The sequence below is a fragment of the Emys orbicularis genome, chromosome 20 (genome assembly GCF_028017835.1).
Source record: "Emys orbicularis isolate rEmyOrb1 chromosome 20, rEmyOrb1.hap1, whole genome shotgun sequence".
NCBI lineage: Eukaryota > Metazoa > Chordata > Testudines > Emydidae > Emys > Emys orbicularis.
Genome location: NC_088702.1, coordinates 16,761,694 through 16,822,641, shown reverse-complemented (window position 1 = coordinate 16,822,641; position 60,948 = coordinate 16,761,694). Strand labels below are relative to the sequence as shown.

General features: G+C 50.1%; 3 protein-coding genes across 3 annotated transcripts; all 3 read right to left on the bottom strand.

Moving 5' to 3' along the window:
• Positions 1–1,866: 1,866 nt before the first annotated feature.
• LOC135892198 (IgGFc-binding protein-like) lies at positions 1,867–19,263 on the bottom strand. The gene is made up of 12 exons (XM_065419910.1): positions 18,817–19,263; positions 16,303–16,867; positions 15,654–15,853; positions 11,690–12,082; positions 10,920–11,206; positions 8,766–9,031; positions 7,953–8,551; positions 6,942–7,143; positions 4,980–5,578; positions 4,098–4,662; positions 2,980–3,179; positions 1,867–2,268 (listed from the first exon to the last, which is right to left on the bottom strand). Exons 1-12 carry the CDS (start codon positions 19,261–19,263, stop codon positions 1,867–1,869), a joined length of 4,725 nt encoding a protein of 1,574 aa, XP_065275982.1.
• Positions 19,264–19,312: 49 nt separating this feature from the next.
• LOC135892197 (IgGFc-binding protein-like) lies at positions 19,313–22,230 on the bottom strand. The gene is made up of 4 exons (XM_065419909.1): positions 22,221–22,230; positions 21,167–21,765; positions 20,274–20,833; positions 19,313–19,343 (listed from the first exon to the last, which is right to left on the bottom strand). The coding sequence occupies exons 1-4, from the start codon at positions 22,228–22,230 to the stop codon at positions 19,313–19,315; spliced, it is 1,200 nt and encodes a 399-aa protein (XP_065275981.1).
• Positions 22,231–30,587: 8,357 nt separating this feature from the next.
• On the bottom strand, positions 30,588–42,233 carry LOC135892196 (alpha-tectorin-like). Its single transcript, XM_065419908.1, has 6 exons — positions 42,111–42,233; positions 40,864–41,145; positions 39,399–39,536; positions 38,465–38,624; positions 37,517–37,938; positions 30,588–31,160 (listed from the first exon to the last, which is right to left on the bottom strand). Exons 1-6 carry the CDS (start codon positions 42,231–42,233, stop codon positions 30,588–30,590), a joined length of 1,698 nt encoding a protein of 565 aa, XP_065275980.1.
• Between the last annotated feature and the right edge of the window lie 18,715 nt (positions 42,234–60,948).

Genomic DNA, 60,948 nt, shown 5'->3' with positions numbered 1-60,948 from the left:
AGCTCAGTGGTTTGAGCATTGGTCTGCTAAACCCAGGGTTGTGAGTTCAATCCTTGAGGGGGCCACTTAGGGATCTGGGGCAAAATCAGTACTTGGTCCTGCTAGTGAAGGCAGGGGGCTGGACTCAATGACCTTTCAGGGTCCCTTCCAGCTCTACGAGATAGGTATATCTCCATATATATATATATATCTGTTCTACAAAAATGTTTGCACATGGGGAACGCCCACCAGACAAAATGCAATCTGGCTAGCTGGAAACAAGTCAATAGACCACTAGGGAGAACAATAGGTCTTTGAAGATGCTAATCTCTCACTTTCCTGAGATGTTACAAACAGCCTTTGACTCATGGCTGCTTTGACACTGCAGGGTCATGTCATCAGGTACTGGACTCCATGATAGAATACCAGGATATTTCCACTGAGGGGGTGGGAATCACACTGAAAGACAAAGGATTCCCACCATATGTACATCCCATTTAAGGCAGGGGAGTGAGATCATCAGCGTTCGTTCTTCACTGAATCCCTGCCCAGGGTGACTGCTGTGAACATCTAAGAAACAAAGACGGGGGGGGGGGGGGGGAAGGATTGAGCTGTGGCTGGGAAGGTGTCTGGCCTGTGAAAGAAATACCCGGAGTTTTAAGCTGCAAGCAAGAGCAGCTTGCTTGCAAGAACCTCTGCAATCTGTCTAAAACAACAACATCTAGGGTGAGAAACTACAACTTGTAACCAGTTTTTTTAGTATCTTAAGCTTATATTGTGTTTGTTTTATTTGCTTGGTGATCTGCTTTGATCTGTTTGCTATCCCTTAGAATCACTTAAAATCTATATTTTGTAGTTAATAAACTTGTTTTTGTTTTCTCTAAAACCAGTTTGTGGAATTCATGACTGGGGTGTGTGTGTGTGGGGGGGGAAGCTGTGCAGATCTTCCTCCACATTGCGGGAGGGAACAAATGTCATGAGCTTACGCCGCACAGTTCTCTCTGCAGCGCAAGGCGATATAACTTTGGGTTCACACTCCAGAGGAGGTGTGCACTTGAGTGCTGGGCCGCTTCTGAGCTGAGACTTCCCAGGCAGAGCTGGTTTCAGTGTCTGTGCCTTTCTGCAGCTGGGCGTGTCCCTACCTGTGTGTGGGCTGGAGGAGGCTTGAGTGGGGAGGGATAGCTCAGTGGTTTGAGCATTGGCCTGCTAAACCCAGGGTTGTGAGTTCAATCCTTGAGGGGGCCACTTGGGGATCTGGGGCAAAATCAGTACTTGGTCCTGCTAGTGAAGGCAGGGGGCTGGACTCGATGACCTTTCAAGGTCCCTTCCAGTTCTAGGAGATGGGATATCTCCATTAATTATTTATTATTTATTTTTTGAGGGCCTGGTTCGGCAGGACAGTGTAAGGAAGCCCAGGCTGGCAAAACAGGCGAGCTCAGTGGTACCCCAGTATATCAGGTGGCACCCCGGAGTGGAGGGGGGGGCGGTAACCCGTCACAAGGATGATCAAGATTTTGAAGTCACCAATCATTTAGACTTCCTCCATTTTGGGATACTGAATGTGACACCTCACAAGGCCTGACCTTAAGAAAATGCTGAGCACCTCCCCTTGGATAATGAGGCTCCTTCTGATGCCTCGGGTGAAATACCCAAACATTGATCCACCGCCAATCACTACACTCTTGAAAATATTGATGGGACCAGAAGTAAAATCCCACACAACAAGAAACAGTTATTGCCTGACTCCTGAAACAACTGGAAACAGAAATCTAGGAGAAAAGTCTCTCTCTGTATTTGAGACACAGAAGAATCCTTCTGCCTCTAAACACCCATGGTGAAACCACTAGACACAATATTTATTATTATTAATTATTATTATTATACAGGTCAACTCACATGGACAGCTTTGCCTCTCTCTAGGACAATATGAGCATTAAAATTGCCAGTGCTGAGCCAAATTTCCACTCGGTAAACGAAAGACACCCGGGGATTCCGGAAATGCCTGTTTGCTGTCACCACGCGGAAAGACAAGTCCAAGGAGGAGTTGCAGGTGTGGGAGATCTCATAGTCACATATGCCTTGGAAATGTGCCACAGCCCCATCAAATGTAAAGTAGTGAGGATCCCCTGTTACAACACACGTCGTCAAGAGACTCTGACATCCCAGCTTGCTGTTCTTCACAGCACACTGCTGGCCTGGGTAGCATTTCGCTCGGAAGCAACGGAAATGGTCTCGGGAGTCACAGCTACATCTCTGGGTACAACCAGAGAACCAGACGTGGTCTCCAATCTGGGATGGAGAGAGAGAGAAGAAATAAATTATCCTCATCATCAGCATCATCACCAACACAACCTCTTAACCAAATCCCAGAGGAAATCTCAGAACCAAGATAGACCAAAATGTACCAAAGCTCTTTGTTAGGTATCTCTCTGCTTTGCTAGAAAGCAAGAGGAGCTGACCAAACACAGAGAGAAAAGAAAGTGTTCAAAGTGACATGGACTAAGATTAGAACTGGATGGAAGTTTCCATTTGAAACATTTTTTTTTTAACGTAAAAGGACTTTTTCATAACAACAAAAATTTCTGGGGGAATGTCCAATTTTGACAAAAAAATTCAGGTTTTGATGAGAAAAAAACAGTGAACATAATCTGGTTTCCGGCAACTGAAAAACAAATGATTTGGGCCAACAATTGAACCTATTTGGTTTTACATCAAAACTTTTCAATATTTAGCCAGAATTTGACTTTAAGCTGAAAACATCAAAACTGTTGAAGAAAAATGTTGATGCTGAAAACGTTAATGTTTCACTGAAACTTTTCATTGGAAAACAGAACATTTCCCGATGAGCTGTATCTCAGATACTCCCCATGGGATGTGTGGGCTAGTGGAAAAGCAGGTTCTCTACTCTCGGAAAAAAAAGAAAATAGATTTTCTGCCATATGTTCAAATGCTCCCAAATTCCCCCATGTGGTCTAGTCAGAGTGTGAACTATCAACTCACCCCGTAGTAGCGTCCGTCGTGCTCACAGCCGCAGTGCTCTGGCAAGACACACTCATCCCCGCTCCACAGGTACCCGTCATTACAGAAACACCCTTCAGAGCATGTGTGCCCGCAGTACTTCTGAAGCCAGGACCCAGCACACATGTCCTTGTAGTGAGTCTCACAGAGCTCATAGTGACTGTGCGGGGGGCACGAAAGGGCTATAAAAGAGGGAATTGGAAGTTCCTGGGTCACTATCGGCTCATCGCTGGAATTATCCAAACAAAACTCAGGATTGAAAACGCAAACAGAGATTTCACAGTAGCAAACCCATTGCTTTTCACTTAGCTACAGGCTCCTTACTTTGAAAACAGGGATTTTCAAGTGGGCTTCAAAGAGTTCAATTTCAGTGGCATTTGAACCCCAACTCCCTTAGTTCCTTCGAAATTCCCACTTTAAAAGAGGGTTTCAGAAGTTAGAAGGCTTCTCTGTGCAGTCTAAAGGGGAGAGCAGCCCCCACCCAATCGACAAAGAAACCCAGAACTGCAAGATGGGAAGAACCGAAATTGCCCAGGAAGGTGAGTCCGTGCTCTGTAGTCACAGGAAATTGATCCTGTCGTTCCGTGTACATGACTCTACTAGAAGCTCCTGGCGCAAGTCCAGAGGAAGAAGAAATATAAGAGACGATCCCTCCCTACTACTGTGTCTGAGGGGGGATGATTGGCAAACAAGCCTGAATACAACGAAACGTACATAAAGTATTTATTGTATAAGGGTGGGATCGAGAACTTCCTCTTCAGAGAAGAAGTGGGTTGTAGCCCACGAAAGCTTATGCTCTAATAAATTTGTTAGTCTCTAAGGTGCCACAAGTACTCCTGTTATTTTTGCGGATACAGACTAACACGGCTGCTACTCTGAAATCTGCAGCATTATGCACAAGAGGCTGAATGCCGGTTGCATGGGCAACCTTAGTACTGGCATTTCCCAACCCTGCACCGCTTGGCTTTGCAACCTGAATGTTGTTTGAATGTCGTTCTTTGTGTGTGGTTTATATTAGGATGTTGTGTTTGAGTTTGATTTGTCTGTCTGAACTTGCAAAAATACATGTGTTTAGTTACATGGAAACTGTGGTCACTTACCACAGAAGGACTCGCTCCTCCAAGGTGAGATGGAGACATTTGCTCTCTGGCAGGCGGCTGCGTATGTCTGAATGGACTCGCACAGGGCACTGCTCTCCCCTCCTGACACACACAGGTCAAAGATGCAATCAGACAGATAGTGGCTTGGGTCAATCTGGGAGTGGCAAGAAGCGAACGGCCCATCAGGGTCCTGGATCACCCAGCACCGGGACTTGGACTGCACCAGACTTTCCTCCTCTTCACACCCAGGGCAGGAATCAGAGCAGCCGTCGTCACAGCCAGGGACATCCTCCGACTTCCAGTCTGCAGCGAAGTGGAAGGCATCCTTCCCTAGGGAGCCGTTACGCGTCACAAAATCATCCTCAGCAGCCCCATTGAAGTTCCCGCACAGCCCACAGGTGTGGCCTCGGTACTCAGGGGGGAGGCCGACAAAGAGGCTGTGGGCCAGGTCGTAGCTCACACTCAGCCCAAACTCTGTTTTCACTACCGTGTACAGTCCAGCCTGGTAAATGATGATTTCTCCTGCATTGACACTCACTGGGAGGGTCGCAGTGACCCCATCAATCTGATTGAGAGAAATAGCAGCAAAGAGATTATTCCTGGGAATGAATCCTGCAGACAGTTCAATGCCACAATCAGAAGAGGAAGGCCTACAGGTGGTTGAGGAAATGAGGGAAAACAATACAGTGTTCTGTCTGTTTGAATGGCTTGATACTAATCCTCTATATTTATTGTTCCAGAACAAGGCAGTGGAGGGTAGATGACAATAAATACTTCTGCACTGACTGGGATGGGGGGGGGGAAGTAATTGAATAGATGAGCTAGCAATGTCTATCGCTAATTTATCTGCTTTCCCAGAGAGCAATAGGCCCATGGAATTACCTTGACTGTCCCGTGCTGCCCTCTCTGCAGATGGATCTCAGTCCTGTTCACAAGGACAAACACCTCCGAGGTCACAGCCATAGGAACATGGGGCAGGTTTTCATTCTTCACTTCCACTCTGAAGAAGGGTAAGGACTGTGATGCCCCACACAGTTCAGCAAAGACATATCTGCAGGTGCCCTGGAAATCGTATCGCTTCCCATCAAAGGTAGTGTAATGGGGCAGCCCAGAAGCCCAGCAGATGCCGTTGGTTCGCTTGTGGCATCCATAAACCCCCTTTCGAGTGCCACAGAATTCCCCCGGGGCACAGGCAGAGCGGGAGCACTGGACAGCGTGGGAGGAGCCGTCACATCTGCACAGTCTCTGGCAATTTTCTCCCTCCCAGAAGCTTTCCCCTGCCAGGTGGTATCTGCCATTGTGGGTGCAGCCGCACTGCTCCCGAGGCACACAGTCGGTGCCACTCAGCACAAAGCCAGGGTCACACTGGCACCCTTCTTCACACGCAGTCCGGCAGCGGGAGGGCACAGCTGGGTGGCCACAAGAGGCTGGGCAGGAAGGTCCACAGAGCTCATAGTGGCTGTTGGCGGGGCAGGTTAGCTCTGAAAGGGACATGAAGAACTGCGGTTAGAAATACAGAAGGAACGCTCCAGGGGATCCTCCCAGGCAGGAAATATAATAAAAGAAATAAAAATGAAGTAGGAAAGAGCCATAAATGAATATTCCTTTGTAATGTGTATTTCTTGATAGATATTCAGGTTTTGTATTCTGTTACAAAATCGTGTTTTTTATAATTAATATACTTACTAAGTGATACAAGTGTGTTATTACACCTCTGTGGCTAGCACTGTTGGCTGGACCATAACTTTCACAGAAAGGCCAACACCATCACATTGGCAGAAAATCCCTGAGAAATTATAGAGAATGCTATTCTATTTAAGTTGTTGAAAATAAAACCCCTTCTGCCTAAATCTGGTAGCTGTCCAGGAGACACTTAAAAATCCCTTGGCATTTCTCAAAAAGAGTAGGGGATTAAAGCAGTGTCCTGGCTAAAACTGTCTCATTCAATAAAAATTATTTCTAATGTCTGAGGCTGTGTACATACCATTCCTGGGAGAACAATATCTGCTGCATTTCTCTATATAGTCAAAGCACAGTGAATATCTATCTCATTGCTTTCTGGGTGCTTGGGACACCATAATTAGAACTGAGGAAACCAAACTCTGCTCTACATCTGGAACGTCAATATACTCTATTGCAGCTAACCAGAAAAGAAGATTTTAATGGTCCACTATAGTCTAAGCGCTATCATTATTCACAGAAGGTAAAAAAAAAAAAGAAGACAGAGAAGTTCTTATTCTCTGGTGCTGTTCACCTTGTATGGTCATTTAAACCCATATGATTTGAGAGTTAAATGGCTTTAAAATGTTATCCCATCACAAAAGGAGTGTTGACTACCCAACGTGCACAAAGGCTGCAGAAGGTGCAAATCAATGGAGAATCTACTCAATGTTCCCATGCCCAGTGGTTGAGTGATTTAAAAAAATGTGAGGAATTTGTGGGTTACCATTCATGAAAGCTCTCCTGAAATCAGTGGCTTACCACACCCAGCCAGTTGTCTCCATGGTTGTATGGTGATGCCGTGACTTTGGCAATGCACAGCATAACTCCGAAGCGTTTCGCAGAGTGTTTTGTGGCTGCCTTTGGTGGCACAGAGATCATGCACACAGCTCTCCATCAACATCTGAGCATTAGTAAGGTTGCTACAACGTTTGAAAGGTCCTTCCATGTCTGTTATGATCCCACAGTAGCTCTGAATTCTGTACTTGTTTTTAGCTCCTTTGTTGCATTCAGTTTGTGGACCAACAGCTGTGCAATGGAAAGGGGAATCGACATCCTTCCAGCTATTCACAAAAGAGACAAGGTCCGGAGCTACAGATCCATCGGGCATCCTGAAATCATCACTTTGGTTCCCATTGAAGTCTCCTCCGAGCCCGCAGACCAGCCCAGAGTAAATCTCAGGTATAGTAATTGTCACATAGTGGGACCAGTCATAAGATACAGAGAGGCCAAATTCTGTCTGGATGATGACAGATGAGCCGCTGTAATAGGCATAGAGTTTACCTGATGCTAGGACAAGGGGCAGATTGACCAGGGATCCATTCACCTAAGGGGAAGAATTCAGCATGATGAGGAAAGGTCCTGAAGAATCGGCATCATGTTTGCAAATAATAATCTCCTTCCTTAGCCCATTAAAGCTGATGCTAGATCATCCTTTGCTTCAAAATGTGTTGGTGTATGCCAGTGTGATGTACGTACAACTCTCTGCCTATTCATACGGTGTTCTACCAGCCCCTCACTTCTTTGCTTCTGCAGTCTCCTCCCATCCCCTCTCACCTTTTAAAAACAGGGTCTCTGCCCACCCTGAATACCAGTCCCTGCACATTGGTACCACATGCCAGGGTGCACCATTCATTGCAGTGGTTTGATTTTAGGCTTCTGGAGAGACATGAGCAACCCCTTTGCAATTCACTTTCTTTGTACAGGGGAGAACGTTCAGGACTTCTCTGTTCTGTGGCTTGATTTTCAGGGATTCCAGCTCCCATGAAAGCTGACAGCAGCTGCAAGTGCTCCGTCCCTCTGAAAATCCACCCGTTGGTTCCTAATGTCAGCTGATTGCTTCAGTGCTGGTAGAGGGGCAGGGGAAAGTACTGGGGGGATACACTGACTTGGGGAAGAGTGTCCAGCTGATGAGGTGAAATTTAGGCAGAGGACCTGCCTTCAAATCCCTGTCCCCATCCTGGCCTCCTTACTCCCTGACTAGCTTGCCCGCCCTGTCAATCAGGCTGACCTGGAGCATTGGCCTCTCCCTATTCTTTTAGTCCTGGGAGCTAGCCAACCAAAACACCCCCACTGAATGTTAATAAGGGGACAACAGCAAGAGAAGTTGGAAAAAAATTAAATTCAAGCTCTCACCTGCACTTGGCCGTGCTGTCCCACTGCAACAGCAATATGCTCCCTGTAGACATCCAGCTCCACCAGGCATGTCCAGGACGCCGTGATGGAGCCCCTGTGCTCATTTTCCACTTGGACAGTGAAGTCAGGGAGATTCCCAGGGGGGCCACAGTACTTGCTCAGGGTGTATTTGCAGGTACCTTTAGAGTCAAAAGCAAGTCCATCGAAAATGTGATAGTGGGGGTGGCCAAACACCCATAAGGCACCAAATTTTACAGGGTAGCAGCCTCGGACGCCATCCACAACTTTACATATCTCCAGAGCCCCACAGGCATGATCCTGGCACTGCATGGGATGGGCAGGCTGCCGGCAGCTGCATTTCCTGCTGCAGGTGTCTGTCAGGATCACCTCCTCTCCCAGCTTGTGATACTGACCATTCAACATGCAGCCGCACTGGCTCACAGGCACACAGCGTCCAGCATCCAGAACATAGCCTTCCCTACAGAAGCATCCCGCCACGCAGGGCTTGGTGCATTGGATGGATGAATTAAGGCTGATGCAAGAGGCAGGGCAGGGAGGGCCACAGAAGTCAAAATAGGTGTTGGCTGGGCAGGTGACACCTAGGGAAGAAAAGGGATGAAGAGTCACCTGTACATACAGGTGCTGAGAGTGTTTTACAAACAAGTTACAAATTTCCCACAACCACTAAGATTCTTTTCACTATTGAGTATCCAAGAGGAGCTTCTTTGATGATTTCTTCAATGGCGTAACTTCTCAATCCACCTTGAGGGCTCTATGAATTGAGAGGAAAACAAAAGACCCCCTGTTGCTTACCACAGCGCAGCCCTTGCCTCCACTTTGCTACTTTCACACCGTGAAAGGCACATATCTCATCATAGGATTCGACAGCTGCACACAGCATGTGATTGCCCAGGCCATACTGGCAGAGATCGTAGACACAGGATTCATAGTAAGGGACTGGGCTCTCGTGCCAGTGACACTCAGAAAAAGGCCCGGAGCGGTTCGTTAGGATCCCACACAGCTGCTGGAACTCAGCCAATTTTGTACATGCCTCTGTGTTGCCAGTGTCATTTTTACACCTGAAAGTGTAATGCAAATACCAGTTACAGGGTTATTTCTTTTACCAGAAGCATCTTTTTATAGAGTCAGAACATCTGTCTATGTACAGACCAATTTCTGACATGGCTCAAGGCTTATTACAGAAATTCTTCCTTCCCCACTCTCATAGAATCATAGGAGATTAGAGTTGGAAGAGATCTCAGGAGGCCATCTAGTCCAACCCCCTGCTCAAAGCAGGACCAACACCAACTAAATCATCCCAGCCAGGGCTTTGTCAAGCTGGGCCTTAAAAATCTCTAAGGATGGAGATTCCACCACCTCCCTAGGTAACCCATTCCAGTGCTTCACCACCCTCCTGGTGAAATAGTTTTTCCTAATATCCAACCTAGACCTCCCCCACTGCAACTTGAGACCATTGCTCCGTGTTCTGTCATCCGGTACCACTGAGAACAGCCGAGCTCCATCCTCTTTGGAGCCCCCTTTCAGGTAGTTGAAGGCTGCTATCAAATCCGTGCTTTACTGGGAAAGCTCTCTCCCAGCGCCGGAGCTGCGACTACAGAGCTACGGCTAGTGAAGACATCCCCTTAGAGTCACTGCTTCCCAGGGCAGAGTCCCTCCCCCTGTAAGTATGGCTGACATTCATTGTTCCTAGGTGCATAATTTTACATTTGGCCACATTAAACTGCATCCTCTTGGCTTGCATCCAACTTACCAAGTGATCCAGATCATTCTGTACAGTGCTTAATTTGTAATGAAAGAGATGCTGAGGCTCGAGCAGTTAGGTGCCTAACTGATGCAGGAAGCCCAGAGGTGCTGCTGGGGCTATGAACTGCCGAGCCTAGAGGTGCTGCGGCTCAGCCCTGGAACAAATTAAGCCCTGATTCCATATCATTGACCTGCTCTCTTCATTATTTACCACTCCCCCCACTGGAAACACAGACAATTCCACGTTTACAGTTACATTTTGAGACCTCTCACTTAGCCCCTTTTTAACCCATTAATGTGAGCCAGAGTCATTTTGTATCATTCTCGGTTTTTATTCTAAATCTTGTGTAGTACTAAGTCAAATGCCTTACAGAAGCCTAAGTAAATTAAATCAACGCTATTATCTTTATCAATCAAAGTTGTACTCTCATCAAAATAATATATCACGTTGGTTTAAATTAAAACATAAAAAATAAATTAATGGAGATATCCTATCTCCTAGAACTGGAAGGGACCTTGAAAGGTCATTGAGTCCAGCCCCCTGCCTTCACTAGCAGGACCAAGTGCTGATTTTGCCCCAGATTCCTAAGTGGCCCCCTCAAGGATTGAATTTACAATCCTGGATTTAGCAGGCCAATGCTCAAACCACTGAGCTATCCCTCCCCCCCAATCTGGTTTGACAGATCTATTTTCCATAAAACAGTGTTGATTCCCATTACTTATATTACCCTCCTTTAAACATTTATTTTAGTCATGTTCTAGCCATTCCCTTATTATGTCCAGAATCAATGTCAAGGTGACAGGCCTACAATTACCTGGGCTATTCTGTTTATTCTTTTTAAATATAGGCACAACACTAGCTTTCTTCCAGAGAAAGAGAAGATATTTTAGGGGATGTCTAACATGGCAAAAAAACAAACAAACAAACAAAAAACCCCACAGTCAGAACCCAGGTCAACTAGCTCAAGCCCATGGGGCTTGCACTGTGGAGCTAAGAATAGCAGTGTAGACATTTTTCCTGCTTGGGCTAGAGTCTGGGCTCTGAAACCCTCCCCTCTGGATTCTGAGGCTCACTGCCATGGGGTTTCTTTTGCGGTGTAGACAAACTCCTAGAGCAACAAAGTGTAGGGAGAAGGACAGATGTGGTCATGGAAACAGGCATTCACAGACAAAGAAGGGAAGATCAATAGATAACAAACACACCTTGAGGGGCTGATGTCAGAGGTCCAGGTATTCCCAAACTCTGCGTCATCCTGGGCTTTCTCCCCACTGGGCATGACTTTATCATCCCTGCGATCCCCATTGAAGTTCCCACACATCCCGCACAGCTGCTCCCGATACTCCGGGCCCACACGGACAAACAAAGCATGGCGGCCATTAAACTGGATCTCCACGTTGGCCTTTGCTTTTAGAGTCACCATGTCCTTCACCCTTGTGATGTTGGCCACAGGTCCCAGCTGAGCTGGTAAAGGAGTCTTCACACTATCAACCTGTAACAAACAGTTGCCTGCGACTAAGGAGTACTATCCTGACTGGGTAATACCTCTGTTCACAAGGGATTACAAAGGGAATCTCCTTCCACAGCAGCATGGCACCAAGATACCAGCCATGTAAGCGCATCCTGTGATTCACAGAGATGTTATACAGGGAGCGGCTCTGCCGCTCAGTTACACAATACCTCACTACACTCAGAGCAGGAGCTGAGTGCAGCTATCATGCCCAGCTGAGCAGGACTCACAGGAGAGGAGTCTCAGCAAGTTTACAAGGAGCAGGGATCACAAAAGCACAACTCCAGCTCAGAGCTCAGAAGCAGTAGGAGCTCACAGGAAAGTCACTATTGAGGTTAATAGCAATCCCCTCTCTGGTTAGCTATGGAATTCACCTAGTCACCTTGCCCGTATTAGATTCTCCTTCCAGTTGTGTCTGTTTCTTCGTTGCCCTTTTTTGATAATGGGTCAAAGAGCTCAACTCACCAGAACGTCTTTGCCTCGCTCCAGAACGACGTGGGAATTAAAACGGCCAGTTCTGAGCCAAAGTTCCACTCGGTAAATGAAGGAGACCCGGGGATTCCGGAAATTCCTGTTTGCGGCCACCACCCGGAAGGAGAAGTCGAGGGAGGAGTTGCAGGTATGTGAGATCTCGTAGGCGCACGTGCCCTGGAAATGGGCCACAGCCCCATCGAAGGTGAAGTAGTGAGGGTCCCCTGTCACCGTGCAGGTGGTCAGCTGGCTCTGGCAGCCCAACTTCCCGTCCTTCACAGCACACTGCTGGCCGGGGTGACAGCTGGCGGGGACACACCAGAAAGTACCAGAGGAGTCACAGCTGCACCTTTGGGTGCAATCAGCGAGCCAGAGAAAGTCCCCAACCTGGGATAAAGAGAGAGATTGAAAGAGAAGGGGGAGAAAAAAATCAAAACATCATCAAAATATTGTAACAAACACATTAAGGAAATCTGAGAAATGAGACACAAACAGGAAACAAGCCCCAATTCTCATCAAGAGTCATTTTATACGTGATTCTGACCAACAGGAAGGAATTGGTAGCGAATCTGAAGGTGGGGCAATTTTGGCAAAAGTGATGATTCTGAGGAAAGGAAGATGAGTACAGCAGAATAAGGACAATGAACTTAAAAAAGAGAGAGAGAGAGAGAGGAGAGAGAGAGCTGGCAGGTTGTCAAGGGGACAATATTAAACACATAATTGCAAATTATCCTGATTCGAAGGAAAGATAGGAAGAATACTAAGAGGCCAATATGGCTTCATTGGGAGCTCTTTGGTAAAATGGACTAATTGCTAAGGAGGAGTACAAATGAATAGCACAAGCATAGGGACAAAATCAGAAAGGCTAAGCCCTGGACTACACTACAGAGTTAGGTCAACACAAGGCAGCTTACATCAACCTAACTCTACGTGTCTACGCTAAAATTTCACTCCTGCCGATGTAACTTGTCTGCTGCTCCGACTTCATAACTCCACTTCCATGAGAGGCATAGAGCCAATGTCGATGTAGTTGGTTGACACAGTGTCAGTGTAGACACTGCACTGCTTACATTGGCTGTTGCTGGCTTTCATAGAATCACAGAATCACAGAATATCAGGGTTGGAAGGGACCTCAGGAGGTCATCTAGTCCAACCCTCTGCTCAAAGCAGGAACAACCTCAACTAAATCATCCCAACCATCAGACGCCATCCCACAATGCCCCACACTGGCAGTTCAATCGGTGCAAGTGCTCCTGGTGCGGGCACGCACTGCTGACAGAAGGAGCATAGTGTAGACATTAGGTTAACATAATTTTGTAGTATAGACATTCCCTATGGCACAAAATGAGTTACACCTAGCAAGGGACATAAAAGGCAATAAAAAGAGGTTCCTGAAATACATTAGAAGCAAGAGAAAGATGAAGGAAAGCTTAGGTCCTCTACTTAGTGGGGAAGGAGAGCTAAAAACTCATGACATCAAGAAGGCTGAGGTGTTTAATGCCTATTTTGCTTCAGTCGTCACTAAAAAGTTAATAGTGACTCAACACAACTAATATTAACAAGAGAGAAGGAACACAAGCCAAAATAGGGAAAGAAAAGTTTAAAGCATATTTAACTAAGTTAGATGTATTCAAATTGGTAAGGCCTGATTAAATTCATCCTAGGGTACTTAAGGAACCAGTGGAAGCAATCTTGGAACCTTTAGCAATTATCTTCAAGAACTCATAGAGGACGAGTGAGATCCCAGAGGACTGGAGAAGGGCAAACATAGAACCTATCTTTAAAAAAGGGAACAAAAAGAACCTAGGGAAGTATAGACCAGTCAGCCTAATTTCAATATCTGGAAAGATTCTGGAAAAAATATTAAACAACCAATTTTTAAGTACTTAGAGTATAATGGGGTTATAAGGAATAGCTAGCATGGATTTGCAAAGAACAAATCATGCCAAACCAACCTAATTTCCTTCTTTGACAGGGTTACTGGCCTAGTAAACCTGATGGGGGGGAAGCAGTAGATGGAATAGATCTTGATTTCAGTCAGGCTTTTGACACAGTCCCACATGACATTCTCATAAGCAAACTAGGGAAATGTGGTCTAGATGAAATTACTATTAGGTGGGTGCACAACTCGTTGATACACCGTACTCAAAGAGCAGTTATCAATGGTTCACTGTCGAACTGGGAGGGGGTAACTAGTGGGGTCCCGGGGGGGAAGCAAAGCATGCTTATAAAATGTGCAGATGACACCCAGCTGGGAGGGGTTGCAAACACTTTGGACAACAGGATTAGAATAGAAAATGACCATGACAAATTGGAGAATTGGTCTGAATTCAACAGGATGAAATTCTATAAAGACAAGTGCAAAGTTCTTTGCTTAGGAAGGAAAAATCAGATTCACAGTTACAAAATGGGGAATAACTGGTTAGGAGGTAGTACTGCTGAAAAGGATTTTAGGGTTATCGTGGATTACAAATTGAATATGAGTCAACAATGTGATGCAGTTACGAAAAAGCTAATATAATTGTGGGGTTTATTAACAGGAGGGTCGTATGAAAGTCGCAGGAGGTAACTGTCCCACTCTATTCTGCACCGGGTAGAGTACTATGTGCAGTTATGGGCACCACACTTTAGGAAAGATGTGGACAAATTGGAGAGAGTTGAAAGGAAAGCAACAAAAATTACAAAAGGTTTAGAAAACCTGACCTATGAGGAAAGGTGAAAAAACTGGCTATGCTTAATCTTGAGAAGAGAAATCTGAGTGGGGACCTGATAAGTCTTCAAATATGTTAAAGGCTGTTATAGAGAGGACAGTGATAATTGTTCTCCATATCCACTGAAGGTAGGTAATGGGCTCAAAATGGCAGCAAGGGAGATGAAGATATTACAAAACACTTTCTATCTATAAAGGTAATTAAGCACAGGAACAGGCTTCCAAGGGAGGCTGTGGAAGCCCCGTCATTGGAGGTGTTTAAGAATAAGTTGGACAAACACCTGTCAGAGCTGGTCTAGGCTTACTTGGTCCTGCCTCAGCCAAGGGCTGGACTTGATGATCTCTCGAGTTCCCTTGCAGCTGTATATTTCTATGATCTGTCACAACCTCTAGCAGGTGCCAGCTCCAATCTGGTCTTCTCCCTGCTCACAGCTCCCTCACTCACCCTGAATTCCCCAGCGACCAGTCCTGAATACAGGAGCCAAATTAACTTATTCTCCAGCCATTAAACTCCTCCATCCCCAATCTCCTCTAGAAACACCTGCAACCCTGCCTCCTCCCTGCACACACTCCTTGACCTACAATCCATCCAGGATTGCTTTTAAGGGTGGGAGGCTGCCCCACCATACCTGGCCTCCTGGGGCCCTGGCTGCAACAAATGGCACAGTTCACACCTCTTGGAGTGACAGTTTTGGGGCTGCCCATTGTAAAGGTAGGGGGATAATTTGGGGGGGGGGGGGAAAACCACCCCATTGTCAGCATGGTTTTATTGCAGGGATTCATCAAGTAGCATAATTTCTCCTGCAAGTTAAGAACATCAGATCATAAGAACTGCCACACAGTCTCAGACCAACGGTCCATCTAGCCCAGTATCCTGTCTCTGACAGTGCCCAATACCAGAGATTCAGGTGGAGAGTAAAGAACATGGTAGTTGAGCTCTGCAACAGGCTTCCAATGGAGGTTCTGGAATCCCCATCACTGGAGGTTTTTAAGAACAGGTTGGACAAACACCTGTCAGGGATTGTCCAAGGTCTACTTGGTCCTTCCTCAGTGCAGGGGGCTGGCCCTGATGACGTCTAATGGACCATTCCAGCACTACATATCTATGATAAATATTCTGATCTCCTTGAAAGGAAGAGAAGATTAGATTAGATTAGATAGTCCTTGACTAAAGCAAATTAGATTCTCTCTCATACTGTCTTTTCACTGTCCTGAGTTGTCAGGTCTGAGAGAGAAGTGGAAACTCACCCCATAGTAGCGTCCGTCGTGCTCACAGCCACAATGCCCTGGCAGGACGCACTGATCCCCACTCCGCAGGTACCCGTCATTACAGAAACACCCTTCAGAGCACAGGGAGCTGCAGTGATTTTCAAGAAAGGAGCCTGCACACAGGTCCCGACAGGGATGCTCACAAAGCTTGTAGTGACTGTTTGCTGGGCAGCGAGGGTCTGTGAAGAGCATTGGAAGAGGAAAATTGTTCAGAGATTTGGATGGGTATGAAACTTTGGCATGACTGTATCTTACACTCCCACTGTTACTAGTGAGGGCTTTGGGCTCAATGACTCTCAAATTCCTCTTCAAAATAATAACGAAGGACAAGAAAACCTAACATAGAAGACTGTGGGTCCTTTACTTTGATGGCTCTGAATTCACCCTGGAAAGAGAGTGACACCCTAGAACTGGCTGATCTTCTCCTCCTGTAGAATATAACTCAGACCTTGTCTTTGACATGTCTACAATCCCTTTGGCAGATGTTAACTGGGGACTGGATAACGATGGAATTTGAGTTCCTGCTGCAAATATTCATGTAATTTGCTATAGAGTATCACGTAAGGAAAGCCAGACCACCACCGCGGTGCACACAGTCCAATAGCACAGTTACACAGTGCTGCCTTACCACAGAAAGACTCATTCCTCCAAGGTGAGATGGAGACATTCGCTCTCTGGCAGGCGGCTGCGTATGTCTGAATGGACTCGCACAGGGCACGGCTCTCCCCTCCTGACACACACAGGTCAAAGATGCAATCAGACAGATAGTGGCCTGGGTCAATCTGGGAGTGGCAAGTGGAGAACGGCCCATCAGGGTCCTGGATCACCCAGCACCGGGACTTGGACTGCACCAGACTTTCCTCCTCTTCACACAAAGGGCAGGAATCAGGGCAGCCATCGTCACAACCAGGGACATCCTCCGACTTCCCAGCCAAAGCCAAGTGGAAGGCGTCCTTCCCATGGGAGACGTTCTGCATCACAAAATCATCCTCAGCCGCTCCATTGAGGTTCACGCACAGCCCACAGGTGTGGCCTCGGTACTCAGGGGGGAGGCTGACAAAGAGGCTGTGGGCCAGGTCGTAGCTGACACTCAGCCCAGAGTCGGCTTGCACAACGGTATGAAACCCATCCTGATAAACGACGATTCCTCTTCTCTGGAGACGCACCGGGAGAGTCAGAGTCACCCCATCAATCTGAGTGAGGGAAAATAGCACCAAAGAGATCAATGCAGGAATTTATGCAGTCAGAGATAGGGACCATTCTGGTCATTTACTCTGAGGCCCTTGCATGACCCCGGCCAGAAAACTTCACTCAGTAATTCCTGCAGTGGAGGGAATAATTCTTCTCTACTACATGAATGAGACCAGCGAGCCCAATATCTTGTGGTTGAATTACAGCATGTCCTTTAGAAAGATACGACTCTCCATAGGAACACTCCAAGTGAGAATAAATCAACCACTTCTCTTGGGAAGCTGTTCCCATAGATAATTACTCTCACTGTGACAATGCTTCCTTTCCAAAATGTTTCCTCTCATCTGCAATTTGAATTATACTAACTTCAACTTTCAGCCCCTGAATCCTGTCATTCTTCTGTCTGCTGGAACATGATAACAGTTTTAAAGTACATAGAAGGTTGTTACAAGGAGAAAAATTGTTCTCCTTAACCTCTGAGGATAGGACAAGAAGCAATAGGTTTAAATTGCAGCAACGGGGGTGGGGTTCCTAACTATCAGGGTGGTTAAGCACTGGAATAAGTTACCTAGTGAGGTTGTGGAATCACCATCCTTGGAGATTTTTAAGAGCAGGTTAGACAAACATCTGCCAGAGATGATCTAAATCAGGGGTGGGCAAACTACGGCCCGCAGGCTGAATCCGGTCCGCCAGCCGTTTTAATCTGGCCCTCGAGCTCCTGCTGGCAAGCAGGGTCTTGGGCTTGCCCCACTCCAGTGCTCCAGCCGGGGAGCAGGGTCAGGGGCTACTCCACGCAGCTGCCAGAAGCAGCGGCATTGCCCACCCCCCGCCCCCAAGCTCCTACGCGTAGGGGCAGCCAGGGGTCTCTGCTCTGCACACTGCCCCTGCCCCAAGCACTACCCCTGCAGGTCCCATTGGCCAGGAACCGCACCCAATGGGAGCTGCAGGGGCGGTGCCTGTGGATGAGGCAGTGCACAGAGCCACCTGGCCACGCCTCCGCGTAGGAGCCGGAGGGGGGACATGCCGCTGCTTCCGGGAGCTGCTTGAGTTAAGTACCACCCGGAACCTGCACCCCTGAACCTCTCCCTGTGCCCCAACCCCCTGCCCTAGCCCTGATCCCCCTCCTGCCCTCTGAAGCTCTCGATCCCAGCCCAGAGCACCCTCCTGTACCCCAAACCCCTCATCCCCACCCCAGAGCTCGCTCCCCCAGCTGGAGCTTGCACCCCTTCCTGCATCCCAACCCCCTGCCTCAGCCCTGATTCCCCCTCCCACCCTCCGAACCCCTCAGTCCCAGCCCGGAGCACCCTCTTACACCCCAAACTCCTTATCCCCAGGCCCACCCCAGATCCCACACCCCCAGCTGGAGCCCTCACCCCCCCACACACCCCCCACTCCCCTGCCCCAGCCTAGAGCCCCCTCCTGCACCCTGAACTCCTCATTTCTGGCTCCACCCCAGAGTCTGCACCCCCAACCAGAACCCTCACCCCCTCCCACACCTCAACCCCAAATTTGTGAGCATTCATGGCCCGCCATACAATTTCTATTTCCAGATGTGGCCCTCGGGTCAAAAAGTTTGCCCACCCCAGGTCTAAATAATACTTAATCTTGCCATGAGTACAGGGGACTGGACTAGATGACCTCTCAAGATCCCTTCCAGTCCTATGATTCTATGAGTGGTGTGCACATAAAGTCTGTGGTGTGCAAATGTGAACATGGGTGAGGAATTTAGGGAGAAACCTGACTATTATCTGGTTTGCAGCTAGACATTAAACCCATACTGTCCTCCTAATTGGGGATTTTAGTTATAAACTGCCTTTAAACTGGGCTAGCGTAGAGCAAAAATTGCAGTGCTGCAGTGACTGGTTTATTGGGGAAGGTTGAAAAAAATCGGGGAAATGATTTTTTTTTTCCAATTTAAGTTCTTTGAGTTAATACTTTCCCAGTGAATTACCTTGACTGTCCCGTGCTGCCCTCTCTGCAGATGGATCTCAGTCCTGTTCACAAGGACAAACACCTCCGAGGTCACAGCCATAGGAACATGGGGCAGGTTTTCATTCTTCACTTCCACTCTGAAGAAGGGTAAGGACTGTGATGCCCCACACAGTTCAGCAAAGACATATCTGCAGGTGCCCTGGGAATTGTATCGCTTCCCATCAAATGTCGTGTAATGGGGCAGCCCAGAAGCCCAGCAGATGCCGTTGGTTCGTTCGTGGCATCCATAAACCCCCTTTCGAGTGCCACAGAATTCCCCCGGGGCACAGGCAGAGCGGGAGCACTGGACAGCGTGGGAGGAGCCGTCACATCTGCACAATCTCTGGCAATTTTCTCCCTCCCAGAAGCTTTCCCCTGCCAGGTGGTATCTGCCATTGTGGGTGCAGCCGCACTGCTCCCGAGGCATACAGTCAGTGCCACTCAGCACAAAGCCAGGGTCACACTGGCACCCTTCTTCACACGCAGTCCAGCAGCGGGAGGGCACAGCTGGGTGGGCACAAGAGGCCGGGCAGGAAGGTCCACAGAGCTCATAGTGGCTGTTGGGGGGGCAGATTAGCTCTGAAAGGGATATGAAGAGAAGTGTTAAATCCAGAAGGAACGCTCCAGGGAATCCTTCCAGGCAGTAAACCCAAGGGAAGGAATGAAAATGGGGATAATAAGACAGAGCATGAAAAGGAGAGACTAGGATAAATAGTTGTGTGAAAAAAATAATTTCATCTTGGTTGGAATTTTGAAATGCACCTGAGCAACTTAGAGCAGGAATCCCAAGTGGGATTTCTGCTCCGAAATCATATAGGCACTTGTCAAAATTCTCCCCATTAGAAATAGCCGTTTTGCATCTAAGATAAACACTGTTCTCCTGCTTATTATTATTTTATTCATTTCAAACTGGATCTGATGTAAGAGCTCTGTTGAGAAAATAATGACTTCTGCGTTTTCTTTATCAGCATTGTAGGGCTGGCTCATACCTTGGTAAGGCACTTTGGGAGACCTGACATTTGAAAGCAGGAAGAGTACAAGTCCACACTGTATCAGAAAAGCTAATTTGTTCTGAACACAGAAAACTGGGAGAGAAGAAATAAATTATCTGTTTGTCTTCATCATCTAAAGATGTTTATATTGATCTTTAAAAGGGAAAACATCAGAATGTAGGAACAGGAAGAGCCTGCCCCGACCAATGTCCTTGGAGGTTTTTAAGGCCCGGTTTGACAAAGCCCTGGCTGGGATGATTTAGTTGGGGATTGGTCCTGCTTTGAGCAGGGGGTTGGACTAGATGACCTCCTGAGGTCCCTTCCAACCCTGATATTCTATGATTCTATGATTCTACGAATGTGGCTCAGGCTAATGTCTGAGCTGTTCAATAAGAGAGGACATATTACTAAAGAACATGTGTTTGGAATCATGGGCTTACCGCACCCAGCCCGTTGTCTCCATGGCTCAATGGCAATGCTGCGACTTTGACACTGCTGGGCATAACTGCGAAGCACTTCACACAGGGTCTTGTGGCTGCCCCGAGTCGCGCACACATCCCTCACGCAGCTCTCTAAGTGAACCTGCGCTGCAACCGGCTGGTTACACTCTTTAAAAGGCCCAGTAGTATCCGTGATAACCCCGCAGTAGCGCTCAGATTTGTACTGGGCTAGTTCCACTTTGTTACATTGGGTTGGGAGCCCAACGGCCGTGCAGTGAAAAGGGGAGTCGGCATCCTTCCAGCTATTGCCAAAGGTGACGGCATCATGGACCACAGAACCGTTTGGGGTTCGAAAATCATCACTCCGGTTCCCATTGAAGTCCCCACCGAGTCCACAGAGGAACCCAGAATAGGCCTCAGAAACAGAAACCAGCACATAGTAGGACCAGTCGTAGGACACAGAAAGGCCAAAATCCGTCTGAACCACAGCCGCTGAGCCGCTGAAATAGGCGTAGAGTTTACCTGACGCAAGGACCAGGGGAAGATTGACCAGGGATCCATTCACCTAGGGGGAAAGCGAGACATGAAGAAATCTTTAAGAACAGGATGCTTGTCTGGCATGGGAAAATCAGGATTCCCCCTGTGATGAGGATTCCATAGCAGGCATGTAGAAGTCTTTACGCTATCTTCCCCCACCTCAGGGGCAGGGAGGGCCATGACCATGGTTGGAGAAGGGGGAGAAGCCAGAGAATACCACATTCCAGCTTGTACTTGACTGGTGTAGCATCCCTTCAAGACAGCTGCGTCCACTCTGATTTAGAGCGGCCGTGTGGCTCTTGCCCAGCTACTTATTGGGAAGAAAAGCAAAATGTACGAGAAGTCATGGAACTTGTCTCACCTGCACCTGGCCATACTGTCCTTCTGCTATGGCAATATGCTCACCGTAGACATCCACCTCTACCAGGTGCGTCCAGGACACTACAATGGAGCCCCTGTGCACATTCTCTACTTTGATGGTGAAGTCGGGGAGTTTCCCAGGGGGGCCACAGTACTTGCTCAGGGTGTACTTGCAGGCTCCTTGATAATCAAACATGACTCCATCAAACGTGGTGTAGTGAGGATGACCAAACACCCAGCAGGTGCCATATTTCACAGGGTAACAGCCTCGGATGCCATCCGCAACGCTGCATGTCTCCAGAGCCCTGCAGGCATGATCCTGGCACTGCATGGGCTGGGCAGGCTGCCGGCAGCTGCATTTCCTGCTGCAGGTGTCTGTCAGGATCACCTCCTCTCCCAGCTGGTGATACTGACCATTCAACGTGCAGCCGCACTGTCTCAGGGACACACACACTGCTCCGCTGAGAATGTAGCCTTTGTTGCAAACACAACCCTCTCTGCAAGGCTGGGTGCAGTACAGGGGGGCAGTGGAATCCATGCAGCTGGCAGGACAGGCAGTGGCACAGGGTTCATAATGGCTGTTCTCTGGACAAGTGATCCCTACAATCAAAGGAAGGTAGGAAGGAGGAAATTGTTAGCGCATGCTGAATCATATAAATGAACCAATGTTTGAGCACTTGCAACTCCCACTGAAGTCAGTTGAAGGGTTGGGCCTATTAGCTGTAACACAGACAGCAGTCTAGTCTGTGGGTGTCTAGACCGGGGCAGAACAGAGGGAGACCCTATTTATTGGTAGGAAGTGCCACAGTTTGCATTAGTTAGTCTGGGAGTTAGGCAGGTAGGGAGAACTACTGGGTTTCAGTTTATTCAACTGCTTACATAAAGTTGCCTGTGCCAATGCCAAAGATTATAGTATCTCTTCTGTACCTTGCAGGAGCAATACATCATCTGGATTTCACACATCACTGCCCTCCTCAGCCATATTCCCTGGATTCCCATTTCTGAATCCAGGACATAACATCCCTCTTTGTCCTCAAGTTACCTCAGGAATTTACCCTTCACCATCATGTCCTGTTCTCCAAACCATTCAACACCTTTCTTTGTATCAGACCTTTTTCTATCTCCTCCTCACCCTAGGGAAGGCTAGTGCTATCTCCCATGCTGTCCTTGTCCCCCACCTGAAACATCACAGTTCCATACCGTTCGATTCAATGAGGCATTATTGGCATGACCAGCTATACAAGCATTGCCCAAGTGTAGGAAAAAGACAGACCCCTCAGGTATCTGTGAGAGGCAGGTATTGTCCACCCAGCATAGGGTTACACACATTTGGGGTTTGACCCCATGTCCTTTGGTCACTTCTGTCCATGCCTGATCCAGTGACAGATGGCTACATAGCACAATGCCATCTCTGCTGTACCAGGGTTACGTGCCTCCTCTGCAGATCCCTGACTCTCTTCCATTCCTATCTTCACCCCCTGCTTCAGCCTCCCTTTCTGACAAAATAAATCACGTCCTGCTCTCCAAGACTGCAGCATTCCCCTCTGGGGTCAGCCATTCTCCCCACAACGTATTCTGCTGTCTCATCCCTTGTTCTAAAGCATCTCCAACCCTTCTCTGGACAAAAAGAACAGGAGTACTTGTGACACCTTAGAGACTCACAAATTTATTTGAGCATAAGCTTTCATGGGCTACATCCCACTTCTTCGGATGCATAGAATGGAACATATATTGAGGCGATATATATACACACATACAGAGAGCATGAACAGGTGGGAGCTGTCTTACCAACTCTGAGAGGCCAATTAAGTAAGAGAAAAAAACTTTTGAAGTGATAATCAAGATAGCCCAGTACAGAGAGTTTGATAAGAAGTGTGAGAATACTTACAAGGGGAGATAGATTCAAGCCTAAATTGATTGTATCTAGTTTGCATCTCAATTCAAGCTCATTCACCTGCACATCTACCAATGTGATATATGCCATCATGTGCCAGCAATGCCCCTCTGCCATGTACATTGGCCAAACCAGACAGTCTCTACGCAAAAGAATTAATGGACACAAATCTTACATCAGGAATCATAACATTCAAAAACCAGTAGAAGAACACTTTAACCTGTCTGGTCACTCAATGACAGACCTGCGGGTGGCAATTTTGCAACAGAAAAGCTTCAAAAACAGACTCCAACGAGAAACTGCTGAGCTTGAATTGATATGCAAACTAGATACAATCAACTTAGGCTTGAATAGAGACTGGGAATGGCTGAGCCATTACAAACATTGACTCTATCTCCCCATGTAAGTATTCTCACACTTCTTATCAAACTCTCTGTACTGGGCTATCTTGATTATCACTTCAAAAGTTTTTTTTCTCTTACTTAATTGGCCTCTCAGAGTTGGTAAACCAACTCCCACCTGTTCATGCTCTCTGTATGTGTGTCTTGTGACAGACCCAGACCAGTGGGGTACAGGAGTCTGGTAGAGGGCAAATATACTGGTCACTGGATGAGTAGTTTTCTGTTCCCTGAGTGACCAGAGCAGGGGCTGCACTAGAGTAATCAGGAACCTGCTAGAACCAGTTAAGACAGGCAGACTAATTAGGACACCTGGAGCCAATTAAGAAGAAGCTGCTAGAATCAATTAAGGCAGGCTAATCAGGGCACCTGGGTTTTAAAAAGGAGCTCACTTCAGTTTGTGGTGCGAGTGTGAGGAGCTGGGAGCAAGAGGCGCAAGGAGCTGAGAGTGAGAGGGTGTGCTGCTGGAGGACTGAGGAGCACAAGCGTTATCAGACACCAGGAGGAAGGTCCTGTGGTGAGAATAAGGAAGGTGTTTGGAGGAGGCCATGGGGAAGTAGCCCAGGGAGTTGTAGCTGTCATGCAGCTGTTACAGGAGGCACTATAGACAGCTGCAATCCACAGGGCCCTGGGCTGGAACCCGGAGTAGAGGGCGGGCCCGGGTTCCCCCCAAACCTCCCAATTGACCTGGACTGTGGGTTCTCCCAGAGGGGAAGGTCTCTGGGCTGTTCCCCAACCCACATGGTGAATCTCTGAGGCAAGAAAATCCGCCAATAAGCGCAGGACCCACCAAGATAGAGGAGGAACTTTGTCACACTGGTGTCAGGGGTGGGATCTTGGGGTGCACAGCGCGGCGGAAGAAGGAGGGTGATTTAAACAAAAAACAAAAAAATAAAAAACAAAAAAAGGAGAGGGTTTATTTTTTTCACCACAATGGATGACGTAGTGCGGGCACTGATACAAGCTACGGCGGCCCAGCAGGAGGCTACCCGTGTCCAGGCAGCCGCCCAACAGGAGGCAGTGCGGCTGCAGCAAGAGACTAATCGCCTGCTGATGGACCAGGCTGCTCAAGACCGAGCTATGTTGCAGGAATTGGTAAACCAGGTAAAGTCCCTTACAGAGCTGAATCGCGGCCATGATGGGACGCGGCTCATACGGGCCAGCCATTGGCTGCAGAAAATGACACGGGAGGATGATGTAGAGGCATACCTTCTGGCCTTTGAGAGGACAGCCCTACGGGAGGCCTGGCCTCGAGATCAGTGGTCTGGCATCCTTGCCCCATTCCTGTGTGGGGAGGCCCAGAAGGCCTACCATGATCTGCCTGAAGAGGCTGCGGCAGACTACCTCCAGCTGAAAGCAGAGATCCTGGCCAGATCTGGGGTAACGACAGCAGTGCGGGCCCAGCAGTATCATGGTTGGAGGTACCAGGAAGACAAAACCCCGCGGTCCCAATTGTATGACCTCATCCATCTCGCACGAAAGTGGTTGCAAACAGAGTCCCAGAGTCTGGAAGAGATACTAGCGGTTCTGGTCATCAACCGATACATGAGGGGACTACCACCAGACCTTCGTGCCTGGGTAAGCCAGAACGAACCCTCCACCTATGATGAGGTTGTCGCCCTGGTAGAGAGGCGAAGGACAGCGAGGGAGCTGACCCGACCAGTTAAGGAAGAGGCACCCCGGGTTAAACTAGCAGCACCAAGCCCTAAAGTTCGGGTGACTGGGCCACCAGGAGGGCCCAGGTGGAAAAAGAGAGAGGCTGAAGGCCCATTAGAGGCCACAAAGAGTCGGAACACTGAGGGAGAAGAGGATCGTGATGTTAGACTGCCCAAACCAAGAGACCGGGGAACTCCTAGGGCTCCATACAGATGTTATGCCTGCGGGGAGTGGGGACACATAGCTGCACAGTGTCCCAATGCTGAGGAGCCTATGCAGTGTAACCTGGGGAACTGGCCAGATCCATGCTCCCTAATCCACCTTGTGGGGGTCTCACTAACCCCACATATGTATACTAGACCAGTGAAACTAAATGGGGTAGGGACCACGGCACTGGTTGATTCGAGGAGTGCTATCACGCTTATCTCAGGGAAGCTCGTGAAGCGTAGTCAGCTGCTGCAGGCTAAACGTACGAGGATAACATGCGTCCATGGGACAGTTAGTTACTACCCCACCATCCCAGTAAAAATCGAGATCCAAGGGAACACTACTGAGGTAGCAGCAGGTGTAATCCCTAAACTTCCATACCCGGTGCTCATAGGGAGGGACTTCCCAAGATTTGGAAACTTACTCCCAGTAAGGGGATTGGAGAAAGATGGGGACCCTAAAATTGATGAGGCATCCACAGCAGACTGTCAACCCCCAATATTCTCTGAAATATCCCCAGATTTGTTCTCCACTCCCAGACAGGGTAGAAAAACAAAAAGGGAAAGAAGGGCAGCTAAGGCCTTGGGAACCCGAATACTGACCCAAAGCCAGAGGGTCGCTCTTGTAGGTAGGCGGACCCGCACAGCTGAAAAGGAGGCCACGCAGGAGGGAGAAGCACCTGAGTCTGACCCCCACCCTAATGCTTCTGAACCAGTAGAGGCAACAGAGACCGGGCCCCTAGATCTTGGGCAGATTAGCCCCGGGAGAGGAAATTTTGGACGGGACCAGGCAGAAGACCCAAGGTATGACAACATTAGGAAGGAGGTGACTGAAATAGATGGGGTCTCCATGGAAGGAAAAACCCAGGGACCAGGACCCTACTTCATAATGAAGAAGGATCTCTTATACCGGGTTGCACCAGTACAGGGGCAGACGGTACAGCAGATCCTAGTACCTCAAAAACACCAGAACACTGTATTAAGTCTTGCTCATAGTCATCTTTTTAGGGGGCATTTGGGGGTAGAGAAGACCCTGGCATGGGTCCAAAAAGACCTAACCCAGGAAAACAAGCCTTCCAAACAGGTGAGAGTGTCTCCCGATTTAACACCAGACCAGAAGAATGAGGTGTCTGAGATGATCTTCCGGAACCAAGATGTGTTCTCGACAAAACCGGGTCGAACAACCGAGACATATCACCACATCGTCACGAACCCTGGGGCCAGAGTAACAATGAGGCCCTATCGGGTGCCAGCGGCAAAAAGGGAGGAAATAAAAGCAGAAGTAAAAAAAAATGCTGGAGTTGGGGATCATCGAAGAATCCCACAGTCAGTGGTCCAGCCCAATCGTGCTGGTACCCAAACCTGATGGCACCACAAGATTTTGCAACGACTTCTGGCGACTAAACGAAGTATCCCAGTTCGACGCGTACCCAATACCTCGCATAGATGAGCAAGTGGACCGTCTGGGTAATGCCCGGTACTTGACTACCCTAGACTTGACAAAGGGGTACTGGCAGATTCCCCTTGCAGAAGACGCAAAGGAAAAGACGGCGTTCTCTACACCAGAGGGTCTCTTTCAATATACTGTCCTCCCTTTTGGACTACATGGGGCCCCAGCTACCTTCCAGCGCCTCATGGACAAGCTATTATGCCCGCATAACAGTTATGCTGCTGCCTACTCGGACGATGTGGTCATTCATACCCCAGACTGGAAAACCCACCTGGAGAAGGTGGAGGCAGTCCTCGATACCTTCAGGCGAGCTGGCCTTACAGCAAACCCTGCCAAGTGCGCTGTAGGGTTTACAGAGGCCAAATATCTTGGCTACGTTGTGGGAAAAGGTCTGGTAAAACCCCAAGTGAACAAGTTAGAGGCCATCCAAAATTGGCCCCGACCAAGTCGCAAGAAACAAGTCTGGGCGTTCCTAGGTGTGGTGGGGTATTACCAACGATTTATCCCCCACTTTGCCACAAGGGCAAGCCCCCTGACAGACCTAGTGAAAGCCCGTGGACCTGATCTGGTGAGATGGTCTGACGCAGCAGAGGAAGCATTCACAGACCTACGGACTGCCCTCTGCAATAACCCCGTACTGATAGCCCCTGATTTCACCAAGGAGTTTATTCTGCAGACGGATGCATCGGAAGTAGGGTTGGGGGCCGTTCTATCACAGATGGTCGGGGAGGAGGAACACCCAATTCTATACCTCAGTCGGAAACTCCTTCCAAGGGAACAAAAATATGCAGTGGTGGAAAGAGAATGCCTCGCTGTAAAATGGGCCATGGAAACATTGCGCTACTACCTGCTCGGGCACAGATTTGTCCTCGTGACCAACCATGCCCCTCTTCAATAGATGCAGCGGAACAAGGAGAAGAACACAAGGGTGACCAGATGGTTCTTATCCCTCCAACCTTTCCAGTTCCTTGTGCAACACAGAGCAGGGAGCCGTCATGGCAACGCCGATGGCTTGTCACGTGTGCACTGTCTGGCGTCCCAAGCTGCCCAACCCCTTGACGTTGAGCAGGGGGGAGGGATATGTGACAGACCCAGACCAGTGGGGTACAGGAGTCTGGTAGAGGGCAAATATACTGGTCACTGGATGAGTAGTTTTCTGTTCCCTGAGTGACCAGAGCAGGAGCTGCACTAGAGTAATCAGGAACCTGCTAGAACCAGTTAAGGCAGGCAGGCTAATTAGGACACCTGGAGCCAATTAAGAAGAAGCTGCTAGAATCAATTAAGGCAGGCTAATCAGGGCACCTGGGTTTTAAAAAGGAGCTCACTTCAGTTTGTGGTGCGAGTGTGAGGAGCTGGGAGCAAGAGGCGCAAGGAGCTGAGAGTGAGAGGCTATGCTGCTGGAGGACTGAGGAGCACAAGCGTTATCAGACACCAAGAGGAAGGTCCTGTGGTGCGAATAAGGAAGGTGTTTGGAGGAGGCCATGGGGAAGTAGCCCAGGGAGTTGTAGCTGTCATGCAACTGTTACAGGAGGCACTATAGACAGCTGCAATCCACAGGGCCCTGGGCTGGAACCCGGAGTAGAGGGCGGGCCTGGGTTCCCCCCAAACCTCCAATTGACCTGGACTGTGGGTTCTCCCAGAGGGGAAGGTCTCTGGGCTGTTCCCCAACCCACATGGTGAATCTCTGAGGCAAGAAAATCCGCCAATAAGCGCAGGACCCACCAAGATAGAGGAGGAACTTTGTCACAGTGTATATATATATCCTCAATATATGTTCCATTCTATGCATCCGAAGAATTGGGATGTAGCCCACGAAAGCTTATGCTCAAATAAATTCGTTAGTCTCTAAGGTGCCACAAATACTTCTGTTCTTTTTGCAGATACAGACTAACACGGCTGCTACTCTGAAACTTCTCTGGACAAGGTATTATAACCTCCAGCATGTCCAGGTAATTCTCAGCATGGGGTGGAACTGGACAAGAAACCTCCAAGGTAAGTTTTGTATGAAATCTAGGGAGCTGGACCAATGCCAATGTACACTAGCTGAAGATCTGGTTGTGGAAATAAGCTATATTATAGCATCATATTCTTAACTGGCGTAATCTTGCAGATCATAATTAAAGTACATAGCCACATATGTACTTTTCTGTTTAGAATCAGATAATAATTGGTCACACTTTATATTAAGGTTCCATTTATAAATAGTTAATAAATGATTAATACATGTTTTAATAAATGATCAAATGACTGTCAAAGAGTTCCATTGGTTAACAGACTACATATAACCCTCTATCTGTTTCATAGCTTTAAGACCAGAAGGAACCATTAGATCATTTCGTCTGACCTCCTGAATAAAACAACTCAGACGCTCATGTCTGTAACATGCTTATAATACCCAATCATGTATTAACTTTTTATAAGCCATTTATAAATGTAACTTTATCCTAAAGTTTGATTGAAACCTATATACATTTAATATGAGATTTAAATGATTATAGGTGATAACAGGTGAAGTACAAATAATGAAAATTAATTATATAGTTTCAGGAAATAACCCAGATCATTAGACAGCAAAAATTATACTTTAAGTACTGGGCGGGCACATTGTACTCTACTGGGAATAACATATATTCTGAGAAAATCCTGCTATTATTATTTACTCTTTGTATTAAAGTAGCATCTAGACACCTGAACCGAGATCAGGGCCTTGTTATGCTAGACACTGTACAGATACTAAGAATAGTAAGAAACAGTCCCTGCATCAGAGTTTACAACCTAACTAGACAAGAGATGGAGAAAAGGATTACTACCACCAGTTTACAGATGGAGAACTGAGGCACACAGACTTGCCAAAGGTCACGCAGGAAGTCTGTGGCAGAGCAGGAATTGAACTCAGACCCCAGTTCAATACCTTGCCCAAGGGGTCCATCCTTCCTCTCCAATGCAGATGAAATTGTTAGTAATAATGACACCAATAATTTTATTTCTTACCGGCTCTCCCACCCCAAGTCAGTGGAATCTGAGAAGTAAACAAAGGGTCTGATTCTAATCTCACAGCTGCATACGTCAGAAGTAACTCCACTGGAGCCAGTGTGGAAATGAGATCAGAATTAGGCCCAAGGGGTATTTCCTGTATGACCTTGGGTGGACTTTGGCCTATAGGGGTGAGAATTGCAGCGCACCCTAGTGTGCTGTACTCTAACTACCCATGTGGATGCTGCTGGCATGAACTAAAGGGTAACTAGTTCACGCTAGCACTGCCTGTATGAAAGACGACTATATTAACGTGAACTAGATAACTTTTAGTCCACCCCAGCAGTGTCCACATGGGGCAACTAGAGCGCAACAATTTGGTGTATTCTACAATTCACACCCCCGGAGTCCATACTGCCGTGCCGTGTAGACCAGGGGTTCTCAAACTGGGAGTCGGGACCCCTTAGGGGGTCGCGAGGTTATTATATGGGGGGTCATGAGCTGTCAGTCTCCACCCCAAAGCCCGCTTTGCCTCCAGCATTTATAATGGTGTTAAATATAGAAAAAGGTGTTTTTAATTTATAAGGGGAGGTCGCACTCAGAGGCTTGCTGTGTGAAAGGGGTCACCAGTACAAAAATTTGAGAACCACTGGTGTAGACATAGCCTGAGGCTCTGCGTGGCTCAGGTCCCTATCTATGGAATAGCAGTGCCCTGCCTCCCAGAAGTACTGTGAGAAAAAAATGTATTGAAGATTGTGAGGCAATCAGTAATGGAGTAATTGCAGTAATGGAGGCCATATAAGTGCTTTACACACAAAATGGTTAGCTAAAGATTTGTAAAGGTTTTACTCACCACAAAACTGGTCTGTTCTCCACTGCCCAACAGTGACGTTGGCTGCCTGGCAGCTCTCTGTGTAAGCGCCTAGAACCCCACACAGCACAGTCCGATTCCCCCTGGACATGCAGAGGTCATACATACAGTTTTCCACCAAGCCTGCCTGGGATAGGGTCTGAGCGCAGGCTGTGAAGGGGCCTGGAGACATTTTCATAATGCCACAGTAGTCGTGACCAGAATAACGAGCCTGTTCAGCAGTGGGACAAGAAGGCAGCTCCTGGTCCTCCACACACTGGCGCCTGTCACCCTTCACCTGCCAGCTTGTGGCAAAGAGAGCAGCTGACGTGACTAAGGTGCCATTTGGAGTCTGGAAGTCATCGGAGGGGTCACCAGTCAGTGTCCCGCACAGGCCGCAGGTGAAGTTACGGTAAGTCGAGGGCACGGTGACCTCCACACGTTGAATCCCATCATAGGAAACCTCCACCCCAAAATCAGTGGCAACTTTCACAGAGAAGCCATTCTGGTGCGCTCGGATCTTCCCATTGAGAAGAGTGACCGGAAGGAGAGACTTTATCCCATTCACCTAGCAGGGGATTGATGAGAATAAAACACTGAGCTCTTCTCTAGTGATCTTCATTATAAAGTACTCTAGAGGCATTGGGCCAGATCCTCAGCTGGTGTGAATCAGCACAGTTCTATTACCTTCAGCTGAGCTACACTGATTTACAACAGCTGAGGATCATGCTCACTAGCTTATTTCTCCTCATGGCCCCGCCTTATAATCTATAAAATTCTACATGGGGAGCAGATTTCTGAGAGAAGAGGGCTCTTTAATCCAGCAGACAAAAAGGCAGAATAAAAATCAATGGCTGGAAGCTGAAGAGAAAGAAATTCAGAGCGGAAATGAGATGCATTTTTTTTTTTTAACAGTGAGGGGAATTAACTATTGAGACAACTGACCTAGCAATTCTCCATCGCTAAGAATCTTTACATTAAAACTGCATGTCTCTTTTAAACATGTATGCTCACCTTAACCAGAAGTTATAGGATTGATGAAGCAATCAGTGGGTGAAATTCTGAGGCCATGCTTAATGATCATAAGGGACCACCCTTCTAGCCAGAAAAATCTATAAATATATAGCATCTAAAGACCTGAAAGGGTTGATTTTAGGACTGGATTATTTTTTTTTAATTTACATTAGAAATCCAGGTTGTGCCTACCTGTTTTTTTCCTGAAAGACCCTATGGTCAACCAGAAAACTAAGAGGATTATGACATTAGAGACCCCATGCTAGTAAACCAGACTGATTGAGAGGGGAAGAAAATTTCATTGAGACTGCTTAAAACTCTGTTTTGTTTGCTTGTTTTGTTAACTCCTGTTTACCTCAGAATCAAAGAATATCAGGGTTGGAAGGGACCTCAGGAGGTCATCTAGTCCAACCCCCTGCTCAAAGCAGGACCAATCCCCAACTAAATCAGCCCAGCCAGGGCTTTGTCAAGCCTGACCTTAAAAACCTCTAAGGAAGGAGATTCCATCACCTCCCTAGGTAACCCATTCCAGTGATTCACCACCCTCCTAGTTGAAAAGTTTTTCCTAATATCCAACCTAAACCTTCCCCACTGCAACTTGAGACCATTGCTCCGTGTTCTGTCATCTGGTACCACTGAGAACAGTCTAGATCCATTCTCTTTGGAACCCCCTTTCAGATAGCTGAAAGCAGCTATCAAATCCCCCCTCATTCTTCTCTTCTGCAAACTAAACAATCCCAATTCCCTCCAGCCCCCTAATCATTTTGGCTGCCCTCTGTTGAACTCTTTCCAATTTTTCCACATCCTTCTTGTAGTGGGGGGCCCAAAACTGGACATAGTACTCCAGATCAGGCCTCACCAATGCCGAATAGAGGGGGATTATCACATCCCTCAATCTGCTGACAATTCTCCTACTTATACAGCTCAAAATGCCATTAGCCTTCTTGGCAACAAGGGCACACTGTTGACTCATATCCAGCTTCTCGTCCACTGTAACCCCTAGGTCCTTTTCTGCAGAACTGCTGCCTACCCACTCGGTCCCTAGTCTGTAGCAGTGCATGGGATTCTTCCGTCCTAAGTGCAGGACTCTGCACTTGTCCTTGTTGAATCTCATCAGAATTCTTTTGGCCCAATCCTCTAATTTGTCTAGGTCCCTCTGTATCCTATCCCTACCCTCCAGCGTATCTACCACTCCTCCCAGTTTAGTGTCATCTGCAAACTTGCTGAGGGTGCAATCCACTCCATCCTCCAGATCATTAATGATGATATTGAACAAAACCGGCCCCAGGACCGACCTTTGGGGCACTCCGCTTGATACCGGCTGCCAACTAGACATGGAACCATTGATCACTACTCTTTCAGCCCGGTGATCTTGCCAGCTTTCTATCCACCTTATAGTCCATTCATTCAGCCCATACTTCTTTAACTTGCTGGCAAGAATACTGTGGGAGACCGTATCAAAAGCTTTGCTAAAGTCAAGGAATAACACAGGAGAAAAAAACACTTGGGAGAAAATAATCTCTTTGCCAAACAGACTGCACTTTTACCTACTGGGACAAAGTGGTAATTTTATGTAATATTTTTCTCAGTGATATGCCTGGCAATGACTTCCTTGACCAGGGATAAGACGCTGCTATTGGGGCAGAGCAGGAGATGTGAGGTGTTTGTGTCACTAAACTGTCTGTGGTGGTATGAATGAGCTGTTAACTGACTGAAACCGACCCATATTAATAGAGGCTCCAAAAAGACAATGGGGAACCCAAGGACTGAACAATGGACACCTAACAAAGGGAAACTCGGGTAGATGAGACATGTGAACTTAGCAGGAGTCCTGCAGGAGGAGATCAATGGACCAAAGGGTGTCCGTTGCTGTCTTAAGAGCTGGTCTTTGGAGAGACACAGAAGCTCTCACCTGAGGCTGGGACTGACAATGGGTACGTCTTCACTACCCGCCCTATCGGCGGGTAGCAATCGACATATCTCGTTAAGACGCGATATATCGATCCCCGAACGCGCTCACCGTCGACTCCGGAACTCCACCAGAACGAGCGGCGGTAGCGCAGTCAACGGGGGAGCCGCGCGGCCATCGATCCCGCGCCGTCTGGACCCCAGGTAATTCGATCCAAGATACTTCGACTTCAGCGACGCTATTCGCGTCGCTGAAGTTGCGTATCTTGGATCGATCCCCCCCCCTAGTGTAGACCAGCCCAAAGAGAGAGCCCAAGCCAAAATGGATTCTGCAGCAGCCCTGATGTTGGCCAGTCTGAACTCTGCCTCCACTTTTGCTTCTCTGCACTAAGCTGAGGACTTCAGTGCTGGGCTCCAGTTGATTAATAAACCCAGCTCTGATGTGAAAGGGCTGCCTGGCGTCACTGCAAACACTCATTGAGGTGCATTGGTCCCTGAAAAGGGTAAAAGTTTCTGACCAGGAGTCTGCCTCAGTTGGACTCACTGGCCAGAGCTCCCGGCATGAAGCATGAGGGCTTTAGCCCTGAGGCTCGGTCATGGCCTGCCCTTAAAGAAGTGTGGGAACCCGTGTGGGGCGGGCACAGTGATGGGGCTCATTCAAGGGACTGTTTAAAAGCTGGGACATAGCAGAGATCCTTTGGATTTGTGACCCCGGGCAGGAATTCTGGCCCAGCTTTCCCAGTCTGGAGCTTCAGCCAAACTGGAGCAGCCTGAGATGAACTGGCACGAACACACCTGCCACCGCACCCTCATTTTCAGGAGCACAGCACTGATGACAACACGCCCTAGGGGAGCCCTTTCCTTGGAGTAACTTGTTAAATACTAACCAGTACGGGCAGGTTGGGATGGGGAAGCGTCTGCCTACACCCCGGCCAGAGAGCAAATGTTACTGCCACTCTGCCCGTGGGGCAGGTGGAGGGAAGGGGCTGAGGGCAGGTGGGGGGAGGAGGGCTGAGGGGCAGGTGAGGAATGGGGCTGAGGGGAAGGGCCTGAGGACAGGTGGGGGGGAGGAGGGCTGAGGGCAGGTGGGGGGAAGGGGCATAGGGCAGGTGGGGGGAGGAGGGCTGAGGGGCATAGGGCAGGTGGGGGGCTGAGGGGCAGGTGAGGAACGGGGCTGAGGGGAAGGGGCTGCAGGCAGATAAGGGAGGAGCTAAGAAGCGAGGGGGGCTGTAGGTGACGGGGGAAGGGGGTGAGAGGGGAGAAGAGAGGGGGCTGAGGAGCGTGATAACAATGCTTAGTTCTTTCCCGCCTTTCTTCCGTCGTCTCCTCTGCGCGTGCGCAGCTGGGAGAGCCCGACAGCCGCAGCGCGAGGCTGGAGCAGAGGGGGTGGGACGGCGCTGAGCAGAGCACGCGCAGGGATCTCCCGCCCCTCCCATCCGCTGGCAACGGCAACTGGAAGGAGAGAGGGAGGAGCTAAATCCTGATTGGGGACAGGGCGGGGCTGGAGCAGGAGGGCCCTGGGGGGCGGTACGGGAGGGGCTGGAGCAGGAGGGCACTGGAGGGCAGTACGGGAGGGGCTGGGGCAGGAGGGCACTGGGGGCAGTACGGGAGGGGCTGGGGCAGGAGGGCACTGGGGGCAGTACGGGAGGGGCTAGGCAGGAGGGTACTGGGGAGCAGTACGGGAGGGGCTAGGGCAGGAGGGTACTGGGGGGCGGTACGGGAGGGGCTGGGGCAGGAGGGCACTGGGGGGCGGTACGGGAGGGGCTGGGGCAGGTGGGCACTGGGGGGCAGTACAGGAGGGGCTGGGGCTGGAGGGAACGGGGGCAGTATGGGAGGGGCTGGAGCGGGTGGGCACTGGGGGGCGGTACGGGAGGGGCTGGGGCGGGTGGGCACTGGGGGCAGTACGGGAGGGGCTGGGGCAGGTGGGCACTGGGGGGCAGTACAGGAGGGGCTGGGGCTGGAGGGAACGGGGGCAGTATGGGAGGGGCTGGAGCGGGTGGGCACTGGGGGGCGGTACGGGAGGGGCTGGGGCGGGTGGGCACTGGGGGCAGTACGGGAGGGGCTGGGGCAGGTGGGCACTGGGGGGCAGTACAGGAGGGGCTGGGGCAGGAGGGAACTGGGGGCAGTATGGGAGGGGCTGGGGCGGGTGGGCACTGGGGGGCGGTACGGGAGGGGCTGGGGCGGGTGGGCACTGGGGAGCAGTATGGGAGGGGCTGGGGCAGGTGGGCACTGGGGAGCAGTACGGGAGGGGCTGGGGCGGATGGGCACTGGGGGGCAGTCCAGGAGGGGCTGGGGCAGGAGGGCACTGGGGGCAGTACGGGAGGGGCTGGGGCGGGTGGGCACTGGGGGGCGGTACGGGAGGGGCTGGGGCGGGTGGGCACTGGGGGGCGGTACGGGAGGGGCTGGGGCGGGTGGGCACTGGGGAGCAGTATGGGAGGGGCTGGGGCAGGTGGGCACTGGGGAGCAGTACGGGAGGGGCTGGGGCGGATGGGCACTGGGGGGCAGTACAGGAGGGGCTGGGGCAGGAGGGCACTGGGGGCAGTATGGGAGGGCGCTGGAGGCAGTATGGGAGGGGCTGGGGCAGGAGGTCATTGGGGGGCAGTACGGGAAGGGCTGGAGCAGGAGGGCACTGGGGGGCAATACGGGACGGGCTGGGGCAGGAGGGCACTGGGGGCAGTATGGGAGGGGCTATGGCAGGAGGGACACTTGGGGGCAGTACGGGAGGGGCTGGGATGGGTGGGCACTGGGGGGCGGTACGGGAGGGGCTGGGGCAGGTGGGCACTGGGGGGCAGTATGGGAGGGGCTGGAGCAGGAGGTCATTGGGGGCAGTACAGGAGGGGCTGGGGCAGGTGGGCACTGGAGGGCAGTATGGGAGGGGCTGGGGCAGGTGGGCACTGGGGGCAGTATGGTAGGGGCTGGAGCCGGAGGGCACTGGGGGGCAGTATGGGAGGGTCTGGGGCAGCAGGGCACTGGGGAGCAGTATGGGAGGGGCTGGGGCAGGAGGGCACTGGGGGCAGTACGAGAGGGGCTGGGGCAGGAGGGCGCTGGGGGCAGTACGGGAGGGGCTGGGGCAGGAGATCATTGGGGGGCAGTACAGGAGGGGCTGGGGCAGGAGGGCGCTGGGGGCAGTACGGGAGGGGCTGGGGCAGGAGGTCATTGGGGGGCAGTACGGGAGGGGCTGGGGCAGGAGGGCACTGGGGGCAGTATGGGAGGGGCTGGGGCACGAGGGACACTGGGGGGCAGTACTGGAGGGGCTGGGGCAGGTGGGCACTGGAGGGCAGTACGAGAGGGGCTGGAGCCGGAGGGCACTGGGGGGCAGTACGGGAGGGGCTGGGGCAGCAGGGCACTGGGGAGCAGTACGGGAGGGGTTGGGGCAGGTGGGCACTGGGGGGCAGTACAGGAGGGGCTGGGGCAGGAGGGCACTGGGGGCAGTATGGGAGGGGCTGGGGCAGGAGGGCACTGGGGGCAGTACAGGAGGGGCTGGGGCAGGAGGGCACTGGGGGCAGTATGGGAGGGGCTGGGGCAGGAGGGCACTGGGGGCAGTACGGGAGGGGCTGGGGCAGGAGGTCATTGGGGGGCAGAACAGGAGGGCACTGGGGGCAGTACGGGAGGGGCTGGGGCACGAGGGACACTGGGGGGCAGTACTGGAGGGGCTGGGGCAGGTGGTCACTGCGGGGCAGTACAGGAGGGGCTGGGCAGGAGGGCGCTGGGGGGCAGTATGGGAGGGGCTGGAGCAGGAGGTCATTGGGGGACAGTACAGGAGGGGCTAGGGCAGGAGGGTACTGGGGGGCAGTATGGGAGGGGCTGGAGCAGGAGGTCATTGGGGGGCAGTACTGGAGGGGCTGGGGCAGGAGGGCACTGGGGGGCAATACGGGACGGGCTGGGGCAGGAGGGCACTGGGGGACAGTACAGGAGGGGCTTGTGTTGCTAGGGGGCTGTGGGAGTCTGAAGACAGAGCAGTTACACTGGGGCTGGGCTTATGTCATGGAGCCCCCAACTCACCGTGATGTGTCCAGTGGCCCCCCTGGCCATGGCGATATCCTGCCCGTAGACTGTCACCCGGACAAGGCGGGTGCCGGGTGCCCCCTGTGCTGCTCCTGGCTCCTCACTCTCTGCCTCCACCCGGAATGGTGCCAGGCCAGAGGGATGCGGGGGGGCACACAGCTGTGACAGCATGTGGGTGCAGGCCCCCTGGAAGTGGTAGAGTTGCCCGTCGAAGGTGCTGTAGTGCCGCCCTCCCCATGCCTGGCAGGCTGCTCGGCTGATGGGCTGACACACGTGGTACCAGGAGGCTGGGTGGCAGGCCTCATCTGGGGAGCAACCCCTTGCATGGCATGTCACCCCGTCCTCCCCATACATGCACTGGCACCGGCGCTCGCACTTCTGGTCGCTCCAGAAGAAAGTGCCGGGGGGCAGGAAGTTGGCTGCAGAGAGAGAGCAGGAGATGTGAGTCTGTGCCCATCTGGGCAGGACGGGCAGATCAGGAAGGCAGCAGCTGCCTGGGCCTAGGTGGAGGGAGACACACATCTGGGAGCAGGGGAGATATGGTTAAAGGGAAGGATGGGGCATGGCGGGGTTGTTGGCTAGAGAGGGCCTGGAAGGCCTGGTTCTAGCCTGGGGCTAGAAAGAGGGATGGGCTAGAAGGGAACAGAGAGATGGGGCGAGCGATGGGAGGGGAGGAAGGCACCGGGAGAGGGATGGGATGGACGAGGGAACGGGTCGGAAGGTGTTAGGGTGCCTGGGAGAGACAGAGACAAAGGCCCAGAGCAGCCAGGCTTACACGCTTCATGGAAATCCTTGATGGGGTCAAAGTGGGGTGTGTGGATCAGAAATGAGAAGAGACAGGGGGCTTAGCCAAAGCAAGTGCAAGGTGCAGGCTGTAATATACTGGTGTGAGAGAGGTGTTGCCGCCCCCAACTGGACGGCAGTGCTGCGGCCTCTGCCACGCACCGTTGTAGACACAGCCGTTGGGCACAGCGAAATTGTCCACCTGGAAGGCCCAGCGCCCAGGGCTCTTGATGTTGCTCATTGAACTGATCTTCAGGATGCTTGGGGTCCGTGAGCCAGGGATGTTGAAGTAATTTTTGGACCCACCACTGTTAAATCCAGCCTGAGAGGGGAATGAACAGGAACAGGATCAAAGGAAGGTGGCAGCGGTTTGTGCCGGAGAGAGACATGACTCCAGTGCTGCGGATCCAGCTCCATGGGCAGCCAGAACCCAGGATACACATGGGTCCTGGCAATGCCAGGCAGTCCATGATGGGGCATCTGCAGGCACCAGGCTCATCGGGAGAATCAGTTTTTGTACCACTGCCCCCTACTGGGCAGGAACAGGAGCACTGCAATGGGTCACACCAACTGGAAAAGTACCCAGGGGTACTGACTCATCACTTCTGTGACCACTAAACTACACTTCACTCCAAGAGCTAGAAATGCAAACGAAGGGACTCCCAGTCCTCCCACTTCAACCACTGACCCCCACTCTTCTACTAGAGCTGGGATTGAATCCATGAGTCCTGACTCCCAGACCCCTGCTCTGACCCACTAGACCCCACTCCCTCCCATGCTGTGAATAGACTCCAAGAACTCAGGAGTCCTGACTCACATGCTTTGTTGAAACTAGAACTCAGGGCCTGGATCTTGGTCTCCTTTCCTAATCACTAGTACTAAGGTGAAAGGGGCTTGTGAGTCCAGTAGGTAGCTACACACCTGGTACTGTATGGGGATGGATGGATGGATGGATAGAGAGACAAACGCTGCCTCCCATAATACAGAGAGATGGCCCTTCTAGGCAACATGTCCATTGAAAGTGTTACCCATGTGTGCTGAACATACCTTCTCAGCCTCCCAATTTTCCAGCCTGGAGTAATAAGGCGAGACCTACCTGAGCTGGGGTGCCCCCCAATCCAGTATGGGGGTCCCCACCACTCGCCGCCCCTGTTGTCCACTGGATATCACTATAGTGCAGCATGATGAAGGACAGGTCGCCGTCGGTGGTTAGAACCACCTGGAAGGTGTTCACCTGCAACAGTGCAGCCACCATGAGGAAGACAATCAGTGAAAATTCACAAACCAGCACATAAGACCAAGTTCTTCTCTCCACATGCCAGGTGTAGTCCCATGTTCACCCCTGACCCCCGCCTGTGTGGGAAGGAAGTTCAGGTGCCACAGCCTAATCAATGCTTGGTCTCTTTGCTGAGGTGGACGATGAATGGGTTAAATTAGTGTTAGTGGCAGGGAAGGGCTGGTTGTCATGTCGATGCCTGTCCCCTAGGAGATGTGCTGAGAACCACCACACTCACTCCAGACAAGCCACCAAACTGGCCACCAGATGGGAATAATGGGTTATTCAATGAAACAACTGTTGAATATTTTGGAGGTTAGGAACCAGATTCTGATCTCAGCTCATATAAATCAAGAGTATCTCAATTATATTCAGTGGGGTTACTCCTGATCTACCCCAGGGTGAGTGATAGTAGCATTGAGCCCTGTGCTCCTGCACCCCTTTAGTCCTCTGGCCTGAGGAGCTCTGCAACCTGGTTTCATTGTCTTTGAAAGCTAATGTTCCTAACGACGTATTTAATGAAGATTTATCAAGACAGTTATTGTGTGTTTAATTATAAACAGGCATTTATTTAATGCACATTAATGTAGGAGGTCATAGAGAGCTAGACGCTCAACTGATGTAAATCACCATGAATTTCCAAGCAGCAATGCCAGTTCACCCCAGTTGAGGATCTGGCCCCAACCCCCCCCCTCACCCCCCCTTTCAGTTGCTGTGAGAATTCCAGCTCTGACCCAGCAGCTGGCTTTAGCGAGATCCCTGTTTCCAGCCAGTTTTCCTGGAGAGATCAGATACCCTGGCTGAGGTAGTACAGGGGAGGGTGTAAGGAGCCACCCATTCAGTGGAGCCATTGAGCCATGCAGACCCTGCCAAAGGCTCACACCATTCACAGCTAGACATTGCACAATAGGGATTCAAGATAAACACAAGCCCACTCCTGCAGCTCCCACTGAGCTCAGCCACTGGACCACACACTCCCAGAGGTGGGGAGAGAAATAGAATCTAGGAGTTTTGACTCCCAGCCCCTCTGCTCTAACCATTGTACCCCACTCCCTACCCAAAGCTGGCACTAGAACCCAAGAGTCCGGAGTCCGTGTCTCTGCTGTTTTAGCCACTAGACTCATTTTCCCCAGATTGGGGGAAAGAACCCAGGAGTCCTGACTCCCAGTCCCCTCCAGCTCTAACTACTATACCCCACTGCCCTCCCAGAGGTGGGGTAGAACCTAGGAAGCCTGGCTCCAGGCATTCCCCCCTCCACTATAACCAAGACCCTCTGGTACTTTACCTTGGAGGATTTGGAGCCATAGAAGGTCACGCGGTCCCAAGTGGCCACAAAGAGCCAGGTCGCAGTGAACTCTTCGTGGGGGAAGTAGGTGTTGATGTCAGCCGTGACTCTCTGCAAGAGCTGCGGGTCTCGGCTCTGCCGGAAACACACCTCGCCCGTGATGCGGTTATCCACATCCGCCCAGAATGGCGCCACAAAGGCCCGGCCATCGGTCAGCGGGAAAGAGTCAGGTGTGAATTGGTTAACAGGGACGCCAAATGACACCACGCCATTATTGTTCACCTGGGGGTGGGAAAGGAGCTGAGGGTCTATCTTTTATCACCACACATATCCATTCCCCATACTCACTGAGCGATTGATCAATCTGTCTGTCTGTCTATCTATTTTGTATGCAGTGTCGTAGCTGTGTCGGTCCCAGAATATTAGAGAGACAAGGTGGGGGAGGTAATATCTTTTATATATATATTAGTAATATATTATGACTTGAAGAGCTCTGTGTAAGCTTGAAAGCTTGTCTCTCTCACCAACAGGAATTGGTCCAATAGAAGATATTACCTCCCCCACCTTGTCTGTCTAGGTATCCATTCCCCAACATACTGGTTTATCTGTCCCCTACGTGCTTCTGTGTAGCAGCTTCGCTTTTTATAGTCTTACGTGGTCCTTGTCACTGCACTCAGTGGATGTTGGAGCCTGTTTGTGCAGACTTTTTTTACTGGCTACAGAAAGGCATTTGGTGGCTACCTTGACAATAGACCTCATTGCTGCCCTCTCTAAGGACCCCACCCCTGGAGGGTAGGTAGTTCAGCCTCCCTGGCTCATTTCACCCATGTGATCTCTGCATTGGTTAAGCCAGGAGGCCATTCTATGTTGACTGGGGGATACCGATGCCTGCCCACTAAGTAGGGTGACCAGATGAGATGAAGAAAATATCGGGACACATGTGGGGGGAGGGTCCGCCGGCAGATCAAAAGGGAAAAAAAACAAAAACCCAGTGGTGCCAGCGGAGCAAAATATCGGGACAAATTGCATCCCGACCAAAGTTCGGTCGGGATGCGGGACAACCACCCAAATACCGGGACGGTCCCGATTTTATCGGGACGTCTGGTCACCCTACCACTAAGCACTGGACTGAGACCCCATCCATTCATTTCTCAGAGGCCACCAAAGAGCCTGCCAGTGCAGAAGATCATCCTAGGGTTTGGGCTGCTGAGGAGAACACTCCCACGCAGAGGGAATGAGCAACTTACGTAAAGAGAGCGGTAACTCCTGTTGTAGAAGGAGAAGCGCACTGAGATGGGGATTTCAGGAGACGCCCCATCGTCTGCCTTGGGGGTTCTTCTGTCTCCAAACTTGGGTCCATATGGGTACATGAGTGTATCTGAGGAGACACGGGGGGATACTGAACAGTGTCATATGGAGAACCAGCTGTCTGTCTGTCTACAGTGTTGTAGCCATGTCAGTCCCAGGATATGAGAGAGACAAGGTAGGTGAGGAGATATCTTTTATTGGACCAACTTCTGCTGGTGAGAGACAAGCTTTTGAGATACACAAGAGCCCTTCTTCAGGTCTGGAATAGGTAATCAGAATGTCACAGCTAAATGCAAGTTGGGACAGATTGTTTAGCAAAGGGAGTAAGCACACATTAGTGGCCAATTAATACCTGCAGTTATAGGACAAAGTGGGTTGGTGGGATACAGATTGTTGTAATGAATCATAAAACCAGTATCGGTTGAGTCAATGACTTTAGTGTCTAGTAAAGTTAAACTTGCAGGCAGTCTTTGGAGGCGCTGTGCAGGTTTCCTTTGAGGATGAGGACTGACAGGTCAGATACGGAGTGATGGCTTTGTGAAGAGTGTTCGCCCACCAGTGATTTTTTTGTGTGTCCCACCTTGCATTTAGCTGTGACACTCTGATTCCTTTTTCCAGACCCGAAGAAGGACTCTGTGTAGCTCGAAAGTGTGCCCCTTTCTCCACCCGAAGTTGGTCCAATAAAAGACTTCACCTCACCCACTTTGTCTCTCTAGTATCCTGGTACCAACATGGCTACAACAACACTGCATCATCTCTCTATCTCTCTTGCCTATAGTGGCTATCTGTGTATTTATCCTGTCTGCCTCCCTACATAAGCAATGTGTGCATCTATCCTGTCTGTGTCTACACATCACCACAGCTCCAATGCTGCACCCATCTGCCTGTGGTACTAGAAGCCCAGCATTGTGCCTCTGGGGCAGGGACTGACTCAGTGCTCATGCAGTGCCCAGCACAATGCACCCCCAGTTCTCACTGAGGCCTCTGTCTGTTGCTTTGATAGCAACCATGGAGGAAGAGAGAGAAGGACGCGGCTGAGGACAGTGGGAGCTGCACAGGAAGAGGTGCTCATGCCCACAGTGCAGTGGGAAGGGAGCAGAGCAGAGACTAGGGCTAGATGAGTCTTGGGAGCTGGGAAGGGAGTAGGTAGAGAGGCAGTTTCTGTGAGATGGGGGTGGAACTTGTGCCTGAAGTGAGCAGGGAGCTGGGAGGGGGCTGCTGAGGGTTGGGGTGATGTGGTCACCCCTCTTTATACATGGCAGTAGGTGGCAGCAGCATCCTGCCCTCACTGGAGCTTGGGGGGGGCATAGAGGAAGGAGCCACTTGGATAGGATGTGATGGAGCTTAGAGATCCAGGGGGGTGCAAGAGGAGGTGTCCTGCCCAGGGTTGAGTCCAAGGAGCTGCTGGGGGCACAGAGATCACTCCCTTGGGGTGCATTCAGTTCCACTTGGAGATTGACCCCACACTGGCCAGTTTCACTTGCTGCCTCTCATCCATTGTGCTCCCTGGTGGGGATCCCCAGCATGGCTGGGAAGTGTTTGCCCCAAACCATGCACCTGCCTGGACTTAGGGGTAATGACTGGCCCCCAGCACCCTCCCCCCTGCTAACAAGGACAAACACACCTCACAGCTAATGCCCCCCTGCTGCATGTGTGGAAATGAGGAGTGACTGAAGTCCACCTACCTGTATCAGCCACCGCTGCCCCAGAGAGCACCTGCAATGCTAAAATCAAAGGGAGATTAACAGAGGCAGGCAGTGGCTGGGTGGCCTTGCTTTCTGGCAGAGATACTAGCCCAGGGCAGAAGTGCTGACAGCTGTGCAGGGGCATTTTCTGTTCATAGAATCATAGAATATCAGGGTTGGAAGGGACCTCAGGAGGTCATCTAGTCCAACCCCCTGCTCAAAGCAGGGCCAATTCCCAACTAAATCATCCCAGCCAAAGCTTTGTCAAGCCTGACCTTAAAAACCTCTAAGGATGGAGATTCCACCACCTCCCTAGGGAACCCATTCCAGTGCTTCACCACCCTCCTAGTGAAAAAGTTTTTCCTAATATCCCACCTAGACCTCCCCACTGCAACTTGAGACCACTGCTCCTTGTTCTGTGATCTGCCACCACTGAGAACAGCCGAGCTCCATCCTCTTTGGAACCCCCCTTCAGGTAGTTGAAGGCTGCTATCAAATCCCCCCCTCACTCTTCTCTTCTGCAGACTAAACAATCCCAGTTCCCTCAGCCTCTCCTCGTAAGACATGTGCCCCAGCCCCCTGATCATTTTCACAGACTAGGGCTAGCGGAGGTAGTGGCAATGTAAGCTTCCCACTACATCTATCCATCCCCATACACATAATCTATCTATCTATTCCCACACATCATCTATCTATTCCCACACATTATCTATCTATCTTTAATGTATTTGTCTCTGTCTTCTTTAATCTATCCATCCATTTGATCTAATCTATCTGATCTGTATAAAATCTCTCTCTTTTTGTTGTTTTTCACTGTGTTTGTTTTCTCTCTCTCTCTCTCAGCCCATCTGAGTGGCATCCAGGTGTTAATGCCTTCAGCAGTCCCTCCTTGATGGGCTTTTCAATCTGACCTGGCCCAGCCACCCCTCTAGGGCTGAGAGGGGAGTTCGGTCTGGGGGGCCCAGTCACAACTCTTAGGAGATGCTAAAAGAATGAGTGTAGGGAGGGATATAAAACCTGGTGGCAATCTCTCTAGTGGGGGTGCGGAGGAGCCTTTCCTGGGGGCAGATTATCCCGTCATGGTGGGGTTCCTACACCCTCTCTGAAGCAGCAGGCGTTGGCCACCCTCAGAGACAGGATCCTGGACCAGCTGATCTGCTCTGCTCTCTCAATTCCCCTAAAGTCAGATAGCTCAATAGCCACAGTGCTAACAACCTTTCCTTTAAGTCCTCCACAGAGCATCCAGCAGGGTCCCCCAGCCTGCTCAGCCCTGCCTGTCACTGAGGAATGACCTAGCAGCATGCCCTGAAGGTTTCAGGCTGTTCCCGACCAAGGCAGGAAGCGCAAACAGGCTGCCAGCAACTCCCTTGCTCTCCTATCACTGGTTCAGGCATCTCTGCAGATAGAACCATGGCAGTACCTCTCGGGGGCAGAGATGCCGTCCAGGTAGTCAGGTCCCAGGCTGGTTAGGGCTTCTTAGGTCAAAACCAACATCCATCAACCCAGAAGCCAACAGCCAGACAGACTGTCTGTGGGAAGTCAGGTACCTGAGCCTCTCGGAAGTGGGCTAAGAACCCCCAATGTCCTTTCACACAGGTCCTCAAGGGGGTGATGGTGTTCAGTCCCTACTGCTCTTGGTAGGGTTCTGGAGCTGAAAGTCGCAGGTATTCCAGTCCCATGAGCCATCTACCTTGGAACAGCTGCCCTGGATCAGAGCCAATATCCTGCCTCTGAATGTGGCTTCAGAAGAAGGGACAATGACTGTTCTGGGGTAATCTGCCTCTAAGATTCCTTTTAACACCCCGACAGGCTAGTTCCTCACAGAGGGGAAGGGTGGCCCAGTGGTTTGTGCACTAGCCAAGGAGTTGGGAGACAGGTCTTCAGTTCCCTGCTTGGCCTCAAACTCCCTAGGTGAGCTACAGTAAGTCATCTAGTCTCTGCTCTTTTCTCCACCCATACAATGGGGATGACAGCACTGCCCTGCCTTACAGGGCTGTGTGAAGATAAATGTGTTAAAGGCTGTGAATTACCCAGATACTAGGGTGATGGGGGCCAGATGAGCCCCTAAGATAGACAGAAACCCCAAAGCAGGAGAAACAATGGGGAGTCCTTGTGGCACCTTAGAGACTAACAAATTTATTTGGGCATAAGCTTTCGTGGGCTAGAACCCACTTCATCAGCTGCATGAAGTGAAAAATACAGGAGCAGGTATTAATACATGAAGGGATGGGGGTTGCTTTACCAAGTGTGAGGTCAGTCTAACGAGATAAATCAATTAACAGCAGGATACCAAGGGAGGAAAAATAACTTTTGAGTGGTAAGAGAGTGGCCCATTACAGACAGTTGACAAGGAGGTGTGAGTAACAGTAGGGAGAAATTAGTATTGGGGAAATTAAGTTTAGGTTTTGTAATGACCCAATCACTCCCAGTCTTTATTCAGGCCTAATCTGATGGTATCCAGTTTGCAAATTAATTCCAGTTCTGCAGCTTCACATTGGAGTCTGTTTTTGAAGTTTTTTTGCTGAAGAATTGCCACTTTTAGGTCTGTTATTGAGTGACCAGAGAGGTTGAAGTGTTCTACTGGTTTTTGAATGTTATGATTCCTGATGTCAGGTTTGTGTCCATATATTCTTTTGTGTAGAGACTGTGGGCCACTCTCTTACCACCTCAAAAGTTATTTTTCCTGCCTTGGCATCCTGCTGTTAATTGATTTATCTCGTTAGCCTGACCTCACATTTGGTAAAGCAACTCCCATCCTTTCATGTATTTATACCTGCTCCTGTATTTTTCACTTCATGCATCTGATGAAGTGGGTTCTAGCCCACGAAAGCTTATGCCCAAATAAATTTGTTAGTCTCTAAGGTGCCACAGGGACTCCTCATTGTTTTTGCTGATACAGACTAACACGGCTACCACTGTCAAAGCAGGAGAGTTTATAATGGGATTCTTGGGGTTACGTTAACTAGAGCAGGACAGTACTGTTTTGTGAAGGGCTTTGTTCTGAATAGGAAAGAAATGTCCCAATTTTGAAATTCTCCATGAAGGAAAATTTTGAAAAAAAAATTCATTTCAGGTCAATCAAAATGTTTCATTTGGACAAAACTGAAATGTTTGGATTCAATTTTGACTTTTAAATTTTTTTTGTTATATTGTTTTCTATTCTCATTCAGAATGTTAATACTTTCAAATAAAAGAGTCATTTCAAAATGAAAAGTTTAAACAGCACCTTTTGACATAATTGGAACATCTCCCCCCATTTTCTTCTGAAACAAATTTCTGATGAAATTGACCTAATTTTGCAAAGCATTTTGATTTCAGTGGATCTGTATATGCCAGCTGAATATGGTTTTGTCAAAGTTTCTCTGAACAGTTCTAATTTTATCCTTTATTATTCTAACTTCTCATTATCCATCTAAATGGTTGATCTTTATTTTGCATCCTGCTAAGCTTTGGCCCTCACTGTGCCAGTGAGTTCCACATACTAATTCTTTTGCTCAGTTTTGAATTTGCTTCTTTTCTGTGTCATTGGAAGTCCCTTTGTTTTCGTGTTAAAAATCAGGGTGAATAAAATCTATCTTCTCTCTCCCATTCATTACACTCTATATATTTCTCATGGCCCCTCTTTTTTCCATGGCAGGCTTCTTTCACTCTTCCCATAGCCCTTCCAAAATCATTCAATCCCAGGTTGGTACTTACCCAGTGCTAGCAGTCCTGGAAACAGGAGGTGATACTGTCTTGTCATTTCTGTCCCCTTGGCCACTTAAATCAGAAACTGTATTGAAAACCTAAGAGTTAATCATAAACATGTCTTGCATTTCCTAGTGCCTTGAATCCTGAAGGGTCATACATTGCCTTACAGGCTGTATACAGGCTTGTTCCCCCCCTGCTGAAATGCAGCTGCCTCTGGGTGAGGAATAGCAGCTATTTAACAGCTACTCAGCAATGCTTCACATGGATCACTCACCTAGCGTTACAAGGTGGCCAGCTCTGGGGTGGGGTGCAGCAGATGTCTCTGGGATGGGCATCTGGTTTAAAGGTTACACCTGAGGCTGGGAGTCAGGACTCCTGGTCCTATTCCTAGGTCTATGAGGGAGCATGATTTAGTAATTAGAGGGAGGATTGTGACTCCTGTACTGTAGGGTCTGCCATTGTACGTCACTTCCCCTTTCTGTGTCTCAGTTTCCCTATTGCTAAAATGAGGATGACATCCCAGGGGTTCTAAGATTGAATGAATTCACGTTAAAGAAGGGCTCCGTGATCCTGGGATGAAAGGAACCGGAGTCAGTTCACCCACTTCTGGGTGGAGGAGCAACACAGTGGCTCACTCAGCACTGAAATGCAGCCACTTCTGGGGTAAGGTTGGGCAGCAATGCCACACGGAGGTCACTTGTCCAGCACTGAACTGCAGCCATGTTTGGGGTGGGCTGTGTCAGTTGTTTAACAGGCACACTGCAACTTAGATCACCTGGGGAGGGTCCAAGACGTGCTCCTTTCCTTTCCAATGGTTCCACAAATATTCTCCTCTTCAAGTAGCATGAGATCAGCTGGAACCGAGACACTGGAATAAAACTGCTGCCTCTTACCTGTGTTCCATCAGTGTGATCCCCCTAAATGCTTCTGGGTCCTGCGTGAGTAGCATGGTGTCTTTCTGCAGGGCAGGGGGGTTTATACCTAACATCTCAGGGGCGTAACTTACCGGGAACAAATCCTGGGTGCATCATAATACTGAATAGATCCATTTTTCACCTCCAGCTCTGCTGGGACTCTTGGCAAGACCCGTTTCCCCCTCCAGCTCTCTGAGCACTAATATTAAATGGATTTATTGTGTTTCTTCTCCAAAGCCCTTGGCAAGAAGCAGGGGCAATAAGGGCCATGGTATTAATGAGCTGGAAAGAGGCAGGAGTGCTAATGTGGGGGGGTTAGCTGCCCCCATGGTGTCGCCACCGGACAGAGGGTGGGTTTGCCGGCGCCTTCTCCAGGGAATGCATGGACACCTCTCTCCGTGCTGGGAGCCGAGGGGCAGGAGCAGAGAATGAAGCAGGTAAGATTACATGGCTAAGCCAGCTTGCTGTTGGCAGCGGGGAAAGATAATGAGTGGGGTCTAGTGGTCAGAGCAGTTAGGCTGGGGAGCAGGGCCCCTGCGTCTGGGAAGCGAGTGGAGTCTAATGGGTTAGAGCGGGTGGGTTGGGAAGCAGGTTCTATCCCTGGCTCTGGGAGGGGAGTGGGGTCTAGTGGTTAGAGCAGGTGAGCTGGGGATCAAGACTCTTGGATTCCCAGCTCTGGGAGGGGAGTGGAGTCTGGTGGGTTGGAGAAGAGGGGAGGCTGGAAGCCAGGACTCCTGGGTTCTGTCCCCAGCTCCGGGAGGGGATGGGGAGTAGTGGTTCCTAGTCAGGACTGGGAGTTAAGATGGGCGTGTGATTATGAATCATCCTATTGTCTTCACCAGGGCTGTCCAGGTGTCACCAAGAGCAGAATTTGGGTCATGGCTAAGTGTGAGCCAGAACAAACCCCAGTTCCCTGGGGCCAGGCTGCGCGGCTAACACTAGGGAGGATCCTAGAAACAGCAACCCTGCCTCTGACACCCGCTGGGCTGGGAGGGGGATGGTATAGGCACCTTACAAAGCAGAGCCGTGCATGGAGTTTCTCAGTACGCCCATTGCTCCACCACAGCGTGACAGGGGATCAGCTGGGAACCACGACCCTCCACAAGGGAGGGGCCTGAGCTGAGGATGGATGGGGAAGAAGGAACTCCTAGAGCTGGACAGAGAGGCCTGACCCTCTCCTAGCTATGTGCTGGAATTCCCCTCCTCTGCACCCCCAGTCCTTCATGACGGCACTCCCATTCCCCTTCTCCCTGGGGCACATTGCATTCTGGACCCTCTCTCGCCCCACGAGTTACCCCATGGCCCATTGCAGTCCAGGGAGCAGCTCCCACTGATCCCTATGGGCCATGGGGCCAGCCTGGGTGTTTCTTAGCCTCAAGAGGGACATGTTCCCATAGTGTCCAGGGCCACAAGACCCCCCCAGACTGGGGAAGGCCTTTATGAGCCAGGTTCCCCAGTCAGACTACATCTCCCATGGTACATCATGGTGTGCCATCATGGCCATCGCAGGGCCATGGTCATCATGCGAGCTGAAGCCCAGCTGGGGATCCCAGCATATAAGGGCAAAGGAAAGCACAGGGAGCCCAAACTACAGCTCCCATGAGGGACCACGGCAACGTTCTCACACCAAAATACTTGGGTCTTTGGGGAAAGACTGAAAATGTCTTGGAAATCAAACATTTCCACAGGGAGCTGACATATCACCACAAGTCCTTTAGCAGGAAAACCTAGTGTTCCACCGGAAAAGAGACAGTCCACACGGCATGCCAAGGGTCTGGTTCAGGTCGGGGCAGTACCATGGGGTTTGTCCAGTTCAGGCTGGGTAGCATGCCAGGGGGACCAGTTCAGGCCGAGGGAATCGTAGAATCATAGAATATCAGGGTTGGAAGGGACCTTTAGTCCAACCCCCTGCTCAAAGCAGGACCAATCCCCAACTAAATCATCCCAGCCAGGGCTTCGTCAAGCCTGACCTTAAAAACCTCTAAGGAAGGAGATTCCACCACCTCCCTAGGGAACCCATTCCAGTGCTTCACCACCCTCCTAATGAAAAAGTTTTTCCTAATATCCAACCTAAACCTCCCCCACTGCAACTTGAGACCATTACTCCTTGTTCTGCCATCTGCTACCACTGAGAACAGTCTAGATCCATCCTCTTTGGAACCCCCTTTCAGGTACCTGAAAGTAGCTATCAAATCCCCCCTCATTCTTCAATTCTGCAGACTAAACAATCCCAGTTCCCTCAGCCTCTCCTCATAAATCATGTACTCCAGCCCCCTAATCGTTTTCGTTGCCCTCCTCTGGACTCTTTCCAATTTTACCACATCCTTCTTATAGTGTAGGGCCCAAAACTGGACACAGTACTCCAGATGAGGCCTCACCAATTTTGAATAGAGGAGAATGATCACGTCCCTCGATCTGCTGGCAATGCCCCTACTTATACAGCTCAAAATGCCGTTAGCCTTCTTGGCAACAAGGGCACACTATTGACTCATATCCAGCTTCTCGTCCACTGTAACCCCTAGGTCCTTTTCTGCAGAACTGCTGCCCAGCCATTCGGTCCCTAGTCTGTAGCAGTGCATGGGATTCTTCCATCCTCAGTGCAGGACTCTGCACTTGTCCTTGTTGAACCTCATCAGATATTTTTTGGCCCAATCCTCTAATTTGTCTAGGTCCCTCTGTATCCTATCCCTACCCTCCAGCATATCTACCATTCCTCCCAGTTTAGTGTCTGCAAACTTGCTGAGGGTGCAATCCACGCCATCCTCCAGATCATTAATGAACATGCCATGACGTCTGTTTCAGGCTGACTGCTGTGTCATGGGGTCCAGCGTAGGCCAGTCGGTGTGCCATGGGGGTTGTCCAGTTCAGGCTTGGTGTGTGCCATGGGACCAGCTAAGGCTGGGGGTGGGGGACGTGCAGGGGGTCTGGGTCGACCCAGTTGGCGTGCAATGGGGTCCAGTCCAAGCTGGCTGGCATGCCATGGGGCCTGGTTCAGGCTGAGGGACATGCCATGGGGACCAGGCCAGGCCAGTTGGTGTACCATGATTCCAGTTCAGACCAGTTGGCATGCCGTGAGGCCAGGTTCAGTCCGGGGTTTGTGTCATGGGTCTGGTTCCTGGGTGAATTGGGCCAGTTGGTCCAGTCTGGCCCAGTGGCCAGATCCCATAACCGGGCACCGAGGGAACATACAGGCCCCAGCACTCATGGAATGGTGGCCCCAGCTCCGGAGCCCATAAACCCGGCTTCCCAGCACTGGCCAGTCCCGGATTCTCTGGGTTCATTGCTTGCTGATTTCCTGCTCTCACCCCCCAGGAGAGGCACAGCTCGCTCAGCCATTAACTGCCTGGGGAGCAGGCCATCCGTCTCCTTCAGCAATGTGCCACAGTGTGTAATTACAAACAGTGGGAGCTCTCACCCTCCATGGCCTGCCATTGTTCTCCCCCCCACACGCTGGCGCCCATTATCCACAGCATGATTAGTCATTAGGAGCTGGCTGGGGGGAGGGGGATAATGAGCCACCAGCCAAGCTAAATGAGGCCCAGCACAGTTAACTCCATAATATATGATATGGTGTGTGGGTGGATAGATAATGGGGTGTGGGGGAATGGTGGGATAAATGTTAGGCATGTGGGAGTGGTTAGATATATGACAGGGTGTGGGGAGGATGGGTAGATGATGAGGTGTGGGGGGATGGTGAGATAGATGATACGGTATGTAGGAGTGATGGTGGCGGGGATGGATCGATGATGGTGCAGGGGGATGGATCGATGATGGTGGGGGGATGGGTCGATGGTGGTGGGGGGATGGATCGATGATGGTAGGGGGATGGGTACATGATGATGAGGGGATGGGTCGATGATGGTGGGAAGATGGATACATGGTGGGGGTTATGGATAGATGATGGGGGATGGGTCGATGATGGTGTGGGGATGGATAGATGATGGTGGGGGGATGGGTCGATGATGGTGGGAAGATGGATACATGGTGGGGGTTATGGATAGATGATGGTGTGGGGATGGGTAGATGATGGTGGGGGGATGGGTAGATGATGGTGGGGGGATGGGTCGATGATGGTGGGGGATGGGTACATGATGGTGTGGGGATGGATCGATGATAGTGTGGAGATGGATAGATGATGGTGGGGGGATGGGTACATGATGATGAGGGGATGGGTTGATGATGGTGGGAAGATGAATACATGGTGGGGGGATGGATGATGGTGGGGGGATGGATCGATGATGGTGTGGGGATGGGTAGATGATGGTGTGGGGATGGATCGATGACGGTGTGGGGGATGGGTCGATGATGGTGGGAAGATGGATACATGGTGGGGGTTATGGGTAGACGATGGTGGGGGGATGGATCGATGACGGGGGGTATGGCTAAATGGTGGGGGAGGGGGATGGGTAGATGGAGGACGGATGGTACCTAGCAGTTGCTATGGGGAACTGACACCTTTCCCCAGCTGTGCCCCCAGCACTGCTCCTTTTGACACAACCTGACGGCATTGCTGGTCGCTCCCTGCTGGTGTGGGCGGCGAGGGTCTGTGGTGTCATCCCTTCTCTCTCTGGAGGCCTCCTCACCAGCAGCGGCTGAGCTGTCCGCTCGCAGCACTGCTGTCACCCTGCCCCGGAGAAGGCCCTGGCCAGCACCCAGGACCCTCAGCAAGGAGGCAGGATCATGGGGAGCAGCATGCCAGGGGCCTCTTCACCCTCACCTCCAGGTGACACAGTGGCACCTACCAGCCCACGGTCCACGTGTCCAAGGCTGGGGGAGCTGACAGCCCTGGGCACTATGGGAGTATGTCTCCATTGAGGCTGAGATGCCCCAGGCCTGCCCCATGGCTCATGGGGATCTGAGGGAGCCATTCCCTGGGCTGTAGTGGGCAATGGGGCAGCCCCTGGGGAGTGAGGGGGCCCAGAATGCAGGGGCTAGTGGGAGGGGAACAGAGCAGGGAACAGCCACTCCTCCTGCTTGGGGGTGGGGCTGGTCTGAGGAAGGGGCCCCAGGGGAAGAAGAGGCCGAGATGGGGCAGCAGGAGAGAACATGGGGGGCACTGGAGGGGCAGCAGGAGGTCCCCAGCCCCTCTCTTTCCACTCTGGGGATCCCACCATGACTCTGCCCCCAACTCCTCTATCTGCTCTGTGGATACCCCCATGACTCTTCCACTGGCCCCTCTCTATCAGTTGTAGGGTCCCCCCACCCCCATGGAATATCAGTGCTTGAGGGCTCCTGACAGATCAAGGCTCCGGGAGAAATATCGGGGCAGGGGGCTGATGAGAGGAACTCAGTGTGTGCCTTTGGTTAAGCAGCATCTCTGGAGGGGGATGACACCCCACGAGGCTGAGAGTGTCATTAGCCCAGGGGCAGAGGAATCCAACAGGGTCATGTGTGGATAGAAGATACAGTGCCCCTCTCAGCCCTTGCGCTGATCTCTACAAGGGGATTGAGCCCGGGGCTAATGCCGAGCCCCAATGCCGGCTCTTGGCTCCATGCATCAGTGCCCCTCATCAGGGCACCCAGCAGCTCAGCCCATTCTCCATGTTCCTGTACCCCCAGCCTGTCTCTGAGGGGCTGGGGAGATGGGGCAGAAGTGTGGGGACTGGACTGGAGAGGCAGGCCTTGCTCTGGGCTGGCATATACTACGTGAGCGCTGAGCTCGTGAGCCTGGCGCTCAGCTCCAAGGCAGGTGGAACTTTCTAACTCTCAGGCTTGGGTGAAGGTTGGTGTGAGGGCACTGGGTAGGGAGCCAGGACTCCTGGGTTCTGTCCCGGCTCTGGGAGGAGAGTGGGGCAGGGTGTTGGCACCAGGGGCTACTACCCCTGAATGGATCTTTAATGGCTCCCAGCGGAGCAGATTTCTGTCATACCAGTGAAAAAGGTCCACAGTAATTAACTTACATACACTGCAGTTTATTCGAGAAGGAATCCCACAAGCAGTAAAGGGTTACGTTAAGCACATAACTCCTATGTTAGACATTAAAGAACTATACATTAAGAGCGATACATTCCTCTTAGCGAGCCTTTCGTTCACAAACATACCCAAACAGGCCCTGTGCTAGCCTCACACAGTTCCTGCTTGGCAACCAGAGAAGGTGGTTACCAAATTTTATGGACAAATTCTTCTCTCCAGGTCTGGTCTCCTCAGCCCTCTGGTCTGTCTCGGATTCTTTCAAGGCAAGGCCTTGGCTTGCTGGAAACCCCTCTGGCTCACAATCCTACTCGAGTCCATGGAGCAGAATTTTGGCTACTCTGTCGAACAGCGTTGCTTCTTTAAGCATTAAGTAAGGAATAATCCCAACAGTAATTTAATTTGCTTGATTTTTATACTCTTTTTCCTCAAAGGAATCACATGTCTTAAAAGCATGCCCAGAGGGTGTGTGGCTACTAATTTTTACCTAATTAATACTTTAGGAGGAGACTGCAGAGTGGTGCCAACTGAACATTACCCCACATTCCCTCCCTTATCAATCATTCACATCAGTCCCCTGCGTGATGGCCTTCAACAGGGCCGAGATGCCCCAGTCCGCCCATGCTCCACTCAGGATGTTCTACTCGTGATGTTTGGTTTCAAGTGGACATATTTGCTGACCCAAAGATCAGTATTGATCATACACGCAGCCTGGAGCCAGTCAGTTTCACCTCTGGCATCTGCCTGATGCTAAGAGAAGGATTCTGCTCCCAGAATCCTCTTTGGCGGTTCAGTCATGTCAAGCCATGTTCTCCCCATTCATTCAGTACGGCCACACCAATTCGGCACCGTCCCAACAGTCCCCCATTCGATATTCAATTACCAAAGATAATTGTAATATCGCATCCATCATACCCACAGTTTGTACACTAACTATTAGATCATGTGTTTCCTTTTCTGGTTTTTATAAAAATCAAAGCATTATTTTACGATTTTTAGTAGCATAATCCAACAGCTCAATCTTATAAATTTTCCATAAAGCCTGTTTTTTCTTATATTGCTTACACATTTGGTATTCAAAACAGAAACATACAAGGAATAATGCTGCAGTGTTAGAAATTTAAAATAGCATTGCCCATTCAACATCATTTTATGCTGTTACTTGACATTCAACATTATACCAAGCACACATTTGAGATCTTATTTTTTCTACAGCTTTTTAAACAATTTTATACTTTCGAGCAAACATATTTTTTACAGATATTATTAATCTAGTTGACCATTCTGTTTGGTCTAGTGTGCCTTGATTAATTTGTATTTTCATATCCCAATCTGTATCATTTTACTCTATTTTCCTCAAATTTGGTGATGCTAATCTAGGGTGAGTCAGAAAGGTTTTAGTTATCTGAGAGTGCCATTGATATTGTTTATACTGGAAATGAGTTACATTTTTACAAGTACATTACATTCCTTTGTCAATAGGCCAGGTTATTTATTACTACATTACCCTTTTCCATTTGATACCAACATATGTCTTGGTTTATTTTATATAATTCCCACCATCCTTTTTCCACTGTAAATTCACGGTGACATTATCCCCTTTTTTATCCAAATTTCAATTTCCTTCTTTACCCAAGGTACCACATCCCCATTGGACTCCTAGTATTTGCTTCCATCCTAATCCAGGTATCCACCATAATCCATTCCCTTCTGGTACTATTTGATAGTACCCTGTTTCATTTCCCCAGGCGCTGTTATATTTTTTGTTGTATGTGAGTCTATGTGAGTTCTGACTGTTTTGCATAAATACTGTGTGGTGCCTTAGTTTTCCTGTGTGTTGCACCAATGCTTAGGGGGTTGGAACAAGGGCGTGTGACTTGCTAAGACCCTTGAGGGCAGGGAAGGCTACTCCAGTTGCCTGTACATAAGCTATAGAAGGTGCTTTTCGTAACCTAAAACCTAGGAGGGGGGATGCGACCAGGTGCCACTTTGCCCGGGAGGTGAGCCGAAGACCAGGAGGAGGAGCAATGGGCGTGTTGGAGGTCGGGTTGCTAGAAGCTGGGCGGTCTGTGGTTGGGAGAGAGGCGGGAAGTCCAAGATGGACTTGGCTAAAAGTTACCGATTCCCGTGCCAACAAGTCCGTTCCACATTGTGTACCTGTTAATTAATAAACCCTCCGTTTTACAATGTTGGCTGAGAGCTACAGCTGACTACGGAGCTGAAGCGCAGGGCCCGTTGGCTTCCCCGGGAGCCACGCCCAGGCGGACTCACTGCGGGGATGCTAAACAGGGCCGGCTCCAGGCACCAGCCCAGCAAGCAGGTGCTTGGGGCGGCCAACAGAAAGGGGCGGCATGTCTGGCTCTTCGGCGGCAATTCGGCGGCGGGTCCCTCAGTCCCTCTCGGAGCGAAGGACCAGCCGCCGAATTGCCGCCGAAAACTGAAGCGGCGGCGGTAGAGCAGATTGCAATCACAGCTTTTTTTCTTTTTTTTTCTGCTTGGGGCGGCAAAAAGCCTGGAGCCGGCCCTGATGCTAAATGCCCTGAGGTCAGACACAGGAAGGCCAAGACCACTTAGGCTTTTTTGCCCCAGCAGCAGTGTGAGGGGAGCAGGGTTTTGACTGGCTTTTTAGAGAGCAGTTTTAGAACGTTAGCCTGGTGACTCTGTGACAAACTGTTGATTATTCACTCCTTAGGGACTAAGATTACAGAAATCTTAAATTTAGATTCCTTGTGTATATATATACACTATGATTACAATCTGGAATTTGTATATGTTTATATGTTGAGGACCATTGTGACATTTTTGTGTTGATTTGGTTACATTAACGCATGTTTATCCTTCCATATTTTACATATTGTCCCCATCTAAGTATGGCATCTTAAAGCACATTTATGTTAGGGTTCTTTTGTTTGAACACTTTAAATACGGATTTATTACCATACCCCAGTAAACAGGTGTTTTTGTGTGCATCAATTACATTTTCATTGATACGTTTTCATATTTTCAATAATGTTATACATTTTACAGTTGATCCTATAGTTATGACTGGACTTTTAGTTTTAGTTTTAAACTAAGCCCCTTGAATTATGTATTCCTGGGGTGCTTTTTTCCAATGGTGTTGATGTGTCTGAGGGTTTTATTATGTGGTATATGTGGGTCTCACAATTCCCCAGTGTTGGTATTAATTGCTTGGGATACGTTGGCCCCCAATGCATATGCACCATTTGTTACACTTGAGGTCCCTAAACACCTTTTGTTAGTTGGATTATATTCCCTCTTAACTACTAAAGCACGTTTTCCTGAAGCTTCTTGCCACCCTTTTGTTAATATCTTGGATGTTAATCCCTGTACCCACACAGAAATACATGCGTTATTTGCTACACGAAACGTCCACATTCCCTGAGTCTCTTTTATGGCCTCAAAGGGAATGACAGATTCTGTTACCATAGAGTGCCAGATTCCCCCATCTTCCACATTCTTCCTTCGTATCATCCCCTTTACCGGGTTTAGCAACTTGATATTCCTTTACTGAGTTGTGGAGAGCTTTTGTACTGGAAAATCAGTTACCTGGATAGAAATTTTCTTTTATTCCCTTTTACTTTGCTTTCTTTTAGCCTTTTTTCCCCCTCTCCCTTTGATCCTAGTGAAATAAATGCTGCTACAGTAAACATCAGAGAAACAACTCTAACATGACTTTTATACAGGACTTTTTTGCAGAGGTTGGCTTCAAGTTGTTGCCCACAGTAAGGTTTACTTTGGCTAGGACTTTGATTAACTCTGCACTGTTATCTATCCCAATACTGGAATTTAGACTTTCCAAAAGCTTTTTTTTAAAACTTCCCCCTCCTCAGAGAATTACGCCTGGAGGCTGCTTTCAGATTTTGAGATTTTCCTATTCTGGTGGTATATCAAAAGCAGGAAGCCTACTACATAACCTGTGAGGCCACTGGGTAATTAAGGTCTCCTTAGCACCTTGGATCACCCAAGAAGAATAAAGCCAATATAGAAGATAAGAACTAAAGAAATTATAGTAAAGATTAGTTTACTAGAATTCTTTGAGAGGATTAACAAGGATATAGTCACAGTGATTTAGTGAATATAGTGTACTTAGATCTTCAGAAAGTCTTTGAACCCTTACTGAAGGTTTTTAGGCAAGGTGAGCTGTTATAGGATAAGACAGAAAGTCCTTTATGGATCAGGTTTCAGAGTAGCAGCCATGTTAGTCTGTATCCGCAAAAAGAACAGAAGTACTTGTGGCACCTTAGAGACTAACAAATTTATTTGAGCATAAGCTTAAATTTGTTAGTCTCTAAGGGTATGTCTACACTACGAGAGTAGTTCGATTTTAGTTAAATCGAATATGTGGAATCGATATTACAAAGTCGAACATGTGTGTCCACACTAAGGACAGTAATTCGACTTTGTGAGACTTTGTGAGTCCACACTAACGGGGCAAGCGTCGACATTGGAAGCGGTGCACTGTGGGCAGCTATCCCACAGTTCCCGCAGTCCCCGCTGCCCATTGGAATTCTGGGTCGAGCCCCAAATGCCTTCTGGGTAAAAAAATGTGTCAAGGGTGCTTTTGGGTGCCTGTCGTCATCCGTCCGTCACTCCCGCCCTCCCTCCCTCCCTCCCTGAAAGCGCCGGCGGGAAATCAGTTCGCGCACTTTTCTGATCAGTGACAGCGCGGACGCCACAGCAGTGCGAGCATGGATCCCGCTGCAACCATCGCTGCAGTTGTGGCAGTTCTCAACGCCTCGCAGCTTCTCATCCACCTTTACCAGAGGCAGCTGCAGAGAAATCAGGAGAGGAGGCTACGGCACCACCGTGAGGGCATGAATTCGGAGAGTAGCTCAGAGCTCTCAGAAACCACGAGACCCTGCGCCCAGGACATCTCGGTGTCACTGGGTCTTGTGGATACTGTGGAACGGCGATTCTGGGCCCTGGAAACAAGCACGGACTGGTGGGACCGCATAGTGCTGCAGGTCTGGGATGAATCCCAGTGGCTGCGAAACTTTCGCATGCGGAAGGGGACTTTCCTCGAACTGTGTGAGTTGCTGTCCCCTGCCCTGAAGCGAAAGGACACCCGGATGCGAGCAGCCCTGACTGTCCAGAAGCGAGTGGCCATAGCCCTCTGGAAGCTTGCAACGCCAGACAGCTACCGGTCAGTCGCGAACCACTTTGGTGTGGGCAAGTCTACCGTGGGGGTTGCTGTGATGCAAGTAGCCAAGGCAATCGTCAAGGTACTGCTATCAAAGGTAGTGACCCTGGGAAACGTGGAGCTCATCATAGATGGCTTTGCCGAGATGGGATTCCCAAACTGCGGTGGGGCTATAGATGGGACTCACATCCCTATCCTGGGACCGGACCACCAGGCCAGCCAGTACATTAACAGAAAGGGCTACTTTTCTATGGTGCTGCAAGCACTGGTGGACCACAGGGGACGTTTTACGAACATCAACGTCGGATGGCCGGGCAAGGTTCATGACGCTCGTGTTTTCAGGAACTCTGGTCTGTTTAGACGGCTGCAGGAAGGTCTTTACTTCCCGGAGCACAAAATAAGTCTTGGGGATGTGGAGATGCCTACAGTGATCCTCGGGGACCCTGCCTACCCGCTAATGCCCTGGCTCATGAAGCCCTATACTGGCGCCCTGGACTCAGAAAAAGAACTTTTCAACTACCGTTTGAGCAAGTGCAGAATGGTGGTGGAGTGTGCCTTTGGCCGTCTCAAGGGGAGATGGAGAAGCTTACTGACTCGCTGTGATCTCAGCGAAACCAATATCCCCATTGTGATAGCTGCTTGCTGTGTGCTCCACAATCTGTGTGAGAGCAAGGGGGAGACCTTTATGGCGGGGTGGGAGGTTGAGGCAAGTAGCCTGGCTGCTGATTACGCCCAGCCAGACAGCCGGGCGATTAGAAGAGCCCAGCGGGACGCGCTGTGCATCAGGGAGGCTTTGAAAGCTAGGTTCCTGACTGAGCAGGGTCTCCAGTGACTGTTTAGTTTGTGGACACAGATGCTGAACCTGCCCCCGTTTCTTTACCCAGTTACTGTTGACTATCCTTCCAAGTTACATACCCCCTTCACCACCTTCCTAACAAATAAAATCTGTTCCGTTTTGTTAATGAACAACGTTCTCTTTCTTACTGTTTTCGCGGGAATGTTTTAAACCGGGGACGCAGACTGTGGCGGGGGGCGGGTTTAGTGTTCTGATGCAAATGATGCTTCAAAACTCCGGGAATGACAGGCTCCGCAGTGGTGGATTGGTTGTTTCAACGGAGCCTGCCAGCAGTCCTGGCCTGGACTGCGTGTATGTGTCGGCCAAGTGACTTTCTGGCAGGGGGCGGAGGGTTACAGACCCCCTGCTGCGTGGCTCTGTGATCCAGGATAAGGACCGCGGCATAAGTTCTCTAACTGCCCTCCCCCGCCACAAAGTCACAGATCAACCCCCCCGCCCCGCAGAACATGAAAACCACCTCCCAGACTCACCAGGGTAACTGGTGACTGCACTGTGTATGTGTCCTGATGCTGGACCTGCCCCCGCCTCTGTAGCCTCCTTAAGGTGACTGTCCTGTCCAAT

Bases quoted from the DNA above. Each gene is read 5' to 3' on its own strand.
- LOC135892198 (XM_065419910.1), bottom strand. From the start codon at position 19,263: ATGCCTCGGGAGCAGTGCGGCTGCACCCACAATGGCAGATACCACCTG. The intron at 9,032-10,919 runs GTGTGTTTGTTA...TTACACTTTCAG, and splicing joins TCTGACATCAGCCCCTCAAG to GTGTAAAAATGACACTGGCA. The intron at 5,579-6,941 runs GTGATGATTTCA...TGTCCCTTTCAG, and splicing joins AGACTTCAATGGGAACCAAA to AGCTAACCTGCCCCGCCAAC.
- LOC135892196 (XM_065419908.1), bottom strand. From the start codon at position 42,233: ATGTACCCATATGGACCCAAGTTTGGAGACAGAAGAACCCCCAAGGCA. The intron at 41,146-42,110 runs GTAAGTTGCTCA...TCCCACCCCCAG, and splicing joins GGAGTTACCGCTCTCTTTAC to GTGAACAATAATGGCGTGGT. The intron at 37,939-38,464 runs GTGCGTGGCAGA...CTCTCTCTGCAG, and splicing joins CAACGGCTGTGTCTACAACG to CCAACTTCCTGCCCCCCGGC.
- LOC135892197 (XM_065419909.1), bottom strand. The intron at 20,834-21,166 runs GTGAGACAAGTT...CTTTCCCCCTAG, and splicing joins GACAGTATGGCCAGGTGCAG to GTGAATGGATCCCTGGTCAA. The intron at 19,344-20,273 runs GTGCGGTAAGCC...GTGCCCACCCAG, and splicing joins CCATGGAGACAACGGGCTGG to CTGTGCCCTCCCGCTGCTGG.